Here is a 72,089-nt window from a genome sequence, read left to right as displayed (position 1 = left end):
ATACTGTACCCACATCATGAACGCAAATGCAAACACTAACAGACACACATACAGAGTTACACACGCACACGCATGCACGCACGCACGCACGCACGCACGCACACACACACACACACACACACACACACACACACACACACACACACAAACTCGCAGATCCTTTCTCATGATCACAGAGGTGCAGTCAGGCCTCTGTAAACATCTGTCAGCCATTGCCCCCCCGCTCGGCCCTCCTCTCCAGACTCCAGCAATTCACGGTGACCTTTGATCCCCCAAGTGAAAAAAGCACAACTGTGACTGCTGCCAAGAAAGAAACTACCAAAGGGTTCACTTTACCGACAAGTACCTCAAAAGGGACTATTTTATAATAGTGCGAGGCACTTTTAAGCTGCATGTGTGTCTGTATATGGATAAATCAAGGATTAGAACAACAAAGACACACATGGGCTGTGTGATCCTTTCCAATTCTGATTACTTGATTACAGAGAAAAGTACAAAAGATCACGGGTAATTACTAATTAGAGTCTCTTGGAAATAGAGGTCACTTGAACTGTTGAAGTAAGTCCCGATAACTTAAATACCTGGCCGAGTCATATGTTCAAGGCGGGTGTAGTGAAGAGCCAATAGTGAAAGTCCAGCAGCTGCAACGTATTTGAAATATTCTCTTTTTTTTCTCCTCTTTCCAGTGTGTTTATTTTGTCTGTGGGTTGGATGTGTTAACCCACCCAACGCCTCTGCTACCGAGTAGCTTCTCCTGTCTGTAGCATTGTTGATTTCGTCGACTAATACTGTGTGACAAAAAATGTTGAATGTCGACTGCCTTTCACTTTCACTGACGAAAACTGAATGGAAACTAAATTAAAACTAAGCTATGATGACTGAAACTAAGACTAAATATATTGACAATTTGGTTTGGTATTATAAGTTCGTCAACAAATAAAAACTAGACTAAAATGTTAGGAAAGGACTAGTGAACAAGAGATCCAGTATAAGTCATTTTACACTTGGTTGCATGCTGAAAATAGCAGATCGGCAATAGCAGATTGGCTATGTTTTGTGTAACATAAGTGTAACATAAGTCATTTGAGTCGACTAAATCAACTGTAGATTTAGTCACTTAAAATCTTAGGATATTTAGTCAACATAAACTGGACACTAAAACATTCCAGGTGACTAAAATGTGACTAAAACCAAATGAAAACTATTCCAGAGACTATGACCAAAACTACAATCAAAATTTGCTGTCAAAATCAACACTGGTCTATAGACACCAGAATCAGACCAGAACATCAGGTCCAGACCGGATTACGCAGTTATAGCGGACCGCTCTCACCCATGGACACAGAACCCCATAGGCCTTCATCTGCTATACCCCACTACACTCCCACCTCTGGGGGCCTCATGAGGCTTCCCCTCACTCCCTCCTCCCACCATGGCCTGGCCTGCACACACACACCCTACAGGCCTCCTTCGACCACATCAATTACAACCCCGCTCCCATAGCGCCAGCAGCCCCTCCCTTTCGGTAACCCCCGGGGGTCACCGTGTCATGGGGTCGGAGGTCATCCTTGCCGCAGTCACCCCAGGCATCTCTCAGAAGTTTCCGGCTCTGGTGTCTGAAGCCCCGCGGCCCCGCAGAGTGACACCCACACGACCCTCAAGGCTAGGGCCAGAGGAGACTATAGAGCCTGATCCCCCCACCATCTCTCCCTCTCCCTGCCTCATCAACAATGGCGTGTTCCGGGCCAGCGTGTCTCTCAGTTGCATCGCAAACAGCGGCGTGCAGAGAACGTTATAGAGCGGCAGGGGCTGAAATACCCTAAAAGGGCAGTTTTAGCCCTTTAGCCCCCGCGCTGTGCCACAGCACGGTGCGTTGAGAGCTTGTAGATCGGCTATTTTCGAGGCACAACTCTTTAGCTACTGGAGATGTGGCGTACGACCTGGGTTTCTACACGAAGTATTTCAACGCAAAAAAGCATGCGTTCAGAGTTCGGAAAAAGGGCAATTCTCCTGAATGCTGATATGGCATGCGGCACCATTGCTCTTTCTTGCAATCTTTATTCTATCCCTTTGTTTATGCTGTGTTTGTGTTGTTTTGAATGTTACGCTATGCTGCTGCATTGTCTGGAAGGAAGCCTAATAATAACTAAAATAAGTTTTACTCTTAATGTACCTGTGTACACAAGATGTAACAATAAAGTAGAACCTTGAACCTTAAATACTGCATTCAAGGTCTGGCTGGAGAGGGCAGTTTCATTTACAGACGGGCAAAAGGGCAGGGACTGAAGCCCCCGTTGATGTCTACAGTATGTGTGCACGTGCCTGATCACAAATGCACCCAACAGCGTTCCCTCTCTGGGGCTAATGTCATTGTTGTGCATATAAGCATATTCATCGTCGCCAGGTCTACTGAACACAACCCGAACAGGCAGTGTTTTCGCCAAAGCTGCCATTTGCCTTCCATTGCCTGCATGCCTCTGTGAATCCTTACGATCGATCAGCAATGTAGGACACATTGCTTTGTCAGCCAAGTTAAACAATGAGCCAATGACTCGAGGTGTTCTATAGCCGAGCGTGGGGTTTTGACACGTGAAAGAAAGAAAAAACACCTCACCCGGCGACGCTGTATTTCTGTCGTATAGCGCTTAGAGGCCAGATCTCGCCACTGAGTGTCAATACCAGACACATTATCTCTAATGGGAGAGTCTGTAGTGTAGGAGAGAAGAAGAGATAGGGAGAGAGAGAGAGAGAGAGAGGGAGGAGACAAACAGAGAGAGTAGAGACAGAGAGAGAGAGAGAGAGAGAGAGAGAGAGAGGGAGAGACAGAGAGAGAGGGAGAGACAGAGAGAGAGGGAGAGCAGAAGGATGGTATCTCTATTGATTACCTGGAAGAGGACCCTTTCTCCACCCTCCTCAGTCCAGACATATGGGGTAATAAGGATCACTCTCCTCCACTGTCCACCATCACCACCCCCTTCCCCCCATCCCCCTCCACCCCCTCGTTCTCTGCTCTCCTCCCTTCTACCCTCAACCTGGCTGGAGAGGCTTTTAATCAGACCCCAGGGGAAAACATGGATATGATATGAGAGAAAAAAGGATGGGGGGCGGGTGGGGGGGGGGGGGGGGGTTTCAAAGGGAGACGGGTGAGCAGTCCATTAGTGAAGTAGACACAATATCTAAGCTCTGCTGCGAGCATAGAGTGGGTGGGTATATATACTTCCTTCAAACGCAGAAAAAGGGTATAAAGGGACAGAAAAATGCTTAGATTCCGTATAGCGTGCCTTACATGAGGTTCCGTGATCAGAACATGTGTAGGCTATACATACATACACAGTAACCCATCATGTTCCCCCTTTCATACCTATACGGATTGCCGTAGCACTTGCCCTAGCCTCGACAACCTTGCAGGCACATGCAAAGGCTACAATGCTATATCTAAATGGTCTAAATTTAGATAGCATATTATGTAGACATAGCATTCTATAGTGCATACTTATGGTTACAGTGTAGATATTCTACTGTTTCCACGGATGTTATAGTGTTCTTATAGCTTACTTATGATCCTTGATGACTTTCTGCATGCGTTTGATGTATTACCTTGTGTTGTTCTTTCTTACTGTAAATGGCTCTGCCTCCGGATTAAGAGCGTCTGCTAAATGCCTAAATTGTAAATTGAATAACCCTGGCCCGGGTAAACCAGTGCACCAACAGCAAAACATGGGGTCTTTCCCAGGTCATCGCTTCGCTTATAGGCATGAAAGGGGTATTAGTCATACACTGGGATTAATAGCTAGATTTCTCAGATATTTCAACACATATTGTTCTGTTTCCAGTATTGATGTTTTATAATTTGAAGGAACAGAGCCTTGATGCCTCACAAAGATCTGGCAAGCATGTTATCACTCTTGGTGTATACAGTATTGTGTGCGTGTGCGTGTGTGTGTGTGTGTGTGTGTGTGTGTGTGTGTGTGTGTGTGTGTGTGTGTGTGTGTGTGTGTGTGTGTGTGTGTGTGTGTGTGTGTGTGTGTGTGTGTGTGTGCGTGTGTGTGTGACTGTGTGTGCGTGCCTGTGTGACTGTGATGTGTATACATGTGAGTGGGCATGTGTGCACGTTGTGCACGTTACGTTGTAATATGTGTGCTTGGCCTGCGTGTGTGTGTACTGTGTGATCTGATATCATTCCAACGCAACCAGGTCACATATCGTACAGGGCTGTTTTTTCTGTGCGGCCAGGGCCATTTTCATCTGTTTATGTAGGGCCTATCTGTTTTCTTTTTCAGGGAGAAGGCTGCCAATCTCTGTACGCCAGACCAGCTTTATCAAGGCGGCCCATCTCAGCCTCTGACATCAAATCCACAACCGCCTTCGCACTGAGAAACGTCCTGTCAACGCCTCACCCAACTGCCGGACCCTTCAACCTCGGCACTCTCCTGGGGTTGAGAGCCTGTGTGCGTGCGTGCGTGCGTGCGTGCGTGCGTGCGTGCGTGCGTGCGTGCGTGCGTGTATGTGAGTGAGAGAGAGCGAGTTTAATGAAAGAAAATATGAGTTTGAAGTCAAGATCTATACAGTCTAGAAGGTTTTCCTAATAGGTTGAAGTATAGGCCTACTTATATGACTCTTTGAGTCAAAATAGATTATTGGTCATATATTAATAGTCCCATTTAGTTTGAAAGATGTGCCCATGCAGAGTGAACACTGGTTTACTGTTTGTATATATCTTATTTAAGGCCAAACCAACGTGGGCCTTGTTGTAGTGTTGTTATGGCCAGTAGCGCCTTCAAGTGGTCAAAACTGTATTAGCAGCTATTGACTGTTACTGTGTTACAGGCAGTTGTTGAATGCGAGTTAAACACAATTAATTAATCTATATTATAGCCTATCATCGAGTAATATTTTCTGTTGCGTGGAAGTGCATGGTAATGAAAACAGTAGGTATTTGTTTGTGTCAATAAAGGAATTACTGATTACTCTGGCAAAACAGATGGAAGAAACTGCAGAAACGGCACAAATTGAAATAGAGCCTGGGACATGGCCACTCAATTTCCTGTACTAGGCCTACATGACACAAAATGTTGAGAAGGTCTGTTTATTCCATCAATGTAAAACAAAGGCCCGCATTGAAAAGGAAAGAAATAAAGGAAAGAAAAGTGCATGGCATTTTTCATTATAACGACTCATTTTGCAGAATAGTGACCAATCCAATTGATCCCATATGTCTCCGCTGCGGGGCGCCACGGAGTATGCCAGAAACGTTATAGTAATTTACCCTACCCTGATAGGCTGAAGCAGTCCCTCGTATTCACAGCAACGGACGAATAGAAAGACTCGTATGCTGAGGCGAGTGTTTCATTGGCCAAATGTGGATGTCAATCAAGCGGCAGCCGTGGCTCTCAGCGGAATGGGTCGTCAGTTGGTTGTTTTGCACTTTGGGAGACGGAGCTCCGCAGGAGAGAGGGTGCAGCATGGAGAAAGCCTCTTCAAAATTCAACCATTCTCATTCAAACTGGATATAAACAAACAAAACAAAAAATGAATTTGCCTTGTGGTCTATAATTCAATTGATGTTTTATTTTTATTTAATGTTTTATTACTAATTATTACTAATTTAGAGGATTGTTGTGTATGAATTTAAATAAAATAAATGTTTATTGTCAGGGAATTACTCTTTTTTATATATATCAATTAGGCCCATGTGAAATGTTTGGCATGGGTGGCTGACTAGTTACAAAATATGTTTGGTATATTTGGCAGTTGGCACAGAATAATTCTTATCATACAAACAAAACGTACATTTTCAATATAAATGTATAACTCCAATTAGAAGAAAAATGTGTATACCTAATAATAAATTAGGGTAAAATAAATGTAATTTAATAATAATAAGCATCATCTCAATTCAATAACATAATTGCACATTTGCAATTACTTTTGGATATAGGCTATGGATTTTGCATAGGCTAATAAATGGATAGGATAATTAAATTTGTTTTCTTTCTTAAAATAGAGAAATATTAAAATGTCTACAAAATAAACTGTAGGCCTATGTGCTGTAATTGTGGGTAATATGGGTAATTCTGCAAATCTATGACTTGATTAATTAGTTGAAAGTGGATCTATCGATGAACTGGTGAAATAAACTTATCTCAACCAGTCTACACTTTCCCTTGAGCATGATGCCTAATTTCTGTATTCACTATAAGGTACAAAAAAACCTGTAGCCTATTATTTTATTTTGTGTCAATAGGCAAGACAGATTTTTCCATTCCACCCAATATTTCTGACATTTAAAACAAAGAATGGGTCAAAGAAAATGATTAAATTAGCTCTGACTGCAATGATGTCTGGTTGAGCTTAATAGTTAATTCGCCTGGCAATTAAAATAATAAAAGTGCGTAAAACGAATCCATAGTGTACAAAAATAACTTCCCAGTAGGCTACAACAGTGACAGTCACAGGACCATACAGCCCGCTCTGATCGCAACTCCACTTTTCTCCTCTGTGCTTCCCATGATCCCTTGCAGCAATGTAACCTCTGCGCATGCTCTCCAGTCGATAGTACAGTTTCCATACGTCATGTGATACCCGACCAATCAGCTTCATTCTGAGGGGAGCTGCGCAGTGATTTAAGGGCTCTGCCCCAATAAATCTGTCAGAACTTCACAAAGTTGATTTAAATGTATTTCACATCGTTATGAAAATACGTGTGGATTAATCAAGTGACTACATGTTGTCGTCAGATCAATTGGAAGCAGATCAGTCTTCACAGAAGTTCAAAGCGACACAATTTTGGAGCCTTTAACTGCATTCTATGATGGGGTACACACTCAGGACATGTCGCGGGACACCGAGACAATTTGTAAACCATGATGTGGCGGACCTAGAACTTGCTTTCAAGCGCTTTGCTTTATTTATTCGGTGCATTTGGGAATTTTATGACGATTTTGAGAGCATATGTTTGACTGTTTGTCGTGTCATGTCTTGAACGGACTTAAGCTTCTATACATGAGATGATGGGAATGGCAGAGATCACTGACTAATATCTAATATCATATGTGATGATATGTCTAGCCTCTTCCACCTTTTTAATGGCCTGCTTACTGCCTAGCCTAGGTGTTGCCTCATTTGGCAAATGTGTTGATTACCTAACGTTAATAAATTACATTATATACCGTATGACAGTAGCGTTAAACTGGGCTCATAAGTCAGTAGGCCAAGTTCACATGCACGCATGGGTCAAATTGCAGGGTTTGAGTTTGGTTTGGTTGGATGGGTTTTGCAATATAGCCCATTCAAGACCCATGCAATTCAGGTTGCCATGCAATAGGCCTATGTTGGAACAATCAGGGACATTCAGAATGTCAAATTTGCCTACTCTACTCTCCGCACGGGCATACCAGATGCAGTATTTTTCTGGTGTCACTCATTACTCATTACATTTCGACTATCAGGATATAGCTAACCATGTATTGCAGACCGCGCTACAATCAACTGTTGCACAATGGTTATGCAAAGGCTTTCAAATGGGCTACAAAAAAAAAAAAAAGCTAAGTTTAGTTTATTCCACCGTTATAGATTTTCACCACCAGGGGTCGCAAATGTATCAGAAATGTAGGTTTAGGTTGTTCATCTAAACCTGAAAAACGACAATTTGCTAATTGCTATCTTGGCCTTGGGAGACAAAGCAAGACTGCAAGACAATGTTTTATGTGCAATGCAATCATATGATGAATTTGCATAATCTAAACCCTGAATATGTATTTATTTCCTAATCATTTTTGCTCTTATCCCTGATACGTGACAATCTATATATTATGATTAATCAACACGAGTGATAAACAAAGTTCACATTGTTTAGTGAGTGCTTTCCTTGCCAGTAGGCTGCATTAAATTGAACTCAGTGATGTGATGTCCATTTTCCTGTCGAACAAACTTCTGCTTCCTAAACTCTCAAACAATTTCATTCAAATTTAAATCTATATGGCACACTTTCTGGCTTCACTTGAATGTCAATTATTGCTTACAAATTGGCACATATGGATGCTGTTAATAATTCTCTACTCTACAGTAGGCCTAGCCTATGTCAGAGCTTTATTGATAAGCTCTGACATAGGTTACTGTAGAGTACGTAATATATGTATCAGTTCCAGGTAAATGTAAAAGTAAAGATCACACCCGTGTGAAGTGAGGGGTGCCTCACCAACCCTTATCATCTTAAATCAAGATATCATAATATAACATCATATGCTGATTTGCTCAGTGACAGATAAAACAAACATTAAACTCTGTTCATTGTCAATGGCGTTTTTAATGTTTGTATAGGAAAGACAAACATTAAACCTAAAACCTGTATAGGAGGGGCTAGAGCCCCTCAAAAGTCACAAAGACATGCAAATCCCTTGACTCCTTCAAAACCGCTCTCAAAGCGCTGCACCTATGGACGGCTGCAATTCGAAACTGGCCCCCGTAAATTCTGAATCCCCCCCCCACCCATTTTCCCCCTCACTGTACACGTTTCTTTTCCCTTTTTACTTGATGGATTCCTGTTCTGTTCTTTGGCTATATAGAAGTGTCTATTTGTACGTCTCTAAATGTTTTGATGAATTGAACAAGGTGGACCCTCTTGTAAACAAGTGTTCTGTTCTTTGGCTATATAGAAGTGTCTATTTGTACGTCTCTAAATGTTTTGATGAATTGAACAAGGTGGACCCTCTTGTAAACAAGTGTAATGCTTTATTAGGTTGTCCACTCACAGTTAAGTCTTTGTATTGAGTTGTGCTTTAGTTGAAATGTACTGTAATTCTGCAAACTGTTAATAAATATTTCAATCAATCAATCAATCAATCAAAGCTCTTAATATCATCATACATCATCTCATTCCGGCCAATCACAATTTGCGTCCTCACCTTTGTCTTCAATGTTTGTGTTTGTTTATGCAATGTTTGTGTTTTCACAAACTCCAAACTGGCCATTCATTGTCAATGGCTTGGTTGTTTGTGTTTTACACAAATACTCAAAGCTGGCCATTAATTGTCAATGGCATTCAATGTTTGTGTTAACACAATGTTTGTGCTTACTCAAACCCCCAAAGCTGGACATAGGAGGGGATAGCGCCCCTCAAAAGTGCAGGTTCCTTTCCATGAGCTGCATGTATAATCTAGGCCATCTGAAATGGAACCAACCACTGTCCTTAGGAAACCGGGGTTGGCTGTCTCTTCACAAGGAGGTTGTCACAGTCCAACAACCAAACTAGAGGGTGCTGTTTCATCATGTTGATATCAAACATTTGACAGACATTGTAATGTGTATGTAGGCCTATGCGTCGGAGTAAGTTTCATGTTGGTGTTGTTTGTGTAATAAAAATGGGTAGATGATAGAAGCATTTCTTCATTAAGCACTTACGGTAAATAGGTGAATTGTGTTTTGATGGCTAATAACTTCCTGGCATACCCTTTTCAACCAAGACCTTAAAGCTTCCTTCCAATCTAAGGGTGATATTGTAAATATCTATTGATGATGAGCGTATAAAGTGTGACAACCAACCCTGTTCTCCCCTATACATTTTACTCAGATCCCCTCCCCTATATGCCTCTGCTGGAAACTGGTGATGATGTAGCCTTGGATCAAGACAGCCATGACAGTCTTGTATCAAGTATAGTGATTAGGCTATGTTATTCTGCCTGGAAGAGACAAGGGCTATTGACCTAAACTCTCACCTTCCTTGTAGCTGATTCGTCATCCTTACATTACAACAAGGTATAGATTGTAAGGATCGGGTGTGCGTGGAATGAGCAACACAGCTAAACGTGTGGTATAGCGCCTCCAAAAAAATAGCCAAAATGGCAAGTGGTTGGTATTCGACCCTTTGCTATGAGTTGCTTAGTGGATTGGATGATTGCACTATCCTACAGTATAATAAGGGGGGGAAAACATATTGGCAATTTTTAACTTTAGGGAACTCTGTAGCGGGACTCGGGAGGAAGATCCATATGCAGCCATGCACAACGGCTTGGCATTGAATGGGGCAGTATCTTTCACAGACAAGACGGAACTTGGAAGTTGAGTGAGATATCGGGATGAGATTCTGAAGGCAGAGGCGATCCCATATCTTCAGAATCTGGGACCTATAACGCCATCCTCCAGGATGACACTCGCCCCTACCTCCAGCATTTTGGAGTGGAGAGGATGGAATCGCCTGCCGTGAGTCCAGAACTGTCCTCAACCCATTTGAACACTTGTGGGATCAGCTTGGGCGTGCTGTGCGTGCTAGAGTGACCAACAGAACCACGTTGGATGACTTGCAACATCCTTGCAACATCCAACGTTATTTATTACTGTGGGAGTGCAATCGTCCAATCCACTAAGCAACTCATAGCAAAGGTTTGAATACCAACCACTTGCCATTGTTTTGTAGGCGCTACCCACACGTTTAGCTGTTTTTCTCATTCCACGAATGCCTCCATCCATCCATCCATCTTCAACCACTTACCCGTAGTCGGGTCGTGGGGGCAACAGCTCCACCAGAGTGTTCCAGACTTCCCTCTCCAGAACAACATCAGTGATTTCCTCCTGGGGGATCCCAAGACGCTCCAAGGCCAGTGAGTCGATGCGTTTCCTCGAACTGCGCCTTGGCCTCCTCCACGAATGCCTGATCTTCACAATCTATTCCTTGTTGTACAGGTGACTAATAAACAATTAAAATTATATAAAATACAATACCAATTGGAAGTTTATGATGATTACTGATTTGCATTTCTTGCCTAAAGTAAATGGTCTATTAAGTGACATTTGAATAGCAGTGTAGAATCCCCCAGGGGTCCTTGAGGGAGTCCCAGGGGGTCCCCAGCATAGTTGATCTATAACACTGATCTATAACGCATTGCATCATGATGCGCTGTGAGCTTGTAGATCAACTATTTTTGAAACGTCCTGGGTAAAATCTTGAAAAGTTTAGCACTCAACTTATTTTAATAATGGAGTAGAATGATTATTTTATTCCACTAGTATGGGGGCTGCTGTCACCAAATCTAATAAATATAGGGTTACATGAAACAGGTGCAGTCACTATGTAGTGTGTCCTCAAGAAGTACCATCCATTAAATCACCTGAAAAGTCACCCATCCCTTATAGGATTATAAGACACCAAAAACATGAATAAACAATATCACATTCACTTCCTGAAATATCACATTCACTTCCTGAACACAGAAACGCCACAAAAAGAAAATGTTTGGCTATAGTTACTAGACTATACTACATAGCTAAATAATAGTTCACACACCCATGAATTTGAAAGATGTTAAAATGTTATTTTGTCTTTCTCTTGATGATCACCTTGTAAGTAGGTTGCAGAACATAATGTACAAGTGAAGTGGATACCGTCCCCGTGTCCTGATATTAGAGCCTGGCTTTAAAATGGATTCACTGACACCTCCTCCCCGGTATACGTATACCGGGAAGAAGGCGTCAGCCATTCCACATTACGGGTATGTGTCTGGCAAAAGTCAGGCTACTGATATTAGTCCTATTTGTTGTTCTGGGAGCATCTCATCAGTGCAGTTTCTGTGTGCACTGATGCAGACAGAGGCTTATAGAACTCTCAGAAATCACTCAGTCCTTATATGACTCCGTTGTCAGTTAATCAAATTAGATAGACTAAAAGTAGAGGCTGTATAAGCTTTGTTGCTTCAGTTTCAGTTGGATAAGAACTGGCAGAACAAGAAGACAGCTGTTGCATAAGGTCTACTGAGTTGAAGTTCAATGTGTAATTCACCCACTCACCAGTAGGCTATCAGATAGGCCTACTGCAGTCTCCCAGAACCTGCAGTTCCATTATTAAAGTGCCTTTAAACGAATAATAACCCGTGTACCCTAGGGTAGGTACACTCACAAAAAACATGCAGTAATCCTGGTCTCTAAACTACCGACCCCTGGCCAGCCGGGGCGCCTGATGGAGGGGAAAGGAACTGGTCGGTATAACGTGTTCCTTCCACTTTCACACTGGGTGAAAAGATGGGTTGCAAAATCGTGGGATAACATTTAGTTAAAGAAATGTATTATTTATTCCAAAGTATTTGCATTTATAACAAAATACATACATGGATGCACCTGGGACGTATCCTCAGTGATGTATCCCAAGGTCATCAGGGTTTCGGGTCTCCCAACATCATACCCCTCACTCAGGTGACCCAGCTGGGGTGATCAAGTCCAGACTTATGTTCAGTAGCTACCCTCGATCAGTCCCATTAGGGAAAAACCACAATCCGTTCCTCCTGAACTACTCTGCCGGGACTGGGAGGTACCATTCTGGCGCGTGGAAGGACTAGTCTCTGTGGGTTGACTCCTGTCCGGGCCCCTCCTACGTCTCACCAGGTCCACTCCTGCTCTCACCAGGTCAGGCCCTGTGTGTTGCACCAGACCCCCAGCACCAGGCACTTTATTCAGGAATGGTGGATTCTCAAGCCGCAACGGTTCCGCAGGCTCCACCTTGCCCTTGGTGGTGCCGCAGGCTCCGCTTGAGGCTTGAATGGCCCTCCTAAAGGCCTCACCGTTGGTTTGTTGGGCTTCTTCCTGACGGAAGACACAGGCTGGGGAGCCAACCCATACTGCTCCCGGTCCCGGGTTCCGTCTACTTTCCGGCTGCCACCCGTCTCTCCGGTGGTCACCAGACTATTCCTGGTTGTCACGTAGTCTATTCCTATGAGTCACTATAAATAGAATAACTATAACAAAATACATACATACATGGATGCACCTGGGACGTATCCTCAGTGATGTATCCCAAGGTCATCAGGGTTTCGGGTCTCCCAACATCATACCCCTCACTCAGGTGACCCAGCCGGGTGATCAAGTCCCGACTTACGTCCCAGTAGCTACCCTTGATCAGTCCCATTAGGGAAAAACCAGGGCCACACAATCCGTTCCTCCTGAACTACTCTGCCGGGACTGGGAGGTACCATTCTGGCGCGTGGAAGGACTAGGCTCTGTGGGTTGACTCCTGTCCGGGCCCCTCCTACATCTCATCAGGTCCACTCCTGCTCTCACCAGGTCAGGCCCTGTGTATATACACTGGTGTATATATATACACCGATATATATATATATATATATATATATATATCCCGGTGTTTAATTCAAATATAGCAAAAATAGCAGAACTATGTGTTCAAAACATGTCGCAGTGAAATGCATTTTTTTATACGACACACAGTATAGGCTACATTAATGTGGCCCTCTGTCTGGAGTAAGTGTGGAACTAGTGGCCCTCTCCATCTTCAAAGTTGCCCACCCTTGTCCTACCTACTCATGTGGGTCCAAATCTATATGGTCCAATGCTATAAACAAGTATAATGCTTTGTCAAAACATTTTGATGTGCTTCTTTGGTTGAAAATCCAGAGGTCAAAGCGAATTATTGCTCCATGTATTTATATGTATTTGTTTGTTTTATGAAGTAGGCTATACTATCTATGCCTACTCCATGGTGACGTTTACAGTGGTGACATCCTCAGCTCTGCTCAGCAGTTTATAAAAAACAATGAACCAATCACAGAGCGAAGGCATACTTCGTCGTACGGTCGTGTCGCGCTAAAGGAAACAAATAGCTGATCTACAAGCTCACAACGCGTCGTAAAGGCGAAGCGTTGTGAGCTTGTAGTCCTGCTATTTTGGGCACGCGACACGAACGTACGACGGAGAATATGCTATAACTGTCGTTCCGGGTCGTTAGCCAATCACAGCGCTAGTGCGGCCTTCCATTCTATGGGATCTAGACTCCACCAATAGTCATCTCTACACAACAACAGCTAACATCAACTTCCTCTTGGCAAATAATACAAAGTAGTCACTGTTTCAGAGGTAAGAGGTTTCAAAGCGTAGTTAACATAAACATTACCACTTTCACCAGGACAGGTGTAGGTGATAGAATATCAGTATAGTTATTAATATTAGTTTTTGTTACAACCAGCAGACCCCAAATCTTCCACGGCAACAGAGTTTTGATTGGACGAGGAAAGCAGCCAGACAGTTGTTTTTAATGGAAACCACCGGCATTTAACCCCTGGCCTGCCAAAATTCCGCACCACCCCAAACATGGAAATCGGTTAACAACAAGGGGATGATTTGAACCTATTATACTTATACATGATTATAAGATTGGTCTAAAACGAGAGTTTCAGTAAAAATTTATCTATAACGACGTTATAAAGTCAGTTAGTTTGGTTAGTTGCTGTATAGCTGCATATATATACTGCAGTAGTTTGCTGATGTTGCTGCTCGACAACCAATCTGTCAATCACAGCGCCTTGTCCGTCCCTCCGGGCCATGGGATCGTTACTATAGCCCAACAGTTTTTGCCGGCTCGGGCGGACCTCTTTGTCTGACAGGGGAACGCATGCTCTTTTGTTAGTCTTTTTCTTTGTTCAGACGGGGAAAAGGGGGTCGGTTGAGGGATAACAATTTCTCATCCGTCGTAATTCTCAAGAGCATATAGAAAATGCAAATCGCGAAAAAATATCTCACAGAAGGTCTGATCCAGTTCACGATCTTACTCAGTTTGATTGGAGTTCGCGTGGATGTCGATAGCTACTTGAACGGCTATTTCACGCCTCACGAGATTAACTTGGGACCCAGCTCAGCCTACATCCAGACCCCCTATCACAGTCTGAGAGACAACCAAGATGGATACAGCGTCCACCCCAAGTGTCCCGAATTGGACTATTTCTTCGCCAGTCGCCGGCTACTGGACGAGGTTCGGACACTTGGGTCCTCCCCGCGGTTCCCCACTCGGCTGAACGCTTGGCTGGTCCACCAGGTGCCTGACACTGACAGGACCGGGACCGATGACCCTTCGGACAACAGTAGTGGCATTGACACCGTCCCCGGGTTCGACAGCACCACCACCGGGGAACATGACGGTCAGCACCTGCCTGACAGTGGACAAGAGGAGTGCCAAACAACAAGGCCTTGCTCCACCGGAGCCTGTGAGGAGAATCTGCAAGAGGCAAGTGTTTGTTTGCAGTGATAGTGATCTAATGTGCAACATTCTTCACACTGTAAAGAAAGTTCCTTCACTAAACTTAAACAACCACCACGTACAGGCCAACTGGAGCTATTATGCATAAACTACTACATGTGGCATTTAATTCCCCCCCCTCCCCCCAATGATCATGATGCCAGCCAGAGCTGTTGTTAGCTATGTGTTGTTAGCTAGCTAATGCCAATCTATGAAGTTATGCAATGATTGGCCATTCCATTCCACAAATCACTTAAATATTCCCTACACAACTTCGTGCTAAACTTCGGATGTGCATTCACATTTCAACTTGTCAAGGGCTACCAGTACCTTGTCTCTGGGAAATTTAAACCTATTAAGTGGTGATGGTGTGACTAATTTGCAACGTGTATCAGCAAGAGTTTACTTTAAATGGAACATTACAGTACTGCTGATACTGTTTGTTTATTGTGTTTATTGTACTGTGTTATTTAGCTTATCCCAGTCTTACTGGTTCAATGCACATCTTTGTAAGTCTCCCAACTGAATGTCCAGTGCACCTGTTAACCTCCATTGTTTAACAAGCCATTGTAATAGGCTACCTTCCCCACAAGTCAGAACCGTTTGAATTATTACTTTTCTCCCAGATTAAGTCATATTAGGCTTTAGGCTACTTCCTCATCTGCAACGAGTCAACTATATTCTCTGTGAGTCAACTCAACACTATATTCACTTGGTGCCTACACTGTTACTGTTTACATTTACATCAACCAGTCACCGATTTGGATTGGATTTCCTTATTCGCGGCAAAGACCTACATTGCATTTTTATGACTGAAATTGTACCACTGGTTGATTGTCATACTCGTACAATGTCTATCTTCATGCATTCGTTCATAAAGCCCACCTCTGATTCCCCATAGTGAGCCAGTCTTACTGGTTCAGGGGAGAGACAGCTGCTACATATAGGCTCTACAGTATGTGATCCCAGAGGCCTGTCCTGACTCTGTAACTGTATCCCTCTTGTCTGGCTGCACCACCAGCTGCAGGGCTGTAGTAGAGAGGTGGAGAAGTGAGGCTTAGTCACACACCCTGTTTGCTTATACAAAAGCAGTGGACCACACTCGCACAGCCCTGCAAGGAACGTCCTGGTGACGGAGATCATGTTGACATTATGTTTGATTCTTCACCTGCTTTTTCTACATTTTGTGTAAGGTTTTTAAAAGAGCTGACTACAGTTGCACTTGCAGATTATCAGAGCCATTTTGGGCTGGACGAGCATCTTCATCAGAAGTCTACAAGTCCAAACATGGAGCCTGCTTAGAACTTTCCCTAGCTAGCATCAACATTATGTCAACACAGCAGGCGCTCCCCTTGACTGCTCTCATATAGCTCCATAGCTTATGTAATTGGGGCAGTGAATTTAGTAATGTGAAGAACATTCTGTCCTTGCAGTCCACATTTTATGCTGCAGTAGGCTGACTTGACTATAGGGTCTTGTTGCTGTTAAGCACGTAAGCTCTTCCTATATGATTAGCCTTATGACACTGAGACTTAAAGAGGACCAAAGGCCTAGTTTTATGTGTTATGTTCTCATATTCCCCAGTCACACATTCCAAATGCAAAGTGTGCTGGCACACAACACACACACACACACAAGTCCTTGAGTTCATGTATCAGGAGCCCATGACCTGACCACAGTTGACCGCCAGATAATAGCAGTTGTGTCTGACAGTGAGTTAAGCTGGGCTGGGCTCAGCTCCTTGAACAGTCACAACCACTGCATTTACAACACACTCTCTGCGCCAGAACAGACTATGGATTGTTGTCTCAGACATCCAATTTAAAAAAAAAGAATGCTGGATTGGGCTCACTAAGCCAGAAATACAATGACCTGCATTAAATTGCTTGCAAACAAACCAATAGACATGTTTCTCTTTTCTTTGTCATGCTGTTTGTCAACTGTGTCTCTTAAGATTTACTTTCTGCATCTTCATGTCTTTGCCCCACTAGGAAGATGACACCAAAGAGGAGGAGGCCATTGCACTCAGTCAGCTGACACAGAGTTCTACACTGGAACAAGAGGTGAGCATCCTCTGTTCCAGAACCGATACAGATTTTACACCCAGCAATGTTTTCACTAATATTTGGTCAAAAAATACAAAATCAGTTCTAATCAAAAGCTGAAAAATATCGATTTCATTAAACCTTTTCAAAGAGGAAAACAAACAAATAGCTCACAACCTGTAAGCTTGTAGATCACCAAGTTGAATGTGGTTAATAATGGCCTGGGCGGCTGACATGGCTGTCTGGGGACCTAGGCTGGTAATCCAGCCTGACGGTGTGTTGCGGGTTCGACCTTTGCTTCGTGTCACCCCCCCCCATCTCTCTCCACATTTCCTGTCAGCCTACTATAAATCTATCAATACAGGCAGAAATCACCCACATTAGCTGCATAATTGCCGATACAGGTAATGGGAGGGGGGAAAAAATCAAATAACCGATAAATCAGTCTGACTCTAGTATCAATATTGTCACACTTGTGTGCTGATCAAAGTACTTTAATGTCCAAAGTGTTATCAAACAGGTTCTCCAGAACTTTTAGCATGAATGGAGTGTTTCCCATTAGATTTACAAATGTCATCTTCACACGCGTGAAATGTTTTGACAGAGAGACAAGGTTTATCATACATTTTACATCAACATTGTGCCTTCTAATGACATTACTAGCCCAATCATTGATACACAAACATAATCAAATGCTTAGAGCCTTTACCAAAATGTAAAATGCCAGTGGAGACCTCGACTATCGGGTTAGGGTCAGGGCTAACTTGCGCCACGCCTTACCCCTTAATGGTTTAAATAGCCGATCTACAAGCTCACAATGTGTCAATGTAGATTGGTTAGTTGAACTATTTTAAAATGTTTTCCAAAATAAAAAAAAATAAAAAAAGGCAAATAGGTTTCGGGGTAAGAGAGGCAAGATACGGTAGTCAGTATAGACATAGTCAAAGGGGCTTTGACTGTATACCCTGATACCTGACTGACTTCTCCAAAGTGAGTGACACCCACAGCCACAATGCTAGAGGGAACAACAAGTTCCGACAACGCTCTGGCACTACCGAAAATATACAACAAACATGGGAAAATTCTCATTCTACTACTCTGCCACCAAAATGTAGAATGCCCTGACCTGACACCATCCATTTATAAAATGTGAATCACTCTGGTTTCTTTCAAAACTAGCCTGAAAAAGTATCTATCAGGAAACCACAGGGGAGCTAAATGCAATTTCCCATAGAAAAGAGGTGCCATTCACTGCTGACGTTTTCCCTTTTTCTCCTTTGTACATATAGTGTTTTTACCAGCTGCTATGCAATAGCAAGCTGAGTCTATAATCGATGTGCAGTGTGAATCTATTTTTGCGTCCGAGCATAGACATGGTAGTGCCCCGCCGGCCTCTGATTGGCCTACCGACACTGCCCGTCTTGACTGTCCTCCCTCCGAGGTGGATATAGCTAATTAGCTATGCTGGATAGTCAGATGTGATCATGTGAGGTTACTCTCCGTGGTGGGAAATAATACAAGTACGGTATGATACAAGAGAACTCAAACTGTAACTTGTAACTTTTATTTTTGTAGAAGAGGCAAACTAATATTGTTTGCTTTGACGGTATAATTGTTTGTATGCTGTAATATGATTTGATTTGGGTGTGTTTGTGTTGATTATTGTGTAATTTATTTGTATGTGTAAACTTGAAACATTATTGTACTGTATTAGTACATAGTATTAGTTTACTATAATTAGATTTATACACGATAATCAACACTAACGCTTTATTTAGAACACACCCAAATCAAATCATAGTACAACGTTCGCGTTCAATCAATTTTTCAATCAAAGCAAACGATATTAGTTTGCCTCTTCTAGCGCGTGCCAAACTGTAATTCTCTTCATTATTTCCCACCACGGAGTAACCTCGCATCTAAAAATTGGACCCGTGCAGGACTCTGCCTCAGTCTGAGAGCCCCGCCCGTCAATCATCAGTTCCGCAACCCGCCCGTTACCCTGTGATTTATATAAAACTCGAAACCAGATCCGTCCCGCCCGTCAAACGGAAGACATGTAGTTGAGTGAAGCTACTGCTGCTTATTATCACAACATAAAGTTATATCATGATTTCGACCTAAATGGCATATTGGCATAATATATCAACAAGGAGAGGATGATAAAAAAAGATTAGCCTGATGAGTCGACCCTCTTGATCCAAGGCTGTTTCAAACACGCTCATCACTCATCAGGCTAATCTTTTGAACTTTATTTACACTTAGACAGAGTGACGCATTAGGCCAACATTACCTGGGTTAGCTTTACATCTTGTGTTGAATGTTGTAGGGATGCCACAAAGTGACCATTTGCCCAATCGAATAATCTACAGCTCTGGCGATTAATAATCGATTAATCGACCCCCCCCCCCCCCCACCCCCCCAAAAAAAAAAAAAACTTTTAAGATTTTATATTATGCACATGCCATGGTCACATAACCATTATATGTTGAGTGCATGCTTTGATGGTTACAGTTTTATAATCAGTTTTGATGAGTAAACCTTTGTGGAGATCTTCTCAGTGCCATTCAGGATGGAAAATGAAATCCATTTGGATTTGGGGAGAAGTAGTTTCATAAGTGGCTGGTATGAAGTACTTGATACAAAGAGAACATGTTCAGTTCACTAGTCTACACTCTACACCTGCCTTCATTTCATCTGATTGTCTGTCTGGCAGGCACTTAACAAGCGATCGTTAACTGTGTCTGTTAGAGAGAGGGGCAGAGAAGAGTGGCTTTGCTCAACTTGATTTATACTTATATTCTCCACTCTGATGAAGGTACATGTTCGACATATCATGCAGCCTTACTTAGTAGCCAAAAAAAAAAAAAAAAAACGTTTTTTTTCTTTTTTTTCCTTTTGATTTTCGATTATGGAATATTAAAATCGATTTCGGAGACTGCAACTATTAATCGGAAAATCGATTATTCGGTGGCATCCCTAGAATGTTGGCATTATAATCCCTTGGTGTTTCATCAGCGCGAGCGAACGAACATATACTATAGGCTACAGGAGTACAGGCTGCAGCCTGGTAATAAAAAAAACACGTGAAATGCTACGATAAGGAAGCAAGGATTCGGCCATGATGTCACTGCTATGCAACAAGGATGTAGCACAGGGAAGCACAGCAGCAGAAACAGAACGCCATTATGAGGGAATCGGCAGTGATGTGATATCACTGACGATTGATTCCTTGGGCATGTGACGGATTTAACTTGTCTCCGCTGTTGAGAAAACCCCCAGCTCAGCTGCTGTTTATAACATCGTGCAGTGCGGGTCCGCTGATTTAAAAAAGGTCACCCACCCGTGTTGCGTTCCACCCGTACCCGTTAATTTATAAAGGTATATTGTCCCGCCCGTTCTTAGCCGTCAAACTCGGGTACCCACGGGGTATCCACGGGTATCCAACCCGTTGCAGGACTCTGCTCTGAGGTCAAGACGGGCAGTGTCGGTAGGCCAATCAGAGGCAGGCGGGGCGTTACCATGTCTAGTATGCTCGGACGCAAAATAGATTCACGCAGTCCAGTAGTCCTTTAGTCCTGTAGTCCAGCTGGTTTTCTCGTTGGATGATGTGTGTGTGCACCGCAAATATATGTCCGGGCGGAAACGAACGACTCAAAACACAATAGTTCCACCTTAGAGAATTTTGGTTCCTGCCTAAACTACTGTGCGGAAACTGACACAGAGGCAGTTCTAGCGGACCCCCGCAGATATTAATAATGCAGCTGGTAATTAATTGATTTAATCAATTTGGGCTTGTTTATTTGTTTATTTGTCTAGAATCTACCAAATACCAATTTTCAACCTGAAGTTGAAAATGATTAGTTTCTGATGATTCAATCATCAGAAACGACAGAATCAGGCATGGTGGTGGTGGTGTGTGTATTGTATATTGTTGTATATTCACAAAGACACTGAATACATTACTCGTACTGACTTGCAGCATGGTGAAATTGAAACTGTGTGGGTTGAATTCATTTAAAAAAATGCTAAATCAGGCCCAGGCCGTAGCGTAACGGTCTGGGCACCGGACTGGTAATCCAGTCGCAGTGTGCCGCGGGTTCGACTCCCGGACCCGACACGGCCTTTACTGCATGTCATCCCCCCATCTCTCTCCCGTTTCCTGTCAGCCTACTGTCTGTCCCTTCAAAAATCAATAAAAGGCGTAAGCCGCAAAAAAATATCTTAAAAAAAAAAAAAAAAAATGCTAAATCAGTATTAGTTACTGATTTTTGATAGTCGACTAGACTACCATCAAAATCGGTTTATAGTCGATTATTCGGCGGTAAAATATGATATTTCTTTCCATCCAACCAAGCATTAAAATACCGTGTTCTGAAACGGCCAGCGAGTGAAGGATTAACTGCAAAACGGTGAATGCAGGCCGAATGGAATAGTAAGAGTGGCGACACACTTTGATCTCGCCCAAAGCGGGTGCCTATGGGCTATAGTTCCAAACATTGGAACTATCTCATTGAGATAGAATGAGCACTTCCGCATTCCATTGTTACAATGGGAGTCAACACTAGTGTCGCCACTCTTAGGTGCTATTTACACGAGGATGGTGTTCATAAAAAACGGCAAAATAAAGTACCGTTTAGCGCTGTCATTTAGACGAGAACGGTGTTCTCAGGAGGTGAAAACGCATCGAAGTGAAACCGCCTTCCAGAGTGGAAATCATTCAGAACACAGTTTCCTATGGTCTCCATATAAACAGGCAAAACGGTGAATCCGCAAAACTTATGACATCATGGCTCATGTTGGCTCACAGCGCATATGTTTATTACATTGATGCAGAGCCATATCATTATGATATAATGGAGTTCCTGAACAAGCCTCCCTCCTCGCCTACAAAGTGCTGCTCATCAGCGATGTTGAATGTAAAACCATGATGTAAATAAAAAGCCTTGTGATAGACGGCAGCCGCGGCAGCAGCGTTTATGTAGCCTAATGTATTATAAAATATATACCATCCCGTGGCGCGCCCAGAGCCGTGTTGCGCAGGCTTGCGTGAAGGTTTCTTCTTCTTGTACGTGGGTGACCTGTCTATTTGGCAGCCCGTTATCGCCACCTAGCGACAGTATAGCATAATAGCACAACATATCATAACGTGTGCGTTCTCGTGTAAAGGGTAAGAAAAAATGAGAACGCAACGGGACTTTGACGTGTTATATGGAGATGGTCGCCGTCTAAAAGAGGCCTTACTCTGAATGCAGGCTGGCTGTGTGGCTGCCGCTCTAATTGGCCGAAATTCACATCAGCTGTTACAAGTCACGTCAAAGTTGCAAGTCCACAATGACGGAAGGACGCGTTGTGAGCTTGTAGATCTGACATTAATGCTGCACGCCTGCACTTTTGTTGGATAATCATCAAGACAGATGAATAAGAAAAAGAAACATGAAATCACTGCAAGAATAATAATATTGGGCAGAACTGAGGAGGGACTCCTGCTATACTTTACTGTACCGGACGACACGTCTCCAATCTAACTTGTTGAACAAACTACAGTAATAAACGCACCAATAGTAAAATTATTTACACACTGTAGTTGTCCCCATTTAGCATATGAGCCTATGGGGCATGCTTTTCCCAAAGCAAATCTGTCTTGAATGCTGCCGGGGCCACCGCACCTATACGAGTGACGGTAACGGCAAAACCCACGTACAGTAGCCAGGAATGGATTAGTTGGAGAACTACCAACAAAACAACAGAGCTCACAACTGCATGTCTGCTGTAGGAAAAAATATATATTTAAAATAATATTAGTGATTACTCGATTTTTGATTTACAGTGTCGACTACCGTTTTTCTAGTCGAATACCCGAATAATCAATGTTTTGGTTAATGCCCTAGTTGGCACCGTATATGGATCACATCAAAGACTTCTATAAAAACCTAGGTGTTTGTAAAGATGATTTTAAACTGGAAATGGTAACAACTGAGGTAACAACCCTTCAACCCCACAATATTCCGTCCAAATTTCTCAGACTCTGCCATCTCTATAGCTCCAATCATCACCCACATAATAAACCTCTCCATCAAACAGGGACAGGTCCCCAAGATTTCAAACTGGCCAAATTAACCCCCCCTGTACAAAAAAGGGAGCGAAATCTTTCCGGCCACCAACGTAATCAAAAAGGTCAACCAAAGAACAAGATTCCTATACAGGATCTCCTCACTGGTCGACAAAAACACCTTGAAGACCCTAACGGGAGCCCTCGTACAAGGTTTCTTCGACTATGCATGCACCTCCTGGTACCACAGCACCTCAAAGGCCCTTAAAACAAGGCTCCAGACTTCCCAAAACAAACTGGTCAGGCTTCTATTTGGCCTCTCTACCCCCGGCCGAACCCACCTCACCCCTGCCCACTTTGACAGGCTGGAATGGCTCAGGGTTGACGACTGAGTACAGAATCTTGCAATGGGTCTGGTCCACAAGATTCGATACGCTACCAAGATACCCATGTATGTACCTAAATACTTCCTTATTAATGTCAATGAAGTCCACACCCACAACACCAGAGGGAGCTCAACAAACCATGTGCAACCCAGATTCGGCACAAACGAGGGACTAAATTAATTTCGCTCCTATGCCACCAAAATATGGAACGCCCTACCAACAGTCATTAAGACATGCGAATCCCGCTCTCAAAGGGCACCTATGGACCTTCGAAACAGGCCCCGTAAAATCTGAATCTATATGGAAGTGTATATTTGTACGTCTCTAAATGTTTTGATGAATTGAAAACGGTGGGCCCTATTGTAAACGAGTGTTAACAGTTTTTGTATTGAGTTGTGCTTGAAATGTCTTGTAATTCTGCAAACTCTTAATACATCAATCAATCGATGACGGCATTATTGTGTTATTTGCAGAGCATGTGAGCAGGGGGGAAATACCACTCCTCGCCCAAGGGGGCTGTTGTCACACTCACTATCCGCTCACTCTGCTCCCCCCCGCTCCGTAGATCACTGTGATTGAAAAGAAGAATTCAAAATTAATTTTGTATTGTCCGAAACATGCAGAAAACAAGCAACGCGTGTCTATGTGTCCAGTGGTGTAGTGGTGGGGGGTTTTTTGGTACCAAGGGGCGTTTTAATGGGTGCACGCAGGCGCAACCGACAACAACTGACAACTCACAGCTGACAGTGAGTCAACTCAAGACCAGCATTAGAAAATATCTTCTTAATGAACTTAAAATTGATTATTATTATAGTTTAGTTTAGTGTTGTATAAATAGTAGGAAACTTTAGGAATCTCAAGGAATGCCTTGAATTTAAAGGTGTAGGCCATAATACAAAGAAAAACATAACACACTGCACATGTATAATTGTGGGAAAGGTTAAACAAAAACTCTAACTCTAGTCTTGATTGCATTTGCATTGAGTTTATGTTCTGGTTTCAAATAATATGTACAGTGTCAGTAATTTTAGCTTTTTTGCCATTTTGTATTTTGTTCAGGTAAAGAAAAGCTGCATAGGCTATTATAGTATTATTAAGTAGCAATAACATACAAATATATGTTTCCATTTCTGTCAAAAGGTTAATAATCACATGTTCTATTAAAACGCGATTATTTCTTGCTGATGGAAGCAGCTGTTTCATGATGATTCATTAATCTTAAGAGAAACACAGCCTAGTAAATAAATAATAAATTAGGTAAATGCACGTTTCACTTTGCACAGCATGTTACTTAGTTTACTTTACTTCAGGCAGCTCGCCTAGTTGGTCATCCACTGTCACTGCGTCTGCTGCTGGAGGTGTTGTGGCGCTGCTGCAGTAGCATAACTAAAAGGTTTCCTAAGCTGCGTTCAGACTTGAATATGTATATATATATATATATATATATATATATATTTGCCTCGGTTCGTCCCGTTTGTATCGCACCAGGTCGTGCCGCGCCTGTTCGTGCAATTCTCGTCTTTCCATTGACTTTGTGAGTAATGGAGTAAACGTAATCAACTGTGTTGCCTTCATGCAGTGTATGAGGACGTTCATGGTAAACAAATGATTTGTTTTGGGTACTCGTACTTGACACGGTGTGAATCTGGGGGGAGGTGTCGGCCGGGGGGCCAGCTAGAAACCTGTTATCCATCCATCCAGCCATCTTCAACCGCTTATCCGTAGTCGGGTCGCGGGGGCAACAGCTCCACCAGAGAGCTCCAGACTTCCCTCTCCAGAGCAACATTACTGACTTCCTCCTGGGGGATGTTCCAAGGCCAGTGAGTCGATGTAATCCCTCCATCTGCGCCTTGGTCTGTCCCGGGGTCTCCTCCCAGTGGGACGTGCATCGAGGACCTCCCTAGGGAGACGCCCGAGAGGCATCCTAACCAGGTGCCCGAACCACCTAAGCTGGCTCCTTTCCAGGCGAAGGAGCCAGCGGCTCTACTCCGAGTCTCCCGCGTGACTGAAGTTCTCAGCCTATCTCTAAGGGAGATGCCAGCCACCCGTCGGAGAATACTCATTTTGGCCGCTTGTATTCGCGACCTTATGCTGCTAGCAATTGACCAAAGGATTTTTGGGTACAGTGCGTCTATGTGGGGGGGACGCGTTCTAGCGTGCACCGTTCCGTTCCGTCCCTGCGTGTGCACAACGCCACTGTTTGTGTCTGTTTGCGACTCAAACGCTATGGGCCCTTACGGAAGCATCGCAGGTCTAAAATCCAAGTTGATCAATGCCATTTGTTTCCACGCTATATTGTAGTACAGTCAACAGTAGCCTGCTAATAGGCTGCTTATTATTAAGTCTACATTGACATTATCAATCATCATTTTTCATCCAGCGTGTCTTTTGAGTTTAATGTTCAAAACGATAAAATCACCATATTTCATATGGCTTCTCTAAAGCCACTTTTCTTGGCCAGTGGGAGTGGGACATATTGGGCTACTACTACTCGTGTCTCTCTTTGTTTAGCCTACAAATAATCGCGGAGATTGCATCGATGAGTCATATTTATTTTTCAGCATATTAGGAACAAAGGGGCTGTGTTCAAAAGAAAAGCTTCCTCGTCATCCACTCTGTTCAACCATTAAGCAGAGTCAGCTGTCTCGTGTCTTTATCTTTATCTTGTCGTTATCTTTAAAAGAGTGAGAGAATTCTTATAATTGTGTAGACTACATGAGGGAACATTAAACGATTAAGTAGATAAACACAGTGAGTGTCCTCTTCTACAACAACATTACAAGGGAGAAGGGACATTCAATAATATAAAGTTGACGTGCAGCAGGGATATATCATTAGAGGCAGATGTCCATACTCTTTGAACACAAGCTAGATGATTTCAGGAGGAGAGAGTCCCATCTCTCAGGAGAGAGTAGGAGATGGAGAGAAGGTACCGTCCCGAAATTCATGTTTGTTGTTTTTTTACCCCCCCGCCCGCCCCATGGTAATTTCTTTTAAATCTTTACTCGTCCGCCCGTCCCGCGATTCAACCCGTGGGACTACATTATTCAATCAATCAAAAAGAAACGGCACATGATGATGTGAAAGTTGTCTTTTTCAGATTCAAAAGAAAAAAGTATATTTTTGTTTAAAAAAAAATTGCTTTGTCAATGTGTTGTGTTTTGCATTTTTCAGAGCCTGTTGGATAGCACTGCTACCCTGTCTGACCTGGTGCATCCTCATTCCATTGACATTGACCAGCAATGGAGCAATTTCCTCGCACTGCCTGTCACCGACTTAGATGTAAGTTCTCCAAGTATATCTTTAGTTATTTGGTAATTTCAGATTGTCTAAAGGTGGCTGCATTGAACACCAATGCAATTTACTGATTTTTACAGATGTTATTTAGATACCACGTTGTTTAAAGAGATGCTACCTGTTTACCATTACTATTACAGATGCAAACAGTCTACCATTGTTTACCTGATATCCCAGTTTCTTTGAGGCAATTTCTAGTTTTGATCAATTTGCATTTCTCTATACTATTTACAGAGAGCAGGCAACCAGGTTTATTTTTAACTTTTACGTAACCGTGCATGTCCAGTAAAATTTATTCTGACCTCCCATTTAGGACTTGGACCCACTGGTTATGGAGCGACTCTCTGACCTGGGCTCGGACATCGGCGGTGCCATCAGCCAGGACGTCAGCCTGCGCGACGCCATGGTGACCAGGGCCGGACTCTACGGAGTCATGCCTACGGAGAGGCCCGAAGGCAGGCTGGCAGCCCAGCAGCGCCCGCCGCCATTCTTCAGACTGGAGTCTGCGAATGCCTCTCACTCGCCGTCGGGGCTTGGCCTGGGCAGCGGCGTGCTTCCCTTCGCCTCGGTGTGTAACGCGACGAGGAACGTGACGTCGTCCCACGGCACTCTGGACGGCTGTCTGGACGAGGCGGTGTTCGAGCAGATCAACCTGCTGGGTCTGGAGGGCCTGGACACCATGGAGAGTCTGGGGAGCATCGACCCCCGCGTCCTAGAGGACCTGGACTCCGACTCCGGACTGTCGCTGGAGAGCAGCTCTCAGGGTCCGGCCTCCCCAGGTCAGTTGAACATTCTGTAGTTGGGTAACCTAGAGATGAACGTCCTCTTCTTTCTTTAACCTTTATTTGTTCAGGAAAGTCAGTTGAGAGCAAAGCTCTCTTTTCCAATGACGCCCTGATTACAGTAAACATAACATGCAATTTAAACACAAATACAGATAATAAACCATTCAAAGTGAACAAGTACAGCTAGATCTCCGATAAATCCTTACAAGTCTTTTAAATCGTTCAAGTGAAATCCAGTTATTCAGTTTTAAAATGTATTGTAGACAGTTCCATATGTGAGGCGCATAGTAATGAACCCTCAATGTGTATCTGTAGCTGTACACAGTATGAGTATATAGTGAAAGTAACCGGTCTAGAGATCGACTATTTTTTAAGAATTATTGAGAATTATTTATTAACAGTTTCCGTGCCGCGAATGGATTACTCCAGGTTAATGTCGCTGCCGTATCGGACATACCCGCCTTTTGTTTTATGTGTTTAATCCGCCGTAATGTAATGAATCAAAAGAAAATCCGTCTTCGTCGCGGAGTATGAGACTGGATGCCTTCGCTGTGATGACAAAACCGGAAATCGTCACATGCTGTGGGCTGCTAGGGCTTCTGGGAAATTGAGGCCAATGGAAATGCATTGGGTGCAACGCCTCATTGAGACGAGTCTTGTGTGCGTCTTCCGGGTGCATCCGGGTGGTGGATGCGACACTCGGATCATAACAAACCACGGGACCTTTTTTCGCTGGATTTTCGCGGATTAAAAGCCCAAATAATCAGCGTATGCTCTAAAGGTAATACAACAATCTCGGCAGTGAAAGGGGGTTGATTAAAATGCGTGTTAAACGTAAAAAACAGTCAAACTGTTAACTTTTGGGTCGATTTGTTGATTTATAAACTTATTTAAAAATATATATATAAATTTGGTAGGTAAGTCTGTTATTTGTTAGATTAGTTTTGATATATTTTTGGTTAATTGCCCAGCCTATTCTGGAGTCAGACGAGTAATTGTACTTAGATTTGACACTCATATTGAACTCTTCACTCGCCCAGGTACCTTGGAGGAGGTGTCGTCGTCATCGTCGTCGTCCAGTTCATACTGCGGGGACGAGGGCGGGGCGACGGGCTACAGTAGCGAGGCGGACTCCATCCCCGCCAAAGGCGTCGCCGAGTACACCACGGAGTGGTCGCCCGTGGACCTGAGCGAGAGCGTATGGCACGACCACAGCTACTCCTCCCCCGCGTTCCTCCACCAGCCGTCGGCCATGTTCTCCCACAAGGGCATCAAGGAGGAGCCCCTGAGCGAGGACGAGGACCAGAGCACGACGGAGGAGGACCGGGAGATGAGTCGCGACGAGATGCGCGCCCGCTCCATGTGCATCCCCTTCTCGGCGCTGCAGATCGTCAACATGCCCGTGGAGGAGTTCCTGGAGGTCCTGGAGGGCCACGGCTTCTCGTCGGCGCAGGTGACCCTCCTGAGGGACATCCGGCGGCGCGGAAAGAACAAGCTGGCGGCGCAGAACTGCCGCAAACGCAAGCTCGATGCCATCTCGGGGCTCCAGGAGGAGGTGGCGAGGCTCCACGCGCAGAGAGACAGGCTGCTCAGGGAGAAGCAGCTCACCACCAAGACGATGGGCGCCGTGGGCCAGCAGATACAGCAGCTCACCAGGGACGTGCTGTCCCGGCTCAGGGACGAGTCGGGACAGGCCCTGGGCTCGGAGAGATACACCCTGCAGTGCGGGGCTAACGGGAGGGTTGTGGTTCAGCCCATAAGAAAACCTACGGTCTCCTCGACGGTAGGAAGTAAAACGGACAAGAGGAAGAAGGACAAAAAGTGAAAGCAGCGTGGGCCTGCTGGGACATGGGTGTTTTGTAGATTTTTTTCTTTTTGCATATTTTGTGAAATCACTTGCCTGGCTCTGGTTTTGGGGATTTCCTTTCCTTGAAAGTTTGGGGATTCAACTCTGTTGGGAGCCCAAAAGGGCCAATAACTGAAACGATATATAAACTCAACTTATCTGTAAATACATCTCCTTGGTTGGGAAAAAAGTAGCCTACACACTGGACAGTTATATTTTGCGTATGGTTGTACATGGGCTATTTGGTTACTTGTGTGGGGGTATAGGTGATACACAAGTGATGACTATACCGGTGTCCTCGTCATCGCCTACAACTTTTACACTGTTGACCGAGGAGACAGCCACATTGTATGAAGGTCACCATAGCTAACTGGTAAACCATATGAACCCTAGTGTCCCTGTTTTGGGGCAAACGTTCTGCAAAAATAGCAGATATACATCATGTATTGGTGTTCACAACGTGACCTGTTGTGAGCTTGTGGATCAGCCATTTTCTGCGAAGAGATTTGTTGTTGGAGGGGGGGGGGGGGGGGGTCATGTATTGAACCCTGGGGGACCCCGGCAAATAATGTACCATATACAATATAGGGTTGAATTAACAGAACAAAATGGAGGTTCAGATTTGGTTCACTCTCGAATACAATAATGTGTTTTTGTGGAAACAACAAACCTAATATCTGTAATCAGTTGGCACAGTCCTGTCTCTCTCTATGAGATGCAGAGCAACTATTAGAAAGTCTGAAAAGGTAATAATTCATTATTAGATTGTCAAAAGGGCAGCATCAATGCATTCTGCTTATAAGAGCAAATGTAACTTGTACTGTATGTGACAAACATTTAGATAATCATTTCACATTTGTGATGAAAGTAGAGATCAAAAGTAGTACACATGTAAAAGTATGCCCCTATTTCTTGTCAAATGTGACTTACAACAAAATACCAATGACAAATCTCAAAAGGCCTTAAGTTAAATTTGTATGAGTATTTTAATTATTGTGTGTATCAGAGATACACAGTTGTGCATTTGTTATGATGTCTTATTTTTTAAGTGGCTACCTTTTTATGTGTTATTTAAATTTAAAGCACAGTTAATTTGAAGCACAGTGAATTTTGCTTACGCCCCTTGTTTGAAGTACTTTTGTTTGCGTTGCGGGGGCAAACTTTACTCATTTTGCCTCACCCACAATTTATTTCATGGTATGCTTTGGACAGAGTTGACAGAATACAATTTTTATTTCTTGCCATTGCATTTGTTCATATGGGAGTTGAGGGAACTTGGAGGCTACTACAAATACAGTACTTCACAACAGATATTGTCACTTAAAAAAACCAAAATCACATGTGTGGAAACACCTGTATGTGTGCTATGTGAGGCGATACAATCAACAACTCTATTAGTAAAAAAGAAGAAATGTTGTATAATAGTTCCATTTTCAGCATATGAATAGAATAAGTTGAACAATATGTCTGAAGCTGAAAAGGAAAAAAAATGTTACTTGTTTAAAAATTAAGATTTCAAGATTGTGGGTACGTTTACCCACATGCAGTTTGTGTGTTTGTGTGTATTTGCGAGCGAGTGTGAGATATTGGAGAAAAACACACTAAATATACTAATATTTTTAGTGTGGTCCTTGAGGTAGTTTTATTGAGTCCTAATAAATTTATATTTATTTTTTTCTTTTTCTTTTTTGTTTGACCAAATTCTTTCATTACCTTTTTTTCCCCCTTTCTTCCCTGAGCTGGAAATGAGTGATTTTCTTTTGTTTGTTTTGTTTGTCAGATTTTTTTTACTTCAGTATGCATGGTGATTGATACATGTAGAAATGAGTTCTCTGAAGAAAGTTGTGTTCTTGCGCACATTCATTCTTTCTGATTAAAAGAACTAAAGGAAAAATGAAGCCATCATTATTGTGTGTGTGTGTGTGTGTGTGTGTTACTGGAGTGAAGAATACCACATACAAATCCTAAATGGCAATAGAAAATGTTATGAGGACTGTCACTGCACATCTGTGAACTAATTGTTACAGTTAAATACGAGGACATTTTGATGATGTTCTGGGCCTTCACCCAGCATGGGTATTTGGGAGAGGGGGCCGGCCCGGGAGGGACGGGTAAATGCTAAAGACTGTTGTGGTCAAGATTCCAGAAGTTTAAAATAATGCTTATGCTGCTATATATGCTTTTTTCGGATTGGTGGATGAAGGTCAGAAGGTGAGAGAGAGAGAGGTTGCAGATTTTGCACTGGGAGTCGGTCACTGGGATGTATTATGGATGTATTTCGTATTATGGACTTTGGGGGGCAGCAGTTAGCCGAAAGTCGTCCAGCCACTGCAGCCAGCCGGAAATAACCAAAGGAGCCAGGGTTGCAAGATTGTGTGAGAAACAAGCAATCAGGTCTATGAAAACAAGCCCAGACGAAGCAAGAAATTCGCCCTTGTAAATATACATATAAACGCATTAGAGCTATGGACCAGAGCTTATATATTATATATGCTTGATTGATTGAAGTATTTATTAACAGTTTATTACAGTACATTTCAAGCACAACTCAATACAAAAACTGTTAACAGTGAGGGTCCACCTTATTCAATTCATCATAGGATAATAGCATTTGAAAATCTTGGAGATTTTTTCCCCCTTTTTATGTGGAATATTAAACCTTTTTATTAACACAAATCTTGTATGGGGGTTCCTCATGGCATAACACGTTTTCAGATGAGGGTCCGCAGACAAATTTACAAGCAACTTTGCAGAAAAGCAAGCCCAAAGTCGCTTATAATACGCGGACATGGCAACACTGAAAGAAGCATTCCTTATTGTTTTCGCTTTCACGGCACCCGTAGAAAATAGTTAAGTTAGGTTTCATTTGGCGCGTACGTGCAATCAGAGAAGAGAACTCATACAGTAGTAGGCGGCGAGTCTTCTCCATTCCTTTCCCGATTCCACGCGTTTCTGCAAAGTCAACACTACTCAACACAGTCACACACAACAACAGATTTGTACCGTCTGCATTTGTGCAAGTAAACAAGGTATGTATGTGAATTCTTCTCGTGCCCTGGTCTTTTCTTTGAGCAGAGTAACATGCGAGCACACGGCAAGGCCACAAAACAACTTAAAGGCATACTTGTAAAGTTTCGAGCTACCGCCAACAGACAATGCATTGTGTGCAGAGTTGCATGCTAGCGAATGTTTAAACGGGCGATTGTTCCTTTTTCTTGCAAAATGCATGCGTATTTTGAACAATGCAAAAAGTGTGCGTGTAAGTAGTAGTCGACGATGGCTTTTATTCCCCCACGTGAAGCAAAAACAAACGACGTCAATACAACTTTTATTGATTTTGTTACACGCCTGCGATGCTTACAGTAGCGATCTGCAAAAGGACTAGATGAGGGGCCAGGGCGACGCGTCGCGTTGTGGCTGAGCTTGCAGATCTGCTATTTTAGGGTGCACGAAACTGCACGCAAAGACCCGGCACAATTCAGACTTTAGTGCGTGTTAACGGCAAACAAGCCAACGTATGATTCTGTCGGAGACACGTGAACTATTGCAGTTAATTTTAGTTTCACCAATTTAGTTGAATTTACAGCCTGCTGGTTGAAACGTGAGCATACATTTAAATGTCCCTAATCTAGGCCCGCGTCTGGTAGCTAACGGCTAATGCTAGCAAGCGGTGAAGCGGGCCATTTTTAAAAAAACTGGCCCATCCGGCCCGATATAGTATAACTCCATGGTCCTGCCCCACGCTACAAAAAGCTGAATTCTTTCAAGATTGTCCCTTTTTTGTGCTGTTAAGTTATGTAGTTGTAGTATATGTTGATAATTAAAGAAGAGCTTTTGCTAGAATCACTGCTGCTTTTCCTTAAAAGGAGCTAAACATGCACTGATTTAGCTTTTAAATCATCTTTGATCCTCGACCCCCTTTATTACATTAAATAATTGACTATTAGGAAGGAAGGCTACAGTTTCCCATATTACCTGGGTTTTTAGTTCATTTTAAATAATATATGCATCATTAAGGGCAGCAGTACACCTGGTGGAGACAGATGGTTTCCCTTAGTTTTATTTGATAACTATCTGTCTAGATATGATGACAAATAACAGGCAACGGTACAACTCAAGGCCTCTCAAGGTGGTGCACCACTAACTAAAAATAGAGGAAACTAATTAATTAAAATGTTGCTAATATAACAGGTAATGTGCGACATAGTCTCCATGATATCCTAATTGTGCATTTTATTCTAGTTTATTGCACTTTAAAATTCTAGTTTTCTCCTGTTTTAGTTCAATATGGGTAAAAAGCAGAAGACAACGGGAGGAGCAAAGACGAAGGAGGCAACTACTCCGGCGACTGCGACGACTACTGTGGTGCCTGAAGAATTCGTTGTGGAGAGGGTGATTGACCAGCGCATTGTCAATGGAAAAGTGCAGTTCTTCCTCAAGTGGAAAGGATTTACAGAGTGAGTTCACTGTGCCCCAGCACCCCCTGAGCTGGAGGTTTTTCCCTCGTGCATGTGAATACTGTTTATGCCATGTCCTTATTGTAAATTAAGTGGTGCAGATGTTTAACAATAATTTAAAGATCTATAAGGGTCCATTTGGTTACAAAGTCTCCATCATTTAGCTGGGGACCACCTGGAACCCCCTCAAGGACCGCTGGTTGAGAACCACTGGTTTATGCCATCATTGTTGCCGTTTCCTTCAGGGCGGACAACACCTGGGAGCCAGAGGAGAATCTGGATTGCCCCGAGCTGATATCGGCATTTCTTGAAGCACAGAAGAATGTGTCGGAGAAGCCGGCAACCGCCAAAAGAAAGTCCTCAACAGAGGATCCTGAGACGGACGCTAAGAAGAAGGATGTGGTGAGTTTCATAAAACACTCAACCGCACACGCTTTTCCTGAGACATGGCCATTTGTTGCGTAATAAATGTCCTTTTCGTCTCGTAGGTTGAGAAGCCCCGTGGATTTGCCAGAAACCTAGATCCAGAGAGGATCATCGGTGCAACAGACAGCAGCGGCGAGTTGATGTTTTTGATGAAGTGGTGAGTCATAAATAAGCAAGTCATCCACACACACTTCGGTAGACTTCATGTTATTGGGTGGAGAAGTTGCATCATTCTTCCATCTTTAATTTGCTGCGTTTGCCTTCACACTGTGCTGTATCAACCGCAAAAAGGAAACGGAGCAGGGAACTTTATCAATGTGCTCTGACAGTTTAAGGGCCCATGACGTAGATGTCTGTCATGGTACTTAATACGCCCATGTGCCCAAATTAGTGATATCAAAACCGGTCGCATCGCTCTACAGCCTAGAAGCGCTGGTTGCGCAATCCTCGGTGTTGCACAACAGTGACACGTCATCGAAAATATTCCCTGCTTGTTTAGCAGGCGACAACGAAAATCTTAAAACGTTAATAACTCGCAATCTAAATCATCCCGCCCAATTATAAAAAAAGGTTATGTGTTTGACGGGCCCCCGCTGTCCAGTCGCTAGTCTCGTTAGATTTGATCTTACCTCCCGGTGTTGTCGATCGCATCGATAGTGTTGTGGCTATTGTTAGCTGCTACACAGACATTCACAACAACATCCGGTCCGTCGGTAAAAGTGGTCAGAGCGCAATAAACGATGGGCACATTTTATGGGTCGTGCGCACATGGGGGGGAGAGAACCGATATATTTATATGGGAGAGACGCAGAGACAGAAATATTTAAAATCATCCTGTCTCGCTCTAGCGCAAGTATAGAGAAAGAGCAAATGTTAAATAAACTACACAGGTGGTCCCAAAGTATTAATTGATTACATCACTATAGCAAAAGACGTAAAACTAGGTCAACTCAATTAGCTTCAGCGGAGCTGTTCTGACTTGAAGATCAATACTAACTGACCACCTTCAAGTTTAAACCATAAGATGACATGGAAATGCCCGCCGATTTGATGCGCTGAAATAACATATCTAATCGGGTCAAGGTGCACACATGTGTCCTTGAGCAAGACACTGAACCCCTAATTGCTCCCGATGTGCTAGTTGGTGCCTTGCATGGTTTCAGCTGCCATCGGTGTATGAATGTGTGTGTGAATGGGTGAATGTAATGCACAATCTATGTAAAGCGCCTTGGATAAAGGCGCTATATAAATGCACCATTTACCATTTACACATGGAAGAAAAGTCATTTTTATCGGGGATACCTTGTTGTAGGCTATACGTCTCCGTGAATTGTATGCATCAGCAGCAAGCACATTATTGTTCAAACACCTGCTCCTCTGTTCATCTGTTGCTCTTATTTGGCTAATAGAATAATTAATAAGAATGACTGCAATAGCAAGTTGTTGCTGTGTTCTCTTCTCTCTCTGTGTGACTGAAGGTTGCGCCCAAAAATTGTAGACTGTGATTTCCCCTCATGTTCTTTTTCCCTCCATCGTAAAATGACCTTTTCTTTTTTTCACTATTTGGTTCGCTTAACATGTCCACGTGTCATTTGTTTACATATTTGGTACGCTTTACAAAGTCCTGTGTGAACACCAAACTTGGTCCTTGATCCGGCCCTTCTAAGTGATCTTTGGGTGTGAAAGCGCCCCAAGTCAGGTGCGCTTTGAAGCGAACTGAAACCCCCGTTCTGCGAACTAGAATGCGGATCAAACAATCAGACTTCGCTGCAGGATTCCTTTTATCACAGTAAAGTATTCTGCTGTGAATGCGACCGTAGGTGCCCGTTTTTCTGTGTAAAGCAATGTTAGGCAATAGACGGCCTGTGGGCAAGAACCAGCCTGCCAGCAATTATATCTGGCCCGGCGGAGGGAAGCAGATTTGTCAGATAAATCGCCCCGTCATTCATATTTTTTTCCTCGACCTTAAAATATGGAACAAAGTGCATTCCGTAAGTTCTAGGGCTGGTTGCAATAACTGCAATATCGCTGGTATGTAACGCATCGGTTTCATTACCGCGGTAAAAAAAATCCGATACCGCCCCAGCCCTAATAAGTTCATTACGGGAAACGTCTTTTAGTATCCAAATACGTGACTATTTCGTATTTTTACAGTGCGGGTGGTCACTGTTTTGGAGTGGAAACTTGAATTACTTTCTGCCCTACAGGAAGGACTCTGATGAAGCAGACTTAGTTCCAGCCCGAGAGGCCAACACCCGCTGCCCTCAAGTGGTTATCTCGTTCTATGAAGAGAGACTGACATGGCACTCATGTCCCGAAGATGAAGCTCAGTAGTTACCCCCCACCTCTCGTCTTATTTTCCTCATGACTGACAATTTCAGTTCCTTCATGTCTCGTTCCGTATGTTCATGGGGGTTTCAAAATGTATGTTCTAGTTTGTGTCGGGCACAAACTTGTTATCTTGGAAGAACCAATGGTAATGGTTGCATTACACACTGAATTTAACTACTTTGCTTATTACATGCGTTATGATGTTTCTTTTTTTTTAATAATAAACTTGTTTTTATTTCATTCTTGTAATAGTTTTTGATATGAAAAGCAGCGTATGTTCCCTCTTGCTTGTCTTTTTGGTTCCCATTTTACAACTGATCATTTTAAATACATTATGGGATGTATATTTTATTTCCCTTTAAATGTATTTGCACTTGGTCAAATATAATAAATGTATATGATGGCTGGTTGGCTTGGTCCTCTGTGTCATACTGCCTAGATTTTAGCATCTAAGCAACTTATGATCTCCAAACTGGAGGTCAACAAATCCCTCCCCTCAAAAATGAAATGTGCACAAAAGGTTGTGACTACTCTGGGCTAGAGCTAAAAGCTCACTGTCTTGTTTGTTTTGGTGTCCGCTGCGGGTGTGATGGAATGTTTGCTTATTATGGCATGCCTGCTACAGAGCGTCGCAGTCCCACCCCCTTTCATGACGACACCAGGCCCAGGAAATGATTCCCAACGCATTTTTCCCATAGACATTTCAAAAGGTATTTATTTAAAGACTTACGCCCGCGGACAAAGGCAACTCGAGTCGTGACAACTCATGACATGTTGTAACCTGCCGTTTTCTTCTTCTTTCTAATTATTTGTTTGGCCCAAATAATTGGGAGTTGGCTTTGTCCGCGGCAAACTTCTTTAAATAAATACTTTTTGAAATGTTGGAGGAAAATTAATGGAGAATAATTTCCTGGGCCCTGGTAGGGGGCGGGACTGCGACGATCTATAGGCACAGTATAGGGATGCTTTTGTTCATGTTGGTGAAATGTTAACTTTCTCAAAGCTCACAAAAATAACTATCCAGGCCTGGGTGACTATTCTAGTCTCTAGACCTCGGAATTCAGTTGTTATAGCAGTACTGCAGTAGGCAACGAGGCATTAAACAGATACAGGTAAGGGTATACAACAATGTGTAAAATACATTTTCTGCATGTGGCCAAAAGTTTATGTAATAGTCAATCTTTAGTTGATTTGAATCATACAGGCATACATGATACTAAGTATCATGCAAATTCTTTCACCAGAAAAATGGGCATAATGTGTTTTTTTTTTCTCCATATCCTTTCTAGTTAAAACAGATCTCGGGGAGAGTGCAGTGCATGGAACAGTTTTGGGACTGCCTTGCTTAAGAGGGCATTTGCTGTAGGTAGAGATGATAGACACCATACAGTAGATAATACCAGCTAGCTTCCATGCACTGATGCACTAGCTCACAACTGGAATGTTTCCTCTTGTCTGTGCTGGGGATTGAAACAATGATGTTTTGGTTACTGGTAAACCTCTTTACCGGCGGCCCGTGGGCCAGACCTGTCCCGCCAGAGATAACTAGCCCAGCAAATCATTCAGTAAATAGTTTACAATATGTGACAGTCTTGCATATAGGCTAGTATTATACTCGAAGGGTCTCAGGTTTCATTGAAGGGCTTCGAGGGGGGTCCCCAGTTAAATTACAGATAGTTTGGAACTGAATTGATCCTATAAGGTCTAGGCCTACTACAAGAGTGTATTACAGATCTTCTAGTTACAGATGTGGGTTTGTATGGGCGTCCATGTGCATATCAAAATGGGGTTTCTTGAATTTCAAAACTTTGAGAACCCCTTGGCCATAACGTCCAAATAGGGAATTACCCCCACCTGAAGAATTCTATATCCATGTTCAGAGTGAACTGATTGATTTATTGATATATTAGTAAAAACAAGTCAGGCTAAAAGGACAACACAAAAAAGTCCTGGGACTTATTTCCATAATAACAGGGAGCTGTTTCATACAGTTTATCTCCGTATCTAATTGACCTTGAGTTCCTTTACTATCATGAAAGAGTACTTATCTCATTTCGAAAGGAAGTCTGTGTCTCTCCAGATGTTCTGTTTGAATGAACTAAATATGCTCTTTGTACAACATTCAAGGATATGGCCAGCACAAAATGATTACCTCACACATTTATATCTGCACCTGTAACATTCCATTAGACATGCAGTTCTATCAGTGTGCAGTTATACCACACAAGTCTTTATTAACTTTCGCACCAACTGCATTTGCATAAGATGTCAAAAAAGAAGAAGTCAAAGTTTAAAAGCAATGCCCGAGTCAAAACGTACTTGCCGACCCCTGGTCTAGGCTATTACGTGCCTCCTGTTTGAAATAATCCTCAAATCAATGCAACATAGTCATCAGTTATGTAATTTGTCACAGTACATTATGGTTCACAAATGTACAGGATATCTGTGAGGTCTATCTGCTTATGTATGTATGCAGTGAAGATAGATGGATTCCGCATTTAGACCAATGTGGTGTATTATGAATCATATAGCATATTCATAACTACCTGGTTAGTCATACTTGTACATATAACTTTAACTCTGTATTTCTCCCTGATCTCACTCCAGTGTCTCACCAAAGTGCCTTAAACTGAAGTCTATTTGCATATCAATTGTTCCACAGGCAGGAAGCCAATCTCGGGCTGAAAGACAGTCAGTCCAAATTGTAGGTTTCACCCTTTGACTTCTCAAGATAATTCTTGGGGAGTGATCTTTGATCTGATATTATCATTAGGGTCTATTTGAACATCTTTAGGATGCTTTGGCCTTCCTGTTTGACTGATAAGTGACAGAGCCATTCTTTAGGGTAGGAGGCGACAGTTTGTCATTTTATTACACACACACACACACACACACAGGGACAAAGGTGACACCCACTGCATGTTATAGATGTATAAAGAGATGGGACACAGAAGAGTTGGGGAGAGATTTGTTGGAGTTAGAATTGAGGAAGAAACTGGTAACCACTAACCACCAGGCTACCTGCCTGGAAGGGGATCGAAGGCCTCAAAATGCTGTAACTGTATGGAACGGATGCTTGTAACCTGATGTACTATGGGAGATGCCTTGTTGGAATAAAAGAAGGACTTTACCTGGGAATCGCAACTCATTTCGTGCTACATTAGGACAATAAGGTAATAATCCACAGACCCCTGTAGGAAAAGATACAACTTGTTGATTTTCTAGGGCCATGTATAATCATAAGTACCACCACCTCTGGTGATACTGGTGCATAAACCATGGGAACTTTCCATCTCTTTAATTACACCCATGACAAAGGGGCTTTGTATGCAAATAAGCAGACCATAGGCTTCCCAGAATTTGCAACTTGTTGACAGCAGACTATAAGAAATATAACTATGTGATATGCAATAGTTTGTTTAGTTTTAGAGTGTCTGACCTATGGCTCAGATTTGTTTTAAAGACCTCAAAGGAAACGGGTGAGGTCATCTTCGTGATGTCCATTCATCACTTGATAAATCTGCGATTCATTCATTTTGTAGTTATTAGAGTGGAAATAGGTGGTGCAGATAAGTTGTCCACTGTTGGAGTTCATTTTTCAGGGCTGATCACAATACGTCACAACATGCCATGTCATACGTCATGTCATATATATTTCAATTTATTTAATATTTTTTGTGTGTGTAGGTAACTTGAACATTCAACTGGGAATATTAAAGGTCCTATACTGGTTTCAAGGTACCACAATGCAGACATTGTGGTGTATTTAAGCTACGCCCTGCTCTAATGCATGTAGCAAAAATATTGTCATTATAATATTGCCATTGCTAAATCATGTCATTTTCTGGAACTTATTAACTGAACGTAATGTATAAACTTAAAGCAGAGATGGGGGCCATGCTCAGAGCCATAAGGCAAATGTATCTGTATTGCTATATTGTGCTACCCATGTCAAATTATCCTTTTTTACCTTGGTATTGTTGATAATAATAATAATGGCTTATCATTTAGTTGAAAAGTAAGGTTTTCCCCCTCACAATTTCTATTGTTTCTTTTATAGGTAATTCTTGCAATGTTCTTATGCTGATGCAAGTGTAGCAATGCGCGGAAAGTGGGGATTGAACCCGGGCCTCACACTCGCCAGACCAACGCGGAACCTGTCGTGCAAATAGGGCTGAGTCCAATTGCCAGGGCTGTTGCAGGCTTCGTCAGTGGTCTTAGCTGGGCACAAGCAAGCCTAGAATTTTTTAACACATAGGTCTACTGGGCATAATAATGTAACAATAATGAACTGTTTTATGTGCCCAGGGACTGGGTGGCGCTTTGGAAATAGAAAGAGTATGATTTATTAATTATTTCCTCTTGAATGACTAATCACCTCTTCCAGTCAGGTGATTGCAATCGTGCGCAGGTGGGCATGATGATAGCCGATACGCAGAAAAGGAGGACTGGCGAAACAGGCGTGTTTTGTTTGGCAGTTGGCTAAGTTAAGTTGTAGTAAGCGTTTTTTAACTCTGTAGCAATCCAAAGCTTTTTAGACATTTTACTCTGCTGTTTTGCAGTAGGCCTAGTTTACATACTAGTTTTAACCGGGGAGCTCGGCATTGGGAAACACCCCATCAGCTGCAAACACACAAACGGTTTTCCCGTTCGAGTCCAAAGAAGGTAAGTAGGCCTATGCTGACAGGTGTTGTGATTTACGAAGGGGAACAAAAACTAAGCTGCAAAGCTATCGATTGTAGGCTACATGTAGACTACTGTTTACAATGTAAAGGTTCTTGGCATAGTTTATGGTGCTTTTGAAGGTCGAGGCATAATTGATAAGGTGTATATATATTCTAGCCTTCACATGACGCTCGTATTATTCGTGACAGTCAGGCTATTGTTTTTCTGAAGTTAGTTTATAATTATTCTTTTGTTGGGCCATAATGGGTCGTAAGTGGTTTCAATCGAATGTTCAGCACGAGTATATAGTGGCAAATAAATAGGTGGGCAAAATCAATGATGAAGAAATTGGCTGGCCAAACTTTAAATAACAGGCTACATTCAGGGGATGAGGGCATCCACTGAAACGTAACTGTTTTCCTAATCTGTAGTTCTCATGTAATTAAGGTCCTAAAATGTGGATTGACTTACCCCCCATCAACCCTACAATTTTGGACATATGTTCCATTCGTTTTGTATAAGTCTTTGTCTTTCTGTGGAGTTGGTTCCTGCAGTGAACCGTTTGTGCTTATTGATTCGTTTGGTCAGCTGTTGTCTGTGGAGGACAAATTATTTACATTACATTACATTATCTAGGCCTACTCTAGTAGATCATTCCTGGATGCTAACGAGTCACACCCATCACATCCTGGAATGTGAATAACTTTAGCTGACATCCATAATGCTTTTTATCAATTAGCTGATTGAGGGATGCTTTTAATTCATTTTTAAATCGTAACAAAGTAGAGTAGATTTCTGAAGTCGATGTAAGGCTGTATTATCCTTGCAATGTGCCACCAGAGGCTTTCATACAGTTGACATACTACTAGTGCTGCCTGTTTGAGTCCATGTAAAGGTGTTTATGATCAGGCTACAGATTGTTCCCATCACACACTGAACCGAATAGATGTGTGCTGTTGCATCTTTCTGAAGGTGTTGTTGGTTATAAACCCTCTATTGATTTAAAAATCAATCCTTTAAAAAAAAATCTATTGCTGGTGGTTGACATTTTTGCCACACTAAACTGCGCTTGCTGGCCATTTCTGGTGCAGGCGTAAAGGGGATTTTATTATGCAAGTGAGGAATATAGTTCCTGAATCCCAAACTCATGTTTAGGCATCACCATAAAACTGACTAAAGTCCCTGCTCTATTTCTTTTTCAGGTTTCTTTGCCAACTATGGACAATCTGCTGGACAGCGTAATTGAAACGGTGAGTGGCAGCTCTCCACACACTAGAATCTAGATATCTCATGCATGGGTCATGGAGTTATTTTGGGCACTTTTTTTCTTTTCTTTTTCCATCTTCAAAAATGGCTATAATTGACTCATTTAGATTATTTGTATATATGGGGCTCAATTGGTTTTATGGCTTGGCACAAGTTGACGGGAGTTACAGATGTTGGTGGAAAGATTGTGCTGAGACATGTTCCGTTTGTACGCCTTCTCCATTGTATCCACACATGCAGCTTTATCCTAAAACCATAACTTAACTGAAACCCTAAAATATATTTTTGGAGGCTTTTTCTGCCTTTATTGATGGATGAACAGTAGTCTGACGGGAAATGGGGAGAGAGATGGGGAGGGGAGCAAACTATGAATGTGTAGCATTTGTCTATTTGTGGTTACAGTGTCATCTCCTTGTCTAGTTTAAGTGAGGAAGACACTATAGGCACGAGGCAAACCATAGTCCTAGAGAGCTCTCAGTGCCTGCTATCCCTGTAGAACACACAAGGCAGAGAGCCTCTTGCTAGTTCTGGCACGAGAGAAAGGACAATGTGCGGTTCTGTGCGGGGGTGCCCTGGGCACGGTGGTTGCTGGGGTGTGGTCAGCACTGGTTTGCTGCACCTGGTCGGCAGGCTTCTGCGTTCCCTGTTGGCCGGGTGTGGACAATGCTATAGCTGGTGCTGGTTGTGCCAGCAACCAGCACCTCCGCCAACAACCAGCACCTCCGGATTCGTCTATAGCTGGAAGCCTGGAGGAGAGGGGCCAATCACTGCTTACCTGACACCTGGAGGGTGTAGTGGTTGAGGGTTGAAACACTCTAAGAAGTTTGGAGACCACCGGATGACCTCTCTTCCAGGCCAAGGCTTCATCCATTAGAAATGGATTATATTCGCATCTTTGTATTTACAAACTAACCTCCTGCATAACACTCTCTACCCACTGGGTGGGATATTCTCTTCTATTTTTCTTTCTTCATTTTTGCACCACTGTAGGAATTTGTCAGCATTTCTGTTAGAGATCCAATGCGCCACAGAGTCGACTTCTGGCACACGTACGTCGACTATGAGATCAGTTTGAATGTGAGTGCTTTATTTTGGCATATGCTTTGTCTCAAGGTTAAGGCTACGACCAGCAGAGACTGTGGTCGTGACGCCATAGTCAGTGGTGGACAAAGTACTAATGGTTTACTTGAGTAAGAGTACCAATACTGCAATGTACTCGGTTACAAGTAAAGTCCCGCATTCAACATTTACTCAAGTAAAAGTACAAAAGTATTCAAAATGTACTTGAAGTACTAGAGGTACTCTTATTGCAGAATGTCCCATTTCATGGCCGAAATGTAGTGTTGAAAATTTAATCTGATCTCGGAACAGGTAAAGGAACTATTAACTAAACTTTGAAATTGTAGTGGACTAAAGGTAAAAATGTTGGCTCTGAGATGTAGTAGAGTACAAGGGAAAGTATGGGAAATGCTCAAGTAAAGTACAAATCAAAATTGTCTTTGAATGAATTATGAAGTAGTGTTAACAGAGTTGACTAAAGAGGCTTGTATTTGTGTTGGATGTACCCTACCAGCCTTGTGTTAAATTGTGTTCTCTTTTCTTTGCGTGTAGACAAATAGCATGTGTTTTGCTAAAAAGACATCGTGCGTAAGGAGACGGTACAATGAGTTTGTTTGGCTGCGCCACAGTCTGCAACAGAACGCTTGCCCCATGTAAGTTCGCATCATCTTGGTTATTTTATATTTTTAGAGCACACTTGCTCATGCATCTCAATTCCTTCTCACCTATTAGAGATTCGGGAGCAATTTAGCTAGTGCTACTAATGAGACAAATGAGATGAGAATGGATTTGTTAACCTTCTATGGTGCCATTTTCTGTTATTGATTATAAAAAAGCAACATACCCCTGGTTGATTTGTGCCTTTTCTATTCAGAAATGTACCCAAGCTGCTCCCCTGGAACCCCTTCTTCAGAATGAACGACACGGAACAGGTCAACCAGAGGATGGAGGGCCTGCGGACATTTTTGGAAAAGTGAGTGTCCCTCTCGCCAGAAATTGACGACTACTATAACCTTAAATATAATCGGTAGGCAATGTAGTATCGCCATCTACTGGTACACAGGGCTGATTCGACAAATGCCTTCTAAATCAGTAGTTCTCACACTTTCAAGTCTTTTCAAAAAACCGTCACTTGCTCATTTTCCTAAAGTTTGTCTACTGCTGTTAACCCATTAAAAAAAAGTATTCTGAAAGAATATATGTTACATTTTCAAAGATTTGTGCCGCATTTTCGCGATAAATTTTTTTTAGCAGAGCTACAAGCTCGTAGTGCGCCACTCGGTGGCGCGCTATGAGCTTGTAGATCTGCTATTTTTCAATAGCTAAAGTATAACGTAATGCTTTAAAACACCAAAAGGGATTTCCGGTCCGCCCAAAATGGATTGACATTGTCTCTTCCCTTTTTGGCAGTGTCATCTACACTCCGTTGCTTCTCTCAGACAGTAGACTCCACCTGTTCCTCCAGTCGGATCTCAGCGTGGCCAAAATAGAGAGGTGTGTCCAGGGCCTGACCAGGTACACAGTGGCTCAGGCCATCCAGATGCCTAGAAGAAGCTGCATTGATCCCCTGGAAGATGGGTGCAGAGCTTCCTACGACTCGGACTGTGAAATGTAATTATCACAGGATAACATTTAGTTATTAATAATAATACTAGCAATTATGAATTGGGAGTATGATGGACCACAATAGAAATGAGCCCCTGGGGATTTTTGTTTTGTGTCATTTTATAATAACCTTTGACTGTATACTGTCCTCAGTCAGAGGAGGATCTAGAAGAGGGCCTTTCTGTTTGTCGGTGGCTAATTTGTTAAAACCACTGGCCTGATCAGTGCCAGTTTTTCTTCTGCATATACTGCCAGTAGACCAACAAAGTGATATCCTGAAAATATTTCACATTTTGTGAATTGTCTCAGATCTGCCGTGTCTCCATATTTGGGCAAGACTGACGTCAACTTGTCACACATCTACGGGGAAGCTGTTATTAGACCCGTCTTTTTATGTATGTATTTTAGATTTCTGTAACGAAAGCACAAATTGCATGCATTTGTAATTTTGTGGATACTTTGACCAGACCCAGGAATGGTTAAGATCACCATTTTTAAATGTAGATGACAGGCATACCAAACTGAAAATCTGGCAAATTCCACAATTTGCTGTATCTTTGATATGGCACCAATAACGCATTAACTAAAACCTTTTGTTTTGTTAACCGTCGGTGTACATGCACATTATGTATGTAGACTAGAGTGTTTTTGATTGATAGACCGTCCCAAATGATAAATGTAACCCCTCTTCTGTTTACAGCAGCTTTTGGTCGGCATCATCAGGTCTGGGATCCAGTATGGACGCTACCCTTTGAGCCATCGTTAGTGACCATTGAACCGTTGGTCACTAATGAGCTCTTCACCGGCAAGTCGATGTTCTCTCTGAACACGGACATCGGACACTGTGACAGGCGGCACTCGGTGGAAGAGCTGAGTGTCGACTTCCCGATGGGGAAGTGCTGAAGAGTCAAGAATGGGCTCTGTGCATAACTGTAGTCCTGGGTTTGACTGAAGGTGGCATGCCAGTTACCTGCTCCAGGTTCCCATAGCTTGAGCGGATTTGAACCAGAAATGTGTACTTGTGTTTAGTGCTGACAGCAGAGAGGTAACACTTGTGGGTTTCTGTTCAGGAAACCAGGGACTATAGTTATGCACAGAGACCAAGCCTGTTGGCTTTTTGGCTCCGATACCTTTCCTTTCTCTTAATATTTAAATATTCATTGTTTAGCATTTGCTTCTTTGTGTATATTTGTGTAAGCAATTGCCTAGTCCTTTAATTTTTTCTTTTTTAGTGTTTAGTAAATCTGGCGGTACTGAGAAATGAAGTACTGGGAGAAACTCTTAATGATATAAAATTCTTAATGTTAATATAAATTATTTTATCTGCAAACTGTGCAGGGATCTTATTTTGAATGTCTACAGGTTTTAAGTAACAAAACCTTTTATTGTCAATGGATGAATAAAAGATCTTTGCATACAGTTTCCCTTTTTGCATTCATTTATTTTTGGTATAAAGGGGTGAAAGAAGGAAAAAACACTGGGCTCTCAAATTAATGCATTTTTGCAACAGCCCAGTAGAGGGAGTGTAGACATCATGGGAGATTCAAGAAAGGGTGTCACAACATGATGAACAATGCTCCTGCAGATGATATCGACTTATTGCATCAATGAATTGATCATTTGAATTATTTACTTGATGGTTGGACGTCTTGGTGAGGATTGCTGGAGCAAGGATTTGTGTGGAAATTGGAGCTTGTTCGTATGCATGTTGGAGCAGATCTTGGGTTTTTGCAGCAATTCTCACACCAGTGTTAATGTAAAAACACATTGTACCTGTATCATAAGCTTCTGTTAATAGGATTTTTGTTTGATCCCTCTGACCAGGCAGCAGAAGGCTAATAGAAGTTCCTAACATAGGTGAGTTACTTGTAGCAAAAGAAAGGAACACAAGCCCCTTTTCAGTACATGTCAACTGATTTATTTAAACATTTTTATTGTTGAGTGATCATGGACTTGAGCTTCATACTTCCCACTCTTCTGTTGTCCTAGACCTGAACATCCTGGGACTACTCAAGCAGAAATATTGTTTTGAGAGGACTGAAAGAGGGGGAGAGTATGGCAGACCCCCGATCTGGGTAAGGTGAACGGGACTGTTCCTTAGTCCTACAGCTACAGTTCTCCTGTTTGTAAAATTGTGAAATCCTAAGTGGAAATATACTCTATTTTAAGCAAATGTGTCCATTTAAATACATTTGTAACCTCATGTGTTACACACATAATCATGAGTTACACTGTAAGAGAAACGGAACAAAACGGTCCATCCTCTTATGTCTCACCAAACTCAGCCCAGCCCATGGGGCAATAAAGTTACTATACTTTATTAATACTTACCAGCGGAAATCACCATGTATTTTTTAGATGAACGTGGAGATACATTTATTTGTGTGGAAAATCTGTTCAGGATTACCTGGCACCAGAAAAGCAAATGACATTTTGTCAGACTTTTGAGGGCACCTTTTGCTGCTACACTACCTCGTAGACTGGAAATAGGCCGCCCTGGACAGTCGTCATATTTCCATTTGATGTCACTAAATGCTCTTTTTCCGCACGCTGTAAAATATCTACTCTTTTGGTTGGCTACAGAGGAAAAGGTATATAATCCATTTAGATGGATAACAATGTCTCCGCAATGCATGTTGGGGTGTGCCATTTCCCTCAAACAAGCCAAGTCAGCTTGTACCTACACTGCAACACCCTCAGTTTGTATTTAACCACATCAACCCCAAAGCCCCCTTTAATTTAATAACGGGCGGACATTCTCTGAAAATAGATCTACAAGCTCACAACCTTGTAGATTGGCTATTTTCAGCCAAGATTTGGTGTAGAAAAAGAGAAAGTAGGAGATGAAGTATGGACCCCTGGGGGACCCCAGTGTACTAGTATAAGGTTTATGTTCATTATGAAAGTGTTTTACACTGAGTATAATGACTGTTATTATGACGTTGTTTTGGTTGCATTTTAATCCTTTTTAAAGCACTGATTGATTTGGAAAGTAGAGCCAAAACATTTACGAATAAACTACCATTACTTATTAACTACGGCACTGCGCAATGGCGTTTAGCCAGCTTTGACTCAGTTATTCAGATGCGTTTTCACGTGAAATCTAAAGATAAACTGATCAATGTTCTGTTTATTTTCTATATAATATATAGAAAATATATTATATATTATGGCCAAAGCTGTGAAGAGACAATGATAGATCGATGGCTCTTGAAATCAACAGTAAGATTTTTGGTACAGTATGTAGCTGTAGGCCTACAGTGTACTAGTGTACATGTTTTGGCTTTCTCTTAAGTGACTGGTCACACCCTACCTGGTGTCGGCCCTCTCCCGGACGAGACGGCCCTAATTATAGGATGACAAGGAATTAATTTAACTATTCTGGAACACCTGAGGGAATCACCTGCCGAACCGAAGACAACCTCAAACTCTGTGACGCACGCGCACGTGTGTGTGTGTGTGTGTGTCTAAGTGTACTTTGTGTATTTGGTATTTGAGGGGGGGGGGGGGTGTATTTAGGGCAGTGCAGTGGTGCTGGACAGCCCGGTGAATTGAAAGCAGTGAAGGCTCATTAAAGGAGACAGCAGCTGTCGGCCCCAGACTCCACTCGCCTGGACTGACGTGGTGGGGCCGGCCCTGCAGGAGACCTGGCCTGTCCCGTTGTCTCTCTCTCTCTTTTTCTCCCCTCCTCTCTCCTGCCTCGTCGTCCTCCTCTCTTCTCCTCTCGCCTCCCTCTCTGTCGTTCACCCTCCTCCTTTGGACGGCGCTGTCTCCCCGTGCGGCCGGGCCCTAATGAAGCTGTCACTGCCTTTACATCCTGGCCACCGAGGTGTGCTCGTACAACCTGCGCGAGCGCACGCACGTGCACACACACGCACACACACCGTGACACGGATACACAACACTCAAATCTTGAGTGTCACTTTTACTGTGTAAAAGTGTACCCTGTAAAGCAGTGGTTTTCAACCCTTTTCATATCAAGGCCCAGTATTTATTCTGCATTTGAGCCACGGACCACCATTTGATGAGCCTTGCAGACCCAAATCAAAGATCTCCATGCTGTATAACTGTTGGTACCATTTGGAGAGATAACAGGCAAACGTTGATCAAAATAACAATTCCTCTACATTCTCTTTCATTTCATTTTATTTCGCACATGGAGTATCACAATACAGTACAAATCATCAACAATTAATTTGTCTTACATACTTCATTTGTTTTTCATACCTATCTGATACACCCATGACGAAAAGGAGCAGGAAGAAGAATAAATTCTTATAAATACCTGCCCCCTTTTCACTCAAGTTAGTTTTTACTTTAATGATTGGCTCATACACATCCAAACAAAAACAAACAAAAACAAAATAAAACAAAAACAAATTGTGTCTCTAATTGTGTAGACTTCTTGTAAATTAACCTCTAATTGTGTAGACTTTAAATTACCTAAGTAATGCAGATGTTTAACAATAATTTTACTCTTGAGAGTGTAAAACGAAACGTACGGGTCCATTTTGGTTTGAGTTGAAGATCGATAAGGGTCCATTTGGTTACCAACCATTCCATTATTTAGCTGGGGACCACCTGGAACCCCCTCAAGGACCACTGGTTTAAAACCACTGCTGTAAAGTGTCTGAGAGTATATACTGATACTCAGGAGTTTCAATGTACACGTAACTGTGTACACACGCATGCACATACACACTCTACGTCTAAGCAAGCGTGCATGTGATCCTGCACACGCAATCACGCATGCATACATGTGCATGTGCAAAGACAAGCATGCACATATAGACATCAAGCGCATGCACAGTGGCAGGCATGATGACTACAAAACGCGCACGCACAGCCCCACACGTGTGGGGAGAGTCGTGGGCGAACGAGCATTCTTTCATCATCTCGTGTCGTCCTCTTGACTAGCTGCTCTGCGTTCGGAGCTCTCCATTTCTGTTCGCCGTTACGGGTGACCTTATCAACGTACACTATGACGGCATGCAACGCACATCATGCCACGCACGTGTGCACACACATGCACGCAAAATAAGCCACAGTCTATAGAGCACTAGAAGATCTCAAACCATCTGCACTGTTCCATTAAATCTGTGATAGACACAACAGCAGCAGCAGTGGCAAATCACACACACACACACACACACACACACAAAACACACACACTTTGATTCCCTCAGGCCGGTTAATTTACTGACAAAATTAAATGCAAGTAGAAGAGGGGGATGTGTGTGTGTGGGAAGTGTGCACGCACGAGCATCTGTTTTGTTGTTGTTCTTGAAGCCCAGAATGTTCACCATTTGGATATTGAGCATTCATGTTGCGCGTCCATTTCAGCTCTGTAATTTATAACTCAATTTCGATTGTGCATCGATGCGCCACGTACCTCCAAAACACCCAAACAAAAGTCCAAAAGCCAATTGTATTTGGAAGCAATTAGAGTGTCCAGTCAGTTGTGAACGGTACGGCGTTGGCTGCCAGCTCCATTGGGGCTGCCCGTGATATTTTTAATTGTAAATTTTCTGTCACATTAGTCAGTGCAGGCCACCCGCCCGCCTGGACAGGTGACCCCGAGCTTCCTGAGAAGTCCCCTTCGGTGTAAAACGGCACGGTTGATATTTTCAGGTTTTTGATCCGATCTGATCGGGGGTTGGTGGTATTTTATGTTTGGGTGCGAGGAGAGGTTTAGCTGCCCATGCAGCGAGGTGTTAAATGACGGGAGTATATTTCATAGTTACAGCTGGTTTATGGGGAAATCTCTCTAATGGTGCTCCTCAGTAGATGAAAGGCTCCTGTAGTAGTAGTAGTAATATAATAGTAGTGACGGTCAATATTAGTATTAGACTTTATGGTTCTAAATTATCGGCTCATTTAGAGCTTCACCTGAAGCGACGAGAGGGAATGTCCTCACCCCTCTTGACCCTACAAAAGCCAACAATGGCAAAATCCATAGGTGCAATTAGCCCGAGTGAAGTCTCTCCCCATTAACCGTATTCACATGGCGGCCATTTTGCTCTTATAAGTCATACTCGGGCACTCTGGCGGCGTGGGGTTTCCCCGGGTTAACCCGCAAGCAATGGCGTGAGAGTACAAATGACTGTGAATACAGTCCCCTGCTCCTGCTACTCCTTTGCACCCTTTGTGTCTTTATATCACTCCTTTCCTTCACTTCCCTCTTACAGCAGCTCTCAGCCTCTCTCTAGCCCTCTCCGTAGGGTGCTCAATTAATTAGCTGTTATTTTGTACTGTAGTATGTTTCTGCTGACACAGCGGGATGGGCCCAGCCTAGTCAGCTGTTGAGGCTGAAGGCCTGGGTCTCAACCTCCCTCCCTCCCCTCCCCTCCCTTCTCTCTCTCTCTCTCTCTCTCTCTCTGGATAAGAGGTCAGAGGTCATATCTAGCTTTGTGTTTGTGATCATTGCCTTTAAAGTGCCGCCACGTAGAAGATCATTAAAAGTCAATGCGTCTCCTTCTCCACCCTCTCTCCCTGTGCAAAACACACTCACTCACACACACACACACACACACACACACACACACACACACACACACACACACACACACACACACACACACACACACAAACACACGAACACTCGATCGGCACATTGGAGCAGTCGTACAAGCCATTTAACTGTAAAATACGGCCCGTGCGCAGATAAATGTCAGAGGCCCATCTATCTACACGCGTTAGTGACGGCTAATGGAGCTGACATATTAGAGGCCCAAATGACTGTCATAAAAACTCCTACCGCGCCTCGCAGGCAGCAGCATTCCCGGACGCTGCGATTGCGACGGGGCTCCGGAGTTGGCACGGCGGCTTAGCAATCCAAACAGGGGGGGGTGGGTGGAAGGTGTTTGGGGGGGTGGACAGAGATAGATGACAGAGGGTGATGTCATAATAAGAATCTTAGGGTGGGACGAGCAAGTTAAAGATTGTGTAAGTGATATGTTTTAGTAATCATTGCTATAGAGTGTTTGTTCAGTAACGGAGGTCTCTCCAGCTCTTTAATAAGCAGAAAATACATTTTCAGGTACAGTAGGTGACAACATTTCTGCCAATCAGGAGAGAGTAGCTATTTATGAGCTTCATTTTTTACAGTGTTCCAGTTCCGATTTTGTGTCTGCTCATTTGTTTGTGTCATCACTTACAATTCCACTTGTTTAATCCGTATCCTGACTGCATTCTCTATCCTGATTGGATAAAATTGGTATCCCAGTTTGAGTTTCGGTTTCTGAAAATGCATTTTCCGTTTAATGAAAAGCTGGAGAGACATGTGAGACTCCTGCTACTATGCAACAAACACTATAGCAACGAGTACTGTCACAATATGGAGCTTTTTAACACTTATTTTAACTAAAGAAAATCACTTGCGCTACCTACTTGATTCAGATTTCACAGCCAAACAAAGTGTATGTGTGTATTATGGAGGTGGTGTTCACACGGTATTGGGCTAGAACCACAGTTATGTAATATTCATGTAGCCTACAGCAGGGGTTCCCAAACCTTTTCATGTCAAGGACACCCAAATTGACACTAATTAGCCCGCAGACCCCCATTTGAAGAGATATGCCAGGAACCTGTTTAATTTCAAGGACCCCCAGTTTGACATGCATTAGTCTACGGACACCCATTTAATAACATTTCTATCGCTGGGACCCCCAATTTGTATTGTAAAATCAATGTTAATTTAACTCAGAGTGTACAAATGGTTCCATTTCCATGTGTGCACCCTCAGAGTTACAGACCCATAAGGGTCCATTTGGTTCCAAGCTATCATCTAGCTGGGGGACCCCCGGGAACTCCCTCAAGGACCCCTGGGGGTCCCTGGACCCCAGTATGGGAACCACTGGCCTAGTATAATTCTATACCAGTGGTTTTCAACCAGTGGTCCCGGGGACCACCAGTGGTCCTTGATGGAGTTCCAGGTTGTCCCCACCTAAATGATGGAGAGTTGGTAACCAAATGGACCCTTATTAGATCTTTACGGGTCTATTTGTTTTCATTTTACACACTCTAAGAGTTAAATTATTGCTAAAACATCTGCAAAGTTTATTACAAAGAAGTCTACACAATGTCTGAATGTAGAATAATTGTTATTTTGATCAACTACAGCAAAATATTCCACGTTTGGGCTCTGAGAGGCTAAATGTCATCAAATGGTATAGTCCGTGGCTCAAATTCAGAATAAATAACTAGAAAAATTGCAAAGTGTGGTTGCCTCAGTCGATCCCACTAATATTGTCAGTCCCTGTGATCATGCGTAAGTAAGTCGGAGGGGATCTATCCCCTAAGAATCATGTTTTTGGAACAAACGGTTATATTTTTTGCATTTGACTCTCTTGACTCTCTTGAAAAGTAATTTGAGATTGGTTAACCAATAACACCCAATTATCTACTACAAATGTTATGCAAAGCTCGGCCAATCACAGCGGAAGTTAGGTAGGTCACTCCAGAAGAATAATATAGTGTGACAATAACTATAGTCTGGTTGAACCACACTAATAATTAATAATAATACATGAAAATCAGGGTTCTATACAACTCTGCGGCTATAGAGCACACAAAGGTGGAGACGAAACAGCTCCCCTTTGTCACTTCTGTATCGACCGGCACAGAGAGTGGTGTAATGGCGATGACCCTTCACCTTTGACCTTGGGTAGAGTGGCGAGGTCAGAGATTGTGAGCTGGGTCAAGGAGTGTACTGTACAAGGAGAGGGGAGGAAATATGCGTCCTTAATTGGATTCGTTTTTGTACGCAACACATGCATTTAGGGGTGCAACGATAATTAATCGAGATAAAAAAATATTTAAAAAATATATAATCTTCAAACTTTAAACAAATGCCCAATAATTGATCCCCATTTTGGTCATGAGGCGAAAGGCTTCAAAGTATTTCAGAAAGAGTTAAAAAGAAATAAGCAGATCTCAAGCTCACAACGTGTTGCCATGCATGCGACATGTAGTGACTTGTGAGCTTGTCGATCTGCTATCTTAGCTATTTTGTACGCCGATGTTGTGCAACAAAGCGTAACACAATGCTTTAATGGATGATCAATTCGTTGATCATTGAAAAAATATATATCTAAAAATCACACCTGTGTGAAGTGAGGGGGCGCTCTTATCGTACGTCATCCATTCATTGTCGATGGGAATTTTTGTGTAGGACAAAAATAGCCGATTTGCTCATCTACATATCACGTAAATTCATCATTCATTGTTTGTGTAAGACGAAAATCTACACTATAGCTGAATATAGGAGGGGCTAAGAAAAAACATCGATTATTTGATTAATCAAAAAAAGTAATCGATAATCGCTATGGCAGTGGTTCCCAAACCTTTTCATGCCAAGGACCCCCACATTGACACTAATCAATTGATTGATTATTTTATTAGACAAACAGTACATGGTATATACAGTCAAAGCACACAGACCTTGCGGTCTTGTTTCCATTCGGGTCCCATGCATGCATTCATTCACACACAGAACAATGACAATAATCGAGATATCTCAAAGACTATGAACTATGAAATACAAATAAATGGAAATACACATAAATCAATCGGATGGGGGTATATATAAGGATGTTGGGCAGTCACCTTCTCTCCTTTTGACCCGCTGCCAATGATAGGTGAAGCCAGTGATCTGCTTGTTTTGAGGGAAGGGGGCAGGGCATTCCACACCTGAGTGGCAGTGCTGTGGAAAGTGGATTCACCCATATTAGTTCTGAATGTGGGTGGCACAAGATCGTTATTTATGCTCCCTCTAGTGTTGTGGCTGTGTGATTTGGTTCCATTTGTACACTCTCAGAGTTATAGACCCATAAGTGTCCATTTTGGCTATCATTTAGCTAACATGTCTCCGCCAGATGGAGGTAGTAGTGAGTTCCTCCTCCTGCAGGTATAGGAGGAGGGAACGTGTGAACTGCTGCAATCTGGCGGAGTCAGGTTATCAATTAGGGGGTGGACCCCCAGCTGGAAGTGCCCTGGGGGTCCCCGGACCCCACTTTGAGAACCACTGCATGCGCTAAGGAAATGCAGCCCTACATTAATTTATGAACGTGTGCATGTAATTGGTGAATCCATACTGTATCTGTGTATGTCTGTGTAGTTGCGTGTCGTGCACGCATGCCGCGTTGACAGCAGCGTTGTTTTTGGCAGCAAAATTAGATTTGAGTCTTTTGAATAGTGTTCATATAGTTTTAGTCACATTTTAGTCACCTGGAATGATTTAGTGACTAGTTTTAGTCGACCAAATATAAGATTTTAGTCGACTAAATCTACAGTTGATTTAGTCGACTAAAATGCATTTTGGCAGGCCTCGATGTCATCGTAAAACTAATGACTGATTTTACACTTGCTGAAAATCTTATACTGGATCTCTTGTCCACTAGTTCCTTCCTAACATTTTAGTCGACAAGAAAAATGGTAGTCGACGAACATTTTTCGTCATAGTTTTAGTCGACGAAAACAAGCTGTGAGCTTGCAGACTGGCTATTTTCCGCATATATTGGGCTTCACCGTCACGGTGCCGCCATAAGCCGGCGGATAGCCCGCAGGTCTTCCACAGGTATAATTTTCAACCTCTGCTCCTTCCCTTCACCCCCTTCTATACTTTTCTATCTCTTTATTAATTACCCATCTCCATCCATTCGTGTCTCTCCGGGCTCTGAGTGAGTGGAGCAGTTGTAATTGCTTCTCTCCGGAGCAGTTAGACCGAGCACAAAGGAACTGTACAGGAACCACATTTGCATGCAAGATGAGCTTACAGGCGGATGAGGGGCGGGTGGGAGGGATGGATGGAGAGAGAAAGAAGGGAGAGGGAGAGAGAGCGAGCGAGCAATGCCCTCCTGCCCTATCCTGAACGACTCTACTTGCTCTCTCTCTCTCTCTCTCTCTCTCTCTCTCTCTCTCTCTCTCCCGTCCTCTCATCTTTTGTCTCCCTCTGTCTATGACTCCCACATCCTTATCTCCCCCCCCCCCCCCCCCCCCCCAGCTCATCCTTTTCTCAGCATGGCTCCCTTTGCATTGTCTTTCCAGAGACTTCCAAGGTCGACAAGAGCTTGCTCATCAGAGCAGGGTATTGTACACTCAGAGCAGAGAACCTCACTGTGTGTGTGTGTGTGTGTGTGTGTGTGTGTGTGTGTGTGTGTGTGTGTGTGTGTGTGTGTGTGTGTGTGTGTGTGTGTGTGTGTGTGTGTGTGTGTGTGCGTGTGTGCGTGCGTGCGTGCGTGCGTGCGTGTTCACCCATGAACACAAGCCTGTGTGTTCGCTGGCATCTATCTGCATTGTTTGAAAGGATGTGGCGAGATGTGTGGGTGCGCGTGCATGGGTGTGTGTGTTATGCAGCATGTCTAATGGCTGGTAAAGAGGAGGGGGGGGGGCAGAGGGGTAGGAGTGGAAATGGTAATTAATAACTGGAAAACTAGGAATTGCATTTTTTTTTAACCACCAATATCTCGGCACAATCCCAGACCTAGGCCATCATTACCATGCATGCACGCACGCACACACACACACACACACACAATCACACGCACGCACGCAAGCACGCACGCACACACGCACGCACACACACACACACACACACACACACACACACACACACACACACACTCACACACACATGGACACACGGACACGCGCACACTCGTATACTCCTGAGGATTCTCCTTTTCTAGCTTGATAAGCATTTCTCGTTTGTCTCAGCATTTTGATCAATACAGTTAAAAGGCCAAACTGAGTGTAATTAGGTCTACGACGGGCCCCCACTGTGACTGAATAGGCTTCGCCATTATCACCACCACCACCCCTCTCTCTCTCTGTGTGTGTGTGTGTGTGTGTGTGTGTGTGTGTGTGTGTGTGTGTGTGTGTGTGTGTGTGTGTGTGTGTGTGTGTGTGTGTGTGTGTGTGTGTGTGTGCGTGTGCGTGTGCGTGTGCGTGCGTGTGCGTGTGCGCGCGGTTGGGTGGGTCCTTATCATATGAATATGCAATCATTTTTTGCATGATTGTGTGTGATGCAAGACGTGTGTGTGCGCGTGCATGCGTACGAGAGAGAGAGAGAGCCTCTGTTGTCACGCAGCACAGTTTGATCTAATAGACCTGCCAAAGTACGCGTGCAGAGATTGATTAATAAAGGAGAGCTGTAAAGCTTTGAGCTGGCCAAATGTCCATTTCCCTCCATCTCCGTTCTCATACAGTCATTTAATATAGGCCTAACCTTCATCATGCATCTCTGCCACGGGCTTCATTTCAATATGTCACACCTTACCTTAATCACTTCATATATTGTATTATATTTACTCAGAGAGATGATGGCGACAAGAGAGGCCTATAAGCTGAAAATAATTGGGAATACAGCGGATCTGATGTGGCCGTCGCTGTCCCTTTGCCGTGCTCTTGTCATAAAAACGACGACATCAACGTGTTGTTTCTGTATGAAACGTGTAAGACCCTATGGGTTTTATGTGTTTAAGTGAACGAGTTGAGTGCAGGTGTGTCATTAGGACTTATCAATTACCACCCATTATAGCTCTTATTCTGTCACCGGCCCGTTAACACTGTAGCAAGCGACGATAAAATACGATAATTTGCGACGTATTTCAAAACTGCCTTTTATGATTTTACGTTGACAATAAAAAAAGAAAAGAAAAGTGAGTTAGAACGCGTTGGCAGTATGTCAACGAAACACTATATTATAAGCAATCATATCGATACTGTAATTAATTTTTGTTTTGTTGATCGCTTTGTAAGAGCAGCGTGTGTACCTCGTCATCAGGTTGTTCGCGTGAAGTCTCTCACTGCAGTGTTTTTCAACCCTTTTCATATGGAGGCCCATTTATTCTGCATTTGAGCCACGCGGACCACCATTTTTGAGCCATGCATGTGGACCACCATTTGATGACGTTTAGCCTCTCAGACCCAAAATTTTGCACACAATTCCATGCTGTATTGATGTTGGTACACCATTAGGAGAGATAGCAGGCACACGTTGATCAAAATAACAACTCTTCGACATTCTCTAATTGTGGAGACTTCTTGTAAATTAAGTAATGCAGGTAATAATTGAACTCTTGAGAGCGTAAAATGAAACCAAATGGACCCGTATACGAGTCCATTTGGTTCCATTTTACGCTCTCAAGAGTTTAGCTGGGGGCCACCTGGAAATAATGCCCCCACTGGTGGTCCCCGGACCACTGGTTGAAAACCACTGTCATAGAGACTCAGTCACACAGTTATAAGAGAACCAACTTTGTCTCTAAATTAGTATTGATTTCGACAGAACTTTTTGATTTTTAGGTTAGTCATATATAGTCTTTGGAATTGTACTTAATTTAGTTTTAGTCATACTTCATCTGAAATGTTTTAGTGTTAGTCTAGTTTTTGTCGACTCGCTATCCTAAGATTTTAGTCGACTAAATCTGCAGTTGATTTAGTCGACTAAAATTGTAAAAACAATATTTTGTCGGTGCCTTGATGGCGTCGTGATTTGCACTTGGTTGCATGCTGAAAATGGCCGATCTACAAGCTCACAGATCTGCTATGAGCTTGTAGATTTTCAGCATGCAACCAAGCATGAAATGACTTGTTTTACTGGATCTCTTCACCACTAGTCCCTGCCTAACAACTTTAGTCTAGCTTTTATTTATTGATGACATTTTCAATATATTTATTCATAGTTGTAGTCAATCATAGCTTAGTTTTTGTATTGTTTTTGAGTGGTCCAACCACTCCAAGGAACAGCAATGTCCGTGTGTATGCGCCTATGTGGCCATGAGCACCAGTATATGACTATAGGGTACCAGTAGGGGCGCTGTTGTGCCAGAGAGAGAGAGAGTATTAGTGCTGCTAATGAGAGAGAGAGGGGGGGGGGGTTGCACCACTCAGTTCACACGGGTGTGATTTTTTTATTTAGTCCTCCTCAGTGAAAAAAGGTAGTCGACGAGCATTTTTCGTCATGGTTTAAGTTGACGAAATAAACACTATAGCCTACCATACATACAGCTGCTTATGCACTACCAAGAAGCATTTCTGTGAGTGGCGGAGTGGCTATTAGATGCTTCTGGAACGGGAGGCTTCCATGGTCCAAAAATAGCAGATCTACAAGCTCGTAGCGCGCCACTCGGTGGCGCGCTATGAGCTTGTAGATCTGCTATTTTTCAATAGCTAAAGCATAGCATAATGCTAACACTTATTACACGCCTATACATCTATGCTTCGAGTCTCGAGTGTTGCGTATCAACCGGAAGCCTCTTGGAACAAATCAGAAGAAGAATGGCACTGTTACAAGTCTTTTAGAAAACACGCCATGAGTGGGAAATAGAAAGGGAGGGAGAGATAGAGAGAGAGAGAGAGAGAGGCGGTTTCTCTTCAAAGGGTCAGCCCTGAGCGAACGTGATTGGGGCAGACGGTGTATAGATAGAGGTTACGTCAACACGCGCGGTGTGAGTTTTAGCTGAACTGTCCCTTTAAAAGACAGAACACGCCGAGAAGACGTCTCAATTCTGATCACGGACACACACACGGATGTGATGGTGAGAGTGTGTGTGTGTGTGTGTGTGTGTGCGTGTGTGTGTGCGTGTGCGTGTGCCAGCGCTACGGGGCAGGTTGTGCGTGCATTTGCGCGGCGTGTGTGCGTGCCGTGCATGGATGGCATGCAGCTCGAGCTAGTATATATGCGTGTGGCCCGTCGGTGTGTGCACGCGCGTGCACGCCGGGTGCGGAGGACGTAGGGTTGGAGAAGGATTTAGACCCATCATAAAGGAATTCTCCGCCCCCCCCCCAGCCCAGCCCAGCCCCCCCCCCCCCCCCCCCCCCCCCCCCCTCCCAGCCCGTAGCTCATCCAGACACTTTTATGCCTTTTTATTTTCAGGCCCATTGCAGCCAAAGCCCAGAGATGTGATTTATACTGCCTGGCAGCACGGGCACTGCAGCGGGAAAGACAGATGGAAGGAGGGAGGGAGGGAGGGAGGGAGGGAGGGAGAGAGAGAGAGAGAGAGAGAGAGAGGGGAGGAGAAGAGGGACTTGCCGAAGGAGAGATGCATGGGGGAGGAGGAGAAGGGGAGGTATAGGGAGGAGGGGGTAATAAAAGAGAGAGAGAGAGAAAGAGAGAGAGAGAGAGAGTGAGGGGGGGGTTAGGGGAGGAGAGTGAGAGAGAGATGGACGGGTCGGGAGAGGCAAAGGAGAAGTGGAGGAACGAGGAAATCTCCTTGGTTTTCCGTGTTCTCTCTCTCTCTCTCTCTGCCTCTTTACTGCCTGCGTCTTCTCTATAGTACATGTCTCTCTCTCTCTTGCTCTGTTTGCCTCGCTCGCTCCTCTCCCTCTCTCAATCTTCTCACTTTCTTTCTCTCTTTTTCCTCTCTCTCTCTCTCTCTCTCTCTCTCTCTCTCTCTCTCTGCCTCTTTACTGCCTGCGTCTTCTCTATAGTACATGTCTCTCTCTCTCTTGCTCTGTCTGCCTCGCTCGCTCCTCTCCCTCTCTCAATCCTCTCACTTTCTTTCTCTCTTTTTCCTCTCTCTCTCCCTCTCTCTCTCTCCCTCTCTCTCTCTCTCTCGCTAATGAGTTATCGGCCCTGTCTGGCTCAGGAAGAGAAGCCCCATCTCTCCACCGCACTGGCGCCCTGACAGCCTAAATCACCAGCTTCCCCCCATCCCCAACCCCCCCCCCCAACCCCCTACCCTCTTCCACCACCCACTCCTCCAATGCCTCCATCCTTTGCTTCCCTCCCTGCATGCATGCTCCTGCCCCTCGGGGTGTCCAGGAGCAGACCCCCCACCACCACCACGCCCACCCCCCACGCCCAACCCGCCCTTGTCTTCCCCCCCCCCCTCCCCACTCGTTCGCTGCCTGTGACAGAGGTGTGTGAAATATTCATGGCGCTCCATTGATTGGGGGCGGGAGACTTTAGGAGGAAGGGGGGGGGGACAGAGAGGGGCCGGCGGGTCTCGGAGGCTGGAAGGGAGGGGGTGGGGGGGGGGGATCACGGCTCACTTACACACTGTGTGTGTGTGTGTGTGTGTGTGTGTGTGTGTGTGGGGGGGGGGGGGGGGTGATGTGGTGGTGGAAGTGGTGGGAGGGGGAGGGAGGTGTTATGTGGAAGGGTCGGTGAGGACAGAGGCTGGGGGTGTGAATGCAGGTAAAAAAAGAATGCCTGCTTGTGTGTGTGTGTGTGTGGGGAGCTCGGGTTCGTCTTGTTGCATCATGCAGTGGCACGTAGCATACGTGCATGTGCATTTTAGTGCGTAATTTAATGCGCATGCGTGCTATCGTGTGGACGCGGTGCACACTGTAGTGAAGTCCGCTCGGAGAACACTATATACAGGCATGCAAATTGCACAGATGAACCCTTATCCCATTCTGACCTGAGATCAGATTCATACGAGGTTTCCACTGGACACACACTGGTCTGATTAACCCATTCTGACCTGAGATCAGATTCAAAAAATGTCAGTCGTTCTTCGATTTTTCAAAAATAGCAGACCTACAAGCTCGTAACGCGCCACTCGGTGGCGCGCTATGAGCTTGTAGATCTGCTATTTTTCAATAGCTAAAGCATAACATGATGCCAACACCAAAATGGGTTATATAGGGCAGTGTTTTGCAACCCTTTTCATATCAACACCCATTATTCATTCTGCATTTGAGCCACGGAACCACCATTTGATGAGATTTAGCCTCCCCTAAAGAATATGTACACATTTACATGCTGTATATATTGATGTTGGTATACCATTAGGACAGGTAACATACAGGCAAACGTTCTCTACTTGTGTAGACCTGTTATAAAGTAACGCAGATGTTTTAGCAATGATTTAACTCTTGAGAGAGTGTATAACATGAAACCAAATGGACCCGTAAAAGGATTTATTTGGTTTCATTTGACGCTCTCGGGATAGTTCTATAACAAGGATCCATCTGGTTATACACAACTCTCCATCATGTAGCATGGGGACCACCTGGAACCCCGTCAAGGGCCGCTGGTGGTCCCCGGACCACTGGTTGAGAACCACTGCCTTAGGGGGGTTTTCTTCATTTTACTCACATCGATGTGTGTGTGTGTGGGCGGCGGGCGCACAGTCGCACACATGGGTGTGTGTGTCTCTGTGTGTGTGTGTGTGTGTGTGTGTGTGTGTGACACCTGCCTGCCAGTGTGCTGGCTGTCTCCGCGCCGTAACATCTCTCTCTGTCACCGAGCCGCCCGAGAGAAGATGAGCCGTCATGCCTGCTGTCATTCATTCATCACGCGAGACAACGCGCACACGCCACACACACACACACACACGTATACAAATACGCACACAAATACACGACGCGCACACATTCACGCGCGCACGCATACTCGTGCGAATGCACTATATAGCGAGGGTGCATACTCGTGCGGATGCACTATAGCGAGCGCGCACACGCGCACATGCACACACACACACACACACACACACACACACACACACACACAGAGTAAACACAGTACAAACTTTATGTCTTTATCTTATTTTCTAACTGTAACAGTGGTCTTCAACCTGAGGTCCTTGAGGGCGTTCCAGGTGGTCCCCAGCTAGTTGGTATAAGCCTTATAGACCCGTATAGGTCTTTAAACTCTTGAGAGGGTCCATTTGGTTTCATTTTACACTCAAGAGTTACGTTATTGTGAAACATCTGCGTTACTTAATTTACAAGAAGTCTACACATTAGAGAATGTCAAATAATTGTTATTTTGATTTGCCTGTTATCTCTCCTATGGTGCCACATCAATACAGCATGGAACTGTGCGTGGACAAAATCGCATCCAACTAAATTAGATTAATTTCAGTTTTGGTCTGAGAGGCTAAATATCATGGTGGTCCGTGCATGGCTCAAATGCCCAATAAATAATAGATATTTTTTTCATGAAAAGGGTTGAAAACCACTGAATTATATAATGTCTGTCTGTCGGCCTTGCCTGCCAACCTCGTTCAGTGTCTCCTATTGCTCGTGATCTTCCCCACTTTCTCCAATTGTCTCTCAATTTCTCCCCTTGTCTCTCCTGTCTCCGTCTGTCTCCGCCTCTCTCAACCTGGCTCTGTCTTCCCAGCCTCATCTCTGATTACGTTATAGATTTTAGAGGAGGGATGGCTTGTCTCAGTTCATTTGGAGACGAGGGGACAGTTGGCCCCGGCTATGGTTTTACTGCTTCATTAACTCTGCTGTTATTTCGCCTGGAGTCTTCTAACTTTGACCATATCCAAATAGCATCCTTTAAGTGCACTGCATAATTATCTGCCAAAAACCTAGCCCAAAGATCAGGGTCATTAGATGGGGTACATTGTCACAGTAATAAAATGAAACCCAAATTGATATCCATATTTTGGTAATTACTTTGTCGTTCGTTTTAGCGTAATTTCCAATGCCCTGTGGAGTAGTTGGGGGTGTTTGCCTCAGAACCACTTTATAGCAAGTTTACTAGGCAGAAAAACGGGATTTATGATCAAGTTAAGTGTTTATTGAAAAGAATGAAGGTGGTGGGGGCGGGTGGGGGGACCCCCTAGCAGCAACATAGAGAGAGAGAGAGAGAGAGATTGAGGTTGTGAGAGAGCGTGCTACACTGATGAAAATGGAGGCACAAATTGGTGTGTGGGGGATGCAAGAGCACTAAGACATTTTGCTTCATTTGTTGGAAGTTTAAGTAGAACTCATGATGAAAATTTCGGTGTATTTTCGTGTCAAATGTACTGCGTGATTGCATTTGGAATGCAAGCCCCTTTGTTAATTATGAACGTTGATGTCATTCACCTGTGCATGTGATTCCCATTTGCTCATGTTCCTCTCACTCACACCTGATTTTCATTAGGGAGTTTTTGGAGGTATACCAAAAAACGAAAATAGTTTTCATGCTCAGAAATGGCAGATTTCCATCAGCTATTGCTATCCATTTGTATACACTCTCAGAGTTATAGACCCATAAGGGTCCATTTGGTTCCAAACTATCATTTAGCTGGGGACCCCCTGGAACTCCCCCATGGACCCCTGCGGGGTCCCCCTTTGAGAACCCCTGGTGTAAGAGAATGGCGGACTATGTGGCTATAAGCCTCCGATTTCACTCCGACACACAGCCTCACGGCCTGGAATCCAACACGGAATGTTTGGTTTATAACAGTCTCTATTACCATTCAGCTATGGCCGCCCATAGCTGACACACAGGCTGCCACCCGTGTGTCAGCCCCTCTTTGGTGTCTGACACCTTACGATACATCAATGTGCCGATGACAGCGAGGACGAGCGTCGACCCCTTGTGGTTTACACCTCCAACTGTGGATCCGTTTGAGGGCCACATTGTTGTCAGTGCTCTCGGGGCACGTTGTTGTTGTGTGGGGTCGAGGGGTTTGGGGTTATAGCGGTGCTGTCAAGGTTCCCGTCGGTCATTTTAACTGCTGCTATAGCGTGGTCCTGTATCTCGTCATTCGAAACCCCAATAGGGTTGCGTATATAAAGACTATATAAAGGCTCATACATACTACAGTTTTTGGTGATAGGTTATCACCGCAGTGTCGTTTTTAAAGGGTTGGAAAACTACACCTACAACTACGTCAGTCGCGGTGATGATCAGCTATCACCGCGGACACAGTCCCATGATCCCATCTCTCCGTTTTTACTATCAGACAAGTCTTTTCACTCTGGAGCTATCACCCCCGTTCACTGATTGGTCTAGAAGTTGGGTAAACCAAAGGGAGGCGGGGTCAATCCTTAAGTTCATCACCGCGAGTGTGATGGCCTCAACTCTTATCACCGTTTTAGGTGATAGGCTATCGCCTAAAACGGTGATAACCTATCACCAAAAACTGGAGTATGTATGAGCCTTAAGGGCTATATCTTGCGCCACCCCCTTAACCCTTATCCCTAAACTTATATTGCCATTTTTTACTATTTAAAAAAAAACTTTTAAAATAGTTAAAATAGCCGATCTACAAGCTCACAACGTCTCGATGTAGATCGGCTAGTTGAGCTATTTACTTGCGCAAGCAGAGCGTGCAAGTAGTAATTTCGCCCGGTCTTCGTTCACCGCGACGGCCAACCCGCCATTTTATGCGTATGCCAATAAAACAGCAAATCTGTGCCTGGTTTGCTGGGACCAGATCACATTAAATGACCATATGTCTTACGTCATCATTTAGAGCTACGTATACTATGTACATAATCAGTAAAATAAAATAGCAAATTGTGCCTGATCTGCTGGGACCAGAGTACGTGGTGTGTATATGTATGACTAGCTCTCAATGATGATGTAAGAAATATGGTCATTTATGTAATCTGGTCCCAGCAAACCAGGCACAAATCTGCTGTTTTATTTGCATACGCATCAAATGGCGGGTTGGCTGTCACGGTTTTTGGCGCAAAGTAACCACAGTATACCGCTAATCAACTTACAACTACATACTCTATATAGTATATGTATACGTATGTCTTACGTCATCATTTAGAGCTAGTCATACGTATACTATATACATAATCAGTCAAATAAAATAGCAAATTGTGCCTGGTTTGCTGGGACCAGAGTACATGGTGTGTATATGTATGACTAGCTCTCAATGATGAGTAAGAAATATGGTCATTTGTGTAATCTGGTACCAGCAAACCAGGTAAAAGATGAAGATCTATATATCATTCTTATGTACAGATCACCTAAAACAGACCTTTCGAAGTTAAACACATTTCTCGAAAACATGGTAAAGTATCTATCATCTCCGACTTCTGCAATTATGATAATAGGAGATTTCAATGAAGACCATTATACTGAGAAAGATAGAAGTATAAAGACCTTCATGTCAAGATTAGGCTTTAAACAATTAAATACAAATCCAACTACAGATTACGGAAGTATTTTAGATCATGTATATTTGAACAAATGTGAAAGTATTATTACAGAAATTGAAGTTAGAGACACATATTACTCTGATCATGATTTAGTATTAATATCACTATAGTCCAAGATGACATACATTTAAAACAATTGACAATTTACAATAAATAATAATAAATAATAATAAATAATACTGTATAATATATTTTAATTCAGTTTATATACCTTTTTTTTCATCACATATCAATGATTTATTTTTCTTTGAAAAATTAAAAAGGGATCGAGAATATATCTACAACGATAAAAGTGTATTTCTTATATAGATAGAAACTTGAACCATACTTAATAATACTAGGTATTTATATGCATAAAGTAGGTAGGTAGCAAATAGTTACACCTAATAATTATACATTATACAAACGTTCCTTCACAGATATACAGAGATTTGACAGTTTACAGCGGTCAAAAGTACTTGCGCGCTCTGCTTGCTCACTAGTTGGCCATTTATGGCCTACTAGTGTGCAACAAGCAAGTATGCACTCGACAGAGTGCAGTTCTATTTTTAAATGTTTTTCAAAATAGTAAAAAGAAAGGCAAATAAGTTTAGGTATAAGGGATAAGGGTTGGCGCAAGATGCAGCCCTAAAAGTTTGTAGATATTTCTCTGCCTCAGTAGTGATAATGTTAGATTGAGTCATGCTTAAGTTGTAAAAATAGTTTTGTTCGTTTAATTTCATTTTGAGTATGGGAGCTTGCTTTTTGTAAACGTCTTTTGGTCAGGCAGGCACAATCATAATGTAACCATCATTTTTTTTCATATTTGGTTGGTCAGGCACATTCATAATGTAACCATTTTTTTGTCATGTTTGGTAGGATTAGTTAGTGTTTGTTATTGATTTAAGGTTAGGTTTAGTTCGCTTTGCGTGTTTCTTTGTGTTGCCCCATATAGCCTTATTTTCTTTAATTAACCCATTTTGGTGTTTTAAACATTGTTATAATTTAGCTATTGAAAAATAGCAGATCTACAAGCTCATAGCGCACCACCGAGTGGCGCACTACGAGCTTGTAGGTCTGCTATTTTTGAAAAATCGTGAAAATATTGAGTCGTAGTAACCTCGCTATACGTCACCAGACTTTCCACCTCTGAGGACAGTCATGGACTGGGTTTGAATGATGTTCCTGCATCCTCCTGTAGTTTTGGCACCATTGGTGCCAGTGCCGGAGGCTGGGTAATCGGTGGTGCAGTCGGAATCGGCTTGTTGCTTTATTCACCATGACCCTTGTCTTGCATCTGTAATCTCTCCCTGATCATTTGTCTGCATCTGTATGTCTGTATAGTGGATCACAGGGGTTGGGAGTGGGGGGGACAGTGAGTCGTATGCATCTGGCAAGGTCCCTATAGAAGGACCAAGAATAGGAAGGTCCCCGTGTCAATCATATAGCTTGGTGCTGCAGAGTGTTTATGTGACCCAGTTAAAGTAGCTATAAGCAATAGAGGGTATGAGCATGCATAAAGTGAATGGGAAATCGAGTGGAAAAGTGAGTTTAACGTTGTTTAATGCAATAGGAGAGGACGTTTCTGTTTGGATGTATGAGCTGTCAAGGCCAGAAAGGTTTTTTGCCACTCAGTATAGGCGTTCCCGCATAACCTACCGCTATGATGATGATGTCACGCACATGTATACCCTCTATAATTTGTCAACATTTTAATGACTTTCTTCTGATATTCAGACAGCCAGCAATGAGTAAAACGCTTCCAAACAAATATTTTGTCTCTGACACAATCTGCATTCAAAGATTTTCATAGAAGCTTTGTCATTGGTAAAAAAAAAAAAGACTAACCAATCAGGAAGTAGACAGGCAAATCGACCAATGACAAAGCTTCTAGGAAAATCTTTGAATGCAGATTGCGGCCCCTAGTCATAGAGACTACATTTCTTGGGAGCGTTTTACCGGGCGGTCTGTCGGTCTGTCTGGCTGTCTGAATAAATAACAAAAAGCCCATTCAACTGTTGACATATTATTGCTTATAGATACTTCTATGTTCTGGGAGAGGGAAAGACAGTTGGGATGGCAATTCTGTGCCAGGCAATGAAGTGCTGTGCACCCTTGTTCTCCACACCGGTATAGCAGCTAGTCGTCTGGAAGCATTTTCCATTCCTCTGTCATTCTGACATCTCTTGTGATTTCTGGGGGAAAGACTGGAGACAGACCCACTGTACCGCACACGCACACGCACGCACACACACACACACACACACACACACACACACACACACACACACACACACACACACACACACACACACACTGGGGGGGGGGGGCACCCTGGGACTGTCCCTATCACTTACGGTTTTCCTCCAAATACATAAAATGAAGGATTAAATGAACACAGCCCAATGACACAAAGAACACATAATCGCAACACATTCCCTTCTGGCAAATCCTAACACAATAACAGAACAATAGCACACAGATGTGTTATCCTGAGGGATGCTGGGAAGTCCTCTCTCAGCCAACAGTGTGATAGACAGCAGGCCTTGAATGTGTGGTGAGACTCAAACGCATAACAGACTCTACTAAAAACACAACACGACTTTGTTATCGTCAACAATAACAAAAAAGCAAGGGACCTCTTGTAACCTTATTGCACAATCGTATATGAAAGACAGATTTAACACGATATGTGACCGGCTGATTTGATTTGATGAGATCTGCCTAAACCTGACATTTTTATTTATTTTTTACACGCCAATTTCAGTTTTTGGTCAATGGTGACCACGGCTACATGTAACTTTCAGAGTTAACCCATTTTGGGCGGGAACCCCTTTTGTTGTTTTAAACATTATGTTATAATTTAGCTATCGAAAAATAGCAGATCTACAAGCTATGAGCTTGTAGGTCTGCTATTTTTGAAAAATCGAGAAAATATTTATTTCAGAAAACTGGAGGATTTCGCTCTGAAATATATATTCAATGATTTGCGCCAAATTTTAACGATTTTGTCAAAAATAGCAGACCTACAAGCTCGTAGCGTGCCACTCGGTGGCGCGCTATGAGCTTGTAGATCTGCTATTTTTCAAAAGCTGAATTATAACATAATGTTTAAAACACCAAAAGGGGTTCCCGCACCCAAAATGGATTAAAAGGGTGTTTTATTTCCTTTAACTTTATACATTTCCAAATGTCAGAGGAATAGGGAGCTGGGACATTATTATGTATTATGTCACACACGTCTGGGATGCAGGTCTCCATGGCCTGCAGGACAACACGTGGGTGTGCTCAATCCCACTAATTTAGGGATCCCCCTGGTCGCTGTCCCAGGTGCTGAAAACACGCTTTATTCTTACAATATTCAAACTATCTTCAACGCAGCTGCTGTGTCTAGCTATTAAGTGTGTGTGTGTGTGTGTGTGTGTGTGTGTGTGTGTGTGTGTGTGTGTGTGTGTGTGTGTGTGTGTGTGTGTGCGTGTGCGTGTGTGTGCGCATGTGCGTGCGTGCACATGCGCACGCACAGACATCAGTACTTATACTGCTTTTAATGTTTTGAGCATACATATAGCGTCTCTGGTGAACACTAGTGAACCAGTACTCCCGCTGGTATAGCCATTAACCTCTGGGGAAATCTAAATACGATGTAAGGGGGTATAGAACAGGCAAACCTACGCGAACCAAACTATATATACGACCGCTTGATTGGAAAGTGGAAACCAATCCCGATATACCGTCCCCATACGAAGGACCGCCCTGAAGCCCTGACGGTAATGATGCGTCGTGGTGTCGTGACGAAGGGGCTTTTCACTAGAAAACCAACCGCAGCAACGAATGGCGCTTCATCACATTTGCTGTGATATCGCCTGTGGCGGCGGACCGCAGCAGGCACGTGCACACATACAGCCATCAGAGGGGGCCCCTGCCCTTTTTACCCGTCTGTAAAACAGCATGCCCTCTCCAGACCACGAATGCAGCATTTACTGTGGTGAAAGAAATGCAAATGCCACTCCTCTCCTTTCCATGCCATTATACCGGAAGGCAGCATTCAGGAGAATTGCAGCATTTTGCGCTGAACTGATTTGTTTCTAAATCCACGTCGTACACCGCATCTCCAGATGAAGAGTGCAGGGTTGCGCCCCGAAAATAGCTGATCTAAAAGCTCTCAACGCGTCGCACAGCGACGCGTTGAGAGCTTGTAGATCAGCTATTTTCGCTATTTTTGTCCAAAAGTACCCTCCTATACGGAATTTCAGCCTTAACACTCTCCGCACGTCCCTGGGCCGCGGCATATACACAGACGACATGATGTCATCCGTGGCAGAATATGGGGGACACGTGACATCATATATATACCGTCGCATCGCGGCAGTATAACGACTTTTTAACGGCCTCGCCGGTGGTCGCCGTTTGGTATTCCTCGACAACAGTGTGGGGGGGGGGGGGGAACATGACTCTTTATGGCTTGTTGTTGTTGTTTGTTTTTTTATATTCTCCAGGAACCTGCTGGTCGTGAGCTGCATGTATGCACGGGTTTTATTTAACCATAACAGGCAGTCGGCAAGTCGGCGGCGCATGCATGTGGTTTCGGCGTGGCTGTGAATTTACAACCAATCTAATTGCTCCTTTGCTTCCCCCACCCCCCCCCCCCCCCGTCTCGCGTCGCGATGTCTGCGCGAGCTGGAGGAACATGTGCTCACCGCTGTTTCTCTCTCCCGGAGCCTCATGGCGGCCCCCCAGCCTTATACAGCCTCGCCGGCACGATGAATTTGATAAATCCCCTTATCGCCCCGGGAGACAATTAAAGCGCGCGTGACAGGGGTCCCTATCTTCCGCTCTCCTCCTGTAGAACTTCATTTAGAAGCCATTTGTCTCCGCTATGGATTTCCTATTTTTAATGGTGCAGAGTATATGCAGGGGTCCGGGGGGCCGGTGCTGAATAATAGATGCCCCCCCCCCCCATCCCCTCAACCCCCTCCTCCCATCTCTCTCTCTCTCGCCACCCCCCGCGCCCCCACCTACTTCATTTCCTCACCGAAGCCTGCTTGAGTGGGTGGTGGTGGTGGGGGCGGTGGTTGGGGGGGGACGGGGACGGGGGGGGGGGGGACTTGATGTGTGGGGGACTCAGTCGGGGGGGGTAGTTGGTGTCACTCTTGGAAAAAAAAAACAAGGTGCAAATGCTCCCATCATCAGCACCACCCCGGTGGAGATTTTCTCAGACGGCATTTCTGCTATTCTTTCCAATCGGGAGCAGGTTCCTCCTCGGCATGGAGAGAGAGAGAGAGAGCTGCCAGAAGACAGTTCGCTGATATCAAGTGGCTCAGTGTTAACCCTCGCCCCAAACCCCTCCCCCCCTCCCTTCCTCCTCCCACGTCCCCACCCCCCACAGCCTTCCATATAGCCCCCACCCCCCCTCCGCTCCGCTCCCCTCCCCTCCCCCCCGGCTCAGGAGCGTTTATCAGGGAGAGAGCGGTGCCGGGGCCTCGCGCGCTTTGCGGCGGAGAGGTGATATATCGCCGCGGTCGAACACGAATGAATAGACTTGTAATTATCCCGTTAAAAGGGTGGCCAGACAAAGAGAGCTGGGAGCCGCGCGCTATAATTTAAATTGTTTTGTTTCGCCCACTAGCCGGAGCGCGGCTCTCACTGATTGACACTGCAGGGATGGAAAGCGGCGGGCGGCACTATTTATAGCGCGCGGACCGGCGGGCTAATTGTGGAATTTAATAAGGGGTTCCTGCAGGAGCAAATTCTCCTCTGCCATTTCTGTGTACAACAGCAAAATTGCCTCCACCGCCAACCCTAGTTGCCTTCCTATAGAACTTGATTTCAGAGTTCAGAGCCATCCACGCTTGTGATTTCACATTTGTCACCACAGGCCAGTGGTTCCCAAAAACTTTTTAGCCCCATGACCCAAAAGAGAAATGTGCCGTTTTCCCGGGGGCCCGAAGTAGTGAAAATAGCCGATCTAAAGCTCACAATGCGACGCGACTACTTAAACATTTGTTCTCTAATTTATGTAATTTCTTTGAT

General features: G+C 43.6%; 2 protein-coding genes across 3 annotated transcripts; both read left to right on the top strand.

Moving 5' to 3' along the window:
- Positions 1–14,349: 14,349 nt before the first annotated feature.
- Positions 14,350–31,316, top strand: nfe2l3 (nfe2 like bZIP transcription factor 3). 2 transcript variants are annotated; one of them, XM_083786819.1, is made up of 5 exons: positions 14,350–14,995; positions 16,999–17,070; positions 26,665–26,772; positions 27,101–27,566; positions 28,613–31,316. In XM_083786819.1, the coding sequence occupies exons 1-5, from the start codon at positions 14,489–14,491 to the stop codon at positions 29,395–29,397; spliced, it is 1,938 nt and encodes a 645-aa protein (XP_083642945.1). In that variant the 5' UTR covers positions 14,350–14,488; the 3' UTR covers positions 29,398–31,316. The 2 variants fall into 2 exon arrangements, with proteins under 2 accessions (XP_083642945.1, XP_083642944.1); XM_083786818.1 differs by having other exon boundaries at positions 14,350–14,999; positions 17,003–17,070.
- A 967-nt stretch (positions 31,317–32,283) lies between these two features.
- On the top strand, positions 32,284–37,038 carry cbx3a (chromobox homolog 3a (HP1 gamma homolog, Drosophila)). Its single transcript, XM_083786836.1, has 5 exons — positions 32,284–32,447; positions 33,700–33,875; positions 34,121–34,277; positions 34,364–34,458; positions 36,509–37,038. The coding sequence occupies exons 2-5, from the start codon at positions 33,706–33,708 to the stop codon at positions 36,633–36,635; spliced, it is 549 nt and encodes a 182-aa protein (XP_083642962.1). The 5' UTR covers positions 32,284–32,447; positions 33,700–33,705; the 3' UTR covers positions 36,636–37,038.
- Positions 37,039–72,089: the final 35,051 nt, after the last annotated feature.

This window comes from Protomyctophum parallelum (genome assembly GCF_964188405.1).
Source record: "Protomyctophum parallelum genome assembly, chromosome: 1".
Taxonomy (NCBI): domain Eukaryota; kingdom Metazoa; phylum Chordata; class Actinopteri; order Myctophiformes; family Myctophidae; genus Protomyctophum; species Protomyctophum parallelum.
Note: the sequence above shows the minus strand (reverse complement) of the source record. Positions and strands in the feature narration are given on the sequence as shown.

What these genes read in the sequence shown, in the direction of transcription:
- nfe2l3 (XM_083786819.1), top strand. Translation starts at nt 14,489, where the DNA reads ATGCAAATCGCGAAAAAATATCTCACAGAAGGTCTGATCCAGTTCACG. An exon ending in GTTCTACACTGGAACAAGAG is followed by an intron (nt 17,071 to 26,664) that starts GTGAGCATCCTC and finishes TGCATTTTTCAG; the next exon opens with AGCCTGTTGGATAGCACTGC. An exon ending in TGCCTGTCACCGACTTAGAT is followed by an intron (nt 26,773 to 27,100) that starts GTAAGTTCTCCA and finishes CCTCCCATTTAG; the next exon opens with GACTTGGACCCACTGGTTAT.
- cbx3a (XM_083786836.1), top strand. Translation starts at nt 33,706, where the DNA reads ATGGGTAAAAAGCAGAAGACAACGGGAGGAGCAAAGACGAAGGAGGCA. An exon ending in AAGTGGAAAGGATTTACAGA is followed by an intron (nt 33,876 to 34,120) that starts GTGAGTTCACTG and finishes CGTTTCCTTCAG; the next exon opens with GGCGGACAACACCTGGGAGC. An exon ending in TTGATGTTTTTGATGAAGTG is followed by an intron (nt 34,459 to 36,508) that starts GTGAGTCATAAA and finishes TCTGCCCTACAG; the next exon opens with GAAGGACTCTGATGAAGCAG.